The sequence below is a fragment of the Prunus mume genome, linkage group LG7 (genome assembly GCF_029339155.1).
Source record: "Prunus mume cultivar Tortuosa linkage group LG7, ASM2933915v1, whole genome shotgun sequence".
Classification (NCBI taxonomy): Eukaryota; Viridiplantae; Streptophyta; class Magnoliopsida; order Rosales; family Rosaceae; genus Prunus; species Prunus mume.
The window spans coordinates 11,736,340-11,804,765 of NC_142704.1; the positions used below are offsets into that span (position 1 = coordinate 11,736,340).

General features: G+C 38.2%; 10 protein-coding genes and 1 long non-coding RNA gene across 16 annotated transcripts; 7 read left to right on the forward strand and 4 right to left on the reverse strand.

Moving 5' to 3' along the window:
* Window positions 1–2,717: 2,717 nt before the first annotated feature.
* Window positions 2,718–6,122, forward strand: SWI3B (switch subunit 3). Its single transcript, XM_008239840.2, has 6 exons — window positions 2,718–2,893; window positions 3,612–4,187; window positions 4,731–5,141; window positions 5,393–5,531; window positions 5,728–5,858; window positions 5,937–6,122. Exons 2-6 carry the CDS (start codon window positions 3,639–3,641, stop codon window positions 6,114–6,116), a joined length of 1,410 nt encoding a protein of 469 aa, XP_008238062.2. The 5' UTR covers window positions 2,718–2,893; window positions 3,612–3,638; the 3' UTR covers window positions 6,117–6,122.
* A 548-nt stretch (window positions 6,123–6,670) lies between these two features.
* On the reverse strand, window positions 6,671–8,735 carry LOC103336629 (Photosystem II reaction center PsbP family protein). Of its 2 annotated transcripts, none has more exons than XM_008239697.3 (10): window positions 8,579–8,735; window positions 8,393–8,465; window positions 8,212–8,315; window positions 8,054–8,119; window positions 7,883–7,948; window positions 7,711–7,793; window positions 7,506–7,581; window positions 7,297–7,415; window positions 7,083–7,127; window positions 6,671–6,934 (listed from the first exon to the last, which is right to left on the reverse strand). In XM_008239697.3, exons 1-10 carry the CDS (start codon window positions 8,637–8,639, stop codon window positions 6,908–6,910), a joined length of 720 nt encoding a protein of 239 aa, XP_008237919.1. In that variant the 5' UTR covers window positions 8,640–8,735; the 3' UTR covers window positions 6,671–6,907. The 2 variants fall into 2 exon arrangements, with proteins under 2 accessions (XP_008237919.1, XP_008237918.1); XM_008239696.3 differs by having other exon boundaries at window positions 7,883–7,960.
* A 3,313-nt stretch (window positions 8,736–12,048) lies between these two features.
* On the forward strand, window positions 12,049–15,426 carry LOC103336631 (AT hook motif DNA-binding family protein). Its single transcript, XM_008239698.3, has 5 exons — window positions 12,049–12,622; window positions 13,438–13,490; window positions 13,731–13,862; window positions 14,343–14,504; window positions 14,789–15,426. The coding sequence occupies exons 1-5, from the start codon at window positions 12,082–12,084 to the stop codon at window positions 15,020–15,022; spliced, it is 1,122 nt and encodes a 373-aa protein (XP_008237920.2). The 5' UTR covers window positions 12,049–12,081; the 3' UTR covers window positions 15,023–15,426.
* Window positions 15,427–16,067: 641 nt separating this feature from the next.
* On the reverse strand, window positions 16,068–19,128 carry LOC103336632 (NAD(P)-binding Rossmann-fold superfamily protein). The gene is made up of 5 exons (XM_089055735.1): window positions 18,773–19,128; window positions 18,257–18,599; window positions 17,586–17,863; window positions 17,233–17,429; window positions 16,068–16,699 (listed from the first exon to the last, which is right to left on the reverse strand). The coding sequence occupies exons 1-5, from the start codon at window positions 18,960–18,962 to the stop codon at window positions 16,247–16,249; spliced, it is 1,461 nt and encodes a 486-aa protein (XP_088911861.1). The 5' UTR covers window positions 18,963–19,128; the 3' UTR covers window positions 16,068–16,246.
* An 11,371-nt stretch (window positions 19,129–30,499) lies between these two features.
* LOC103336743 (heavy metal-associated isoprenylated plant protein 28-like) lies at window positions 30,500–31,611 on the reverse strand. Its single transcript, XM_008239841.2, has 3 exons — window positions 31,341–31,611; window positions 31,126–31,198; window positions 30,500–30,885 (listed from the first exon to the last, which is right to left on the reverse strand). Exons 1-3 carry the CDS (start codon window positions 31,344–31,346, stop codon window positions 30,680–30,682), a joined length of 285 nt encoding a protein of 94 aa, XP_008238063.1. The 5' UTR covers window positions 31,347–31,611; the 3' UTR covers window positions 30,500–30,679.
* A 3,930-nt stretch (window positions 31,612–35,541) lies between these two features.
* On the forward strand, window positions 35,542–38,689 carry LOC107881586 (HSP20-like chaperones superfamily protein). Of its 5 annotated transcripts, none has more exons than XR_016121970.1 (4): window positions 35,590–35,811; window positions 36,642–37,635; window positions 37,760–37,948; window positions 38,110–38,249. XR_016121970.1 is itself a non-coding variant. In XM_016795658.2 (3 exons), the coding sequence occupies exons 2-3, from the start codon at window positions 36,693–36,695 to the stop codon at window positions 38,343–38,345; spliced, it is 1,179 nt and encodes a 392-aa protein (XP_016651144.2). In that variant the 5' UTR covers window positions 35,542–35,811; window positions 36,642–36,692; the 3' UTR covers window positions 38,346–38,689. The 5 variants fall into 5 exon arrangements, 2 of the variants coding, with proteins under 2 accessions (XP_016651144.2, XP_088897484.1); XR_016121971.1 differs by having other exon boundaries at window positions 37,760–37,891; window positions 38,110–38,246; XR_016121972.1 differs by having other exon boundaries at window positions 37,760–37,855; window positions 38,110–38,128.
* A 667-nt stretch (window positions 38,690–39,356) lies between these two features.
* On the forward strand, window positions 39,357–42,341 carry LOC107881583 (HSP20-like chaperones superfamily protein). The gene is made up of 3 exons (XM_016795633.2): window positions 39,357–39,567; window positions 41,502–41,714; window positions 41,864–42,341. Exons 2-3 carry the CDS (start codon window positions 41,546–41,548, stop codon window positions 42,109–42,111), a joined length of 417 nt encoding a protein of 138 aa, XP_016651119.1. The 5' UTR covers window positions 39,357–39,567; window positions 41,502–41,545; the 3' UTR covers window positions 42,112–42,341.
* A 4,301-nt stretch (window positions 42,342–46,642) lies between these two features.
* Window positions 46,643–48,291, forward strand: LOC103336744 (uncharacterized). Its single transcript, XM_089041925.1, has 3 exons — window positions 46,643–46,985; window positions 47,114–47,332; window positions 47,663–48,291. Exons 1-3 carry the CDS (start codon window positions 46,643–46,645, stop codon window positions 48,289–48,291), a joined length of 1,191 nt encoding a protein of 396 aa, XP_088898051.1.
* A 1,338-nt stretch (window positions 48,292–49,629) lies between these two features.
* Window positions 49,630–52,156, forward strand: LOC103336633 (putative inorganic phosphate transporter 1-9). Its single transcript, XM_008239702.3, is given in 5 exon segments — window positions 49,630–49,889; window positions 49,892–50,049; window positions 50,051–50,250; window positions 50,252–50,344; window positions 51,056–52,156. Coding segments are annotated over 5 exon segments (1,491 nt in total). The 5' UTR covers window positions 49,630–49,645; the 3' UTR covers window positions 51,852–52,156.
* Window positions 52,157–55,665: 3,509 nt separating this feature from the next.
* Window positions 55,666–56,549, reverse strand: LOC148915468 (uncharacterized). The gene is made up of 2 exons (XR_016128497.1): window positions 56,453–56,549; window positions 55,666–55,999 (listed from the first exon to the last, which is right to left on the reverse strand). It is a non-coding gene; the product is annotated as an uncharacterized LOC148915468 (long non-coding RNA).
* Window positions 56,550–58,585: 2,036 nt separating this feature from the next.
* PHT1;9 (phosphate transporter 1;9) lies at window positions 58,586–61,024 on the forward strand. The gene is given in 3 exon segments (XM_089055598.1): window positions 58,586–59,050; window positions 59,053–59,359; window positions 60,073–61,024. Coding segments are annotated over 3 exon segments (1,521 nt in total). The 5' UTR covers window positions 58,586–58,638; the 3' UTR covers window positions 60,875–61,024.
* The last annotated feature ends 7,402 nt before the right edge of the window (window positions 61,025–68,426 follow it).

Consider the following 68,426-nt stretch of genomic DNA (forward strand, 5'->3'; position numbering starts at 1 on the left):
GGAAGGGGGTGAGTTCATTGTCTTTCTTTTTCTTTTGGATATAAGCTATAGTCAATACGAGGAGGGCACTCTAACTTGGGTGGAAGGGGGTGAGTTCACTGTCCTCACCAACTGAGGGACTCGAATTTGGGAATGTTCTGAGAGTTTTTTTTTTTGGACCAAATGTTCTGAAAAAGTTTGAAGTGGTGCGTTAAGTAGAAAAGAAAAGAGGATGACAAGGAACAGAAAATTCATTTATGCCAATCGGATTTGGCTTTTCGTCCTAAAGCTAAGGGTGGTTTGGGATTTAAGAGAACAACTACTATGAATCAAGCTCTCTTGGCTAAAACTGGTTGTCACCTCCATCGTGTAAGGACCAAGGGGTATGGGCAAATATTTTTTAGAGTAAATATTTTAAAAAAACCAGTCCATAATGGATCCTTCCTTAAAAGAAAAACAAGGGTGTTCTACTACTTGAAGGGGGATTCTGTATGGGGCAAAGCTTCTTAGGCAAGGTGTGATACGGAGAGTGGGCAAAGGTGATATGATCAAGTTCTGGAAGGATCACTGGGTCACTGAGGAGCCCTTGTTACATCAAGAGGGTGTATTGAGTTCTCATGATTTGGAATGTACGCTTTGTGGAAGATGGTTGGTGGGACATTGACAAGCTTCGTGATGCTCTTACTGATGAGCTTGTCCAGAAAGTGATTGGTACACCTATTGGGTGTTTAATAGCAATTTGCAAGACATTCAAATTTATCGACCTGCGGCAAATGGGATGTTTACTGTTAAAACTGCTTATGAGTTGTTGGTTGCTAGGCATGGCTGGAGCGACCCCCTCTGGGAGCATCTTTGGAGGTTGAAAGTTCCCCCTAAACTAAAGTTCTTATGGTTGGTTTGCTATGGGAAAATTCTTTCTAATGAGCATAGGTATAAAAGACAACTTTCTTTTGATCCCTCCTGCAGCATTTGTGGTGGTAGTTCAGAGACGGTTCTTCATATCCTAAGAGAGTGCCCACAAGCTAAAGAGGTATGGAGAGCTATTTTGCTTCTTTTGCAAGTCCCTCATTTCTTCCAGCATGATTTGCAGCCTTGGTTATCCTGCAATATCATTAATAAGAACAAAGGTTGTGCAATTTTTGGTTTTACCTGTTGGTATATTTGGAAGTGGAGAAATCATTGTGTTTTTAATAGTGAGGAGTCTCTACCTTATTGCCCCCAAAATACTATTTTGAAAGCTGCTAAGTAGGGGTGGGCATGATATGGTATGGTACGGTACTGAGCTCGTACCGCTACCGATACCGGAAATTAAAATCGGTATGGGATTATCGTTTGCCAAAGTTGGTACCGTACTATACCGTGCCAAATCGGTATCGGTACCATTTCAATACCAAATGACACAACTAAAAAATAAATCAATTCAATATTCAACATATTCATTAACCAAAATAAGTGGCATGCTTGGTTTATTTTTACATAAAGATTCTTGTTCTTATCTATAAACTTTGTCATAATACTCCTAATTTAAGTCCAATGTCGCTTGAGCAATTCATAAAACACACAAACCATAAAAGATGATGATGTTCATAAAACAGACATCTTATAATCAATTGCATAATTATAGAACCACAAAACAGACAAACCATAAAACAGACATCTTATAATCAATTGCCACTTTTTTTTTCTTTCTTAATCGCCCCCACCAGTCAATACTCAATTACTAGCATTTTAGTTCTCAGTAGAAATACATGACCACAAAACAGACAAACCATAATTGTAGAATCACAAAACCATAATTCGGTATGGTATCGAATATCTCTCCATTCCAAATAAAATGATATAAAATCGGTATGATGCGGTATAGTTAGTGTACGATTTCGGTATTTCGGTTTAGATGCCTACAGTGCTAAGGAGTTGTTATTGCATGCTTATGTGTCTCAACCTCAAAAACTGAAAGTGTTGGTTTCTCTTGCTTGGGTTCCACCTGATGTGGGATGGTTCAAACTGAATGTGGATGGCTCTCGGAGATTTTCTAGCGGCACTATTGGGACTGGAGGGGTACTTCGTAACTGTAACGGGGATTGGGTTGAAGGCTTTACTGCTAGTTTGGGTCAAGGGCAGGTTTTGGATGCTGAAATTTGGGGTTTATTCTTTGGTCTGAAGTTAGCAGTGGCTTGCAACATCTCTCGTCTATCTGTGGAGATGGACTATGCTTTAGTGGTGCAGCTCATACAAATGACTGATCCCATTCTTTTCCATCCTCTAACTGGCGTAATTATGGACTGCAGCATGTGATGGCCCAAATTGGTCAGTGTCGGCTTCATCATATTTACTGTAAGAAAAATTGTGTTGCATATTACTTGGCTTATGGAAGCTTCAATAGAGTTCTATGCTTCTGAATTTATGATGTTGCTCGTAGTTGGTTAGCTTCCTTATTAGCTGATGATGTGTTAGGGTGGGGTGCCAGTCTTGAACCCGTTTGATTTGTAGTCTGAGTTTGTATAGTTTGCTTTTGGAGTGTTAACCATCTTTTTCATCCCAAAAAAAAATAATAATAAAAAACTATTTAAAAAAAAAACTAAAAAAAGAAAAGAAAAAGAAAAAGAAAAGAAAAGAAAAGAGGAAGCAATGCTCCTTGCTCCGGGTAATTATTTTGTGGGAAATGGCAATAGTAGCCCTATTGTTTTCTGAAATGGTGATACTACCCTTACTATTTTGTGAAATTGATCGAAACATGTTATTTCTTCATCGTCCTCTCCAGGCGCTTCACTGAGCTCACTCTGTCTCTCTGACAATCTCAACTCCATCGACTCTCTAGTCCCTTACCATCCCATCTCATCGCTCTCACTCTCAAACCATCGAGTCTTCTCATTAGGAATATGACGCCTCAGCCTGATATCTCATTTATTCGACGGTAAGTTCCTATCTCATTAAATTTTCCATTTTTGTGTTTTATACGTCTTTATTTTTTGGTAGAGTAGGCATTTCTGCTTAGGATTTTTCTTTTCTTTTTGGCGTTTTCGGGCTGTATTTTTCTTATTTGTTCCTTGTTTCTTTTGGGCTTATTGTTTTGGATTGATTTTGAGGCAGTTTGTTTATTTATTGGTTTTCTGGTATGGGTTTGATTTTGTTGTTGTTGTGTGATGATTGTGCTCCTGTGCGTTTTTGTAGATAATGGTTTATAGGGTTCCCAATATACATTGAAATTTTCCTTTATTCTGATGTATTTGGTCAGTGAATGTTTGAATGTTTAAAAGAAAACAGGGGTTGTGTTTTGTCAATTCGTTGCTAGTGGTTACTTTTTCCCCGTTGAATGCTCCCGCAGATCATGAGAAACCCACATATATGAAGTGAAATTTTTTCCTTCAAGTTTTGTACCTACTTTGTGATTTGCTATATGCTGTCTGTTTTGATCTTATAGAAAAGAAGGGGGTGTTTTGAAGAAATTCGAAGTCTATGTTTGAGTATTTTCTTTTTCAGTATTTTTATCTTCTTTCTTCCAGAAAATGTGTCAGCTCTGTCGAGCCTTTTTGTTAGAACCATTGCTTATTTATGGACGTTGGAAATCTAAATGCATTATATCAAGTTAAATATATGACTCAAAGCTCAGCACATCCATTTTTTATTTATAGAACTTTGAAGCTCAAGGCTGTATCCACATGACGACCAAATCAGTAGTCCAAGACTTCTCATCTGACACTTCACGCCGACCCAATCCTTCTCCAATCTCTGTCAAGCCTGAGACTCCAGCCACTCTACGCCCTCCTCAACCACCTGTTCATAACATGTCAGACGTTCATATCCACCACTGTGAAGTTCGATTCCTCCCAGAGTTTTTCGATTCTCACTCACCTTCCAAGAATCCTAGGCTTTACATGTACTATCGCAACAACATCATCAAGCATTACAGGGACAACCCTGCCCGAAAGCTCACCTTCACTGATGCCCGTAAGACTCTCGTTGGTGATGTTGGCTCCATTCGCAGGGTTTTTGATTTTCTTGAGGTTTGGGGTTTGATCAATTACTCCTCCGCTCTCAACAAGCCCCTTAGGTGGGAGGACAAGGACAGCAAGGCTGCCTCTCCGGTCGCTGAATCCCCCACAGGTTGTCCTGAGGACTCTTCCACTCCCAACAAGGAGAGCCCCAAGAAGAGAATGTGCCATGGTTGCAAGTCTCTTTGTAGCATTGCCTGCTTTGTTTCTGGAAAGGTCTCTCATTCTTTTGATATCATTATTATAGAAGTGAACTGATTAACAGACTGACTGAAGCGTGATTTTGTCATGTAGGTGTCTTGCAATCCCTTAATATGTCATATTGTCCTCACATCTGCATTGCATAAATAAATTTGGGCACTCCCACTTTTCTAAGTCATATGTGTGACTTGTGGGCGCAAGGGTGGAGCTAGAACTTTTCAAAAGGGTGGGCTAATATTTTGTTAATTGAAAAAATAAAGATAAGCTACATTGGGAATTGCTACTTTGGAATTTTTTGGGCTTCAAGGAGCTAGAAAAATATGGGTTTTGTGTACTGGCTAGCTTTAAAAATGAAGAAACTACATAGATTGGTAGGCTAGAGTTGCAATATCCTAAAATATTGTGCTGTAAAAAGTATTTTGCATCAAGGTTGCACTGGGCTATAGTCTAGGGCAGCTAACATGTAGCTCTGCCCTTGCATGGGCAGTTGCATTGCATGTAACATTTTATCTTATTGTGGTTCCTGGGCCTGATCTTTTCATTCCTTGTTGGTACCAGTATGATATGACTCTCTGTGCAAGGTGCTATGTTCGCGGGAATTATCAGATTGGTGTAACTTCTTCAGATTTCAGGAGGGTTGAGATCAATGAAGAGATGAGGAGTGATTGGGCATATAAAGATACTTTGCATCTTCTAGAAGCTCTCATGCATTATGGTGACAATTGGAGGAAGGTTGCACAACATGTCGGTCGAAGTGAGAAGGAATGCATCACTCATTTCATTAAAATTCCTTTTGGTGAAGAATTTATTGCTGATTTCGATTCTGGGGATTTCTACTACAAGAATAGTAGTCCTTTGAAAGACTCTGTGGATTCCAAATTTGGAATGGAGAGTAATGGTACACCATCCCCAAGTAAAAGAATGCGTCTCACACCTCTTGCAGATGCAAGCAACCCAATAATGGCTCAGGTGATACAAGTAGAAATAAGTTCCCTGCCTTTCTCTTATTTAACTGAGTAAAGTTCTAAAATGAATAGGCACAAAGCATATTTTCGTTAGGTCACCTTGAGCATATAATAGTTTTGATTTATTTTCTTTAATTAATAATACATGTGACTTCTCATTTCTTGCGTAAATGTGTTCTCAGAAATTTCTTTTTATTTTTTATTTTGCAAAATTCAGGTTACATTGATTTTTGTATCATCTCTCTTTCCTTTCAGGCAGCCTTCCTGTCAGCTTTGGCGGGCATAGAGGTTGCAAAAGCTGCTGCTTGGGCGGCTGTAACAACCCTTTGTGAGGCGGATTATGAAACAAGTAGACTGAGTCTAGGATCTCGGGCTTGGAATGCAAGACAGCATGGTGTGCTTCTTGTTAAAAACCCTTCTCTAGCATAATGCTCAATTAGTTTATTGCATATGGACCCGAACTTGTCATGGGATTTTCTAAAATATTGAATTTACTAGCACTGGGAGGACAATCCTATAAATTTACTTGGTGAAGAGAATTTTGTGACCATCAAACTCCAAGTAGAATAATGGCTTGCTTTCTTACGCAGAAGTGAATGCTGAATCCAATGGGGACACCAACCTAGATGAACTGGGAGGTGCTTTTGTATATGCAAATTCACAGCTTGAAAAGGAAGGGATGGATGTGGAGAGAGCAATTTCTGGGATTACAGAGGTGCAGGTATGTGAAATTCTGGGGTTAGTAGTATGGTACTCTTTCTAGTTGTAAACTATTTTCTAACCATCGGAAGTTTTGCAGATGAAAGAGATTCAAGAGAAGATTGTTCGTTTTGAGGAGTTAGATTTACAGATGGAGAAAGAACGGCAAAAACTGGAGCAAATGAAAAACATGCTCTTTGTTGATAAGCTAACACTTTCATTTCATAAAACTTGTGCACAAAAAACTGAAGGAATGGAGAAGAATATACAAACAGACTGATTTTCCGTAGTTTATGTATGTTTATAATCATCTAGTTTTATGTTCAAAGCACTGACCATCTAGTTTCCTCTCGCTCCTCCCCTCTCTAAAGCAGAAAAGGAGAACAAAAAAGGAAAACAAAATCGCTGCCCCCAAGTTGCCGTAGGGACGACTCTAAATTAATTACCAGGATTTGATTGAATTGGAAATATTTGAGTGGCACTTATAAGCGTTTCTAGGAGAATATAACTCGAACATCTGCCTGATTTTCGAACACGAGGCATGTGGATACATGCGTTTAGGGTTTGATTTGTAAGATGTTGAAGTTGCAGTCCAAAATAATCATCTTGCACTATTCTTGAAACTGTTATAACAAAGGAGAATAGAGCCAAGCTCCCAAGTCATAAACTTTTGTATCATATTTGATACATTATGCACATTGTTTCATATAATTCATAAGTACGGTTGGGGCTCAAAACCGATATTAGACTGGTTCAACTTCAGTTCCCTGGGTATTTAGCAGCATCAGCTAGGATTATTGCTCTTCCAAACGCAGATATATATATATATATATATATATATAACAAAATCTATAAATTTCCAATCAAATTAAGGTACTGCTACAATAATATCCAACTAAATCCGTCGTCAATTACGCAATCTGTATACATTTAGCAATCTTCTCTTGGCAGCTAGATGTTTGATTGAAATGTATTTCATTAGATTACCACAAAATATTGAGTGTAAAACTAACCCAACCAAAACTGGTAATCCAAAGTTTCAAACTCTGCCTGGAGCCTGGAGGTTATTTGTCAAATGAACTTGAAGGATTTGACAGCCTGCAAAACCAAACAAAACTTGGCACTTTCGGTAAATGAATCAAAGGTCGTCAATCTGGTGTATCATCCTAGATAAGTGTCTAGTCTAACCTCTGCCAGACTGCATATTTTGTCTATGCACAACATATACTTTTACTTTTAAACTCACCTTCTCAATATTGGAACTGTATTTATCTGATTCTTCCTCTACATACTGCAGCAAAACATTGCAATGTCAGCATTGCAGGTTGGCAGGTCTAACATTATAAGACACAAGGGATCCCAATTCCAGAACACAGTGCAATTTAGAAATTAAAATGAGGTTTTCTCTGCATATCTATCTATCTGGTATATAGTTTCTAGTGGAGGCAACTTGCAATTACCTGTCCGGTCACGGTATATAGTCTGTTGTACCAGCCGTTTGTTGCCATCCCAAGAGCTGAAAACAGGTGCTTCACACTTTCACCAGGTTTTTGCAGCGAATACTCGATGAAGTAAAGCCCTGATCATCATCATCATCAATTTCAAATCATTACAATTTTATGAACAATCTTCCGAAGTTGGTAAACTAAGTGATGCTTCATGCCAATACCTTTAGATGCTTTGCAATCTATAAGTTTTGCTGTCACTCCTGCTGGTCTTTGCCAGCTCCTGTCTAATCCGCTAACCTTTGTTTGAAGACCATACAAAAGATTAATGCAAAATTAATGAGTAAATTAACAAGCTTCGGTCGCATTTTGAATGAGCAGAAAGTAATTAAACTGGGAGAAATGAAGGGCCTAGCTACTACTACCTACCAGAGTCTCAGCAAAGGCTTCAACTTTGCCAAAGGATTCCATCTTTGTAAAATCCGGACCAAGTCCCGTGATTACAACGCTAACTGAAGCAGTAGAGCAGCACACACAGCAATTATATATAACCAAGTCCAAAAATCACAAGATTGGTCCAAATGAGATTGAGATTACCCACTTGAGCTATACCCCTCTTCCGGATAGAAAGCGGTTACTGATTTAAACCCAGTTGGTTCTCCAGCACCTACTTGCCAGTCTCCAGAACCAAAATACTAAAGCATTCAGTATATTAACTTGAGGTCTTGTGGGTTAAAGGAAACCAAAATTTTACATAGAAAATTAGATTCACCTTGAGGAATCAATATCTTGAATTTGTTCAGATCATCAGTGTAAATGCGAAAACCCTCGGGCACATCTGAATTAACAAACTCCAAGAAAATTCTTAAAATTCAACTGAGTTACCAAAATCAATATGGAGAGGGAGAGAAATGATCAACTATATGTTACCATTCTCTGCCAACGCATTTGAAATAAGTTCCGGAAACGAAAATGCAGCAAACGTCGTCCCAAGCAAAACTTGTCTTCTCTTGGCTTGACATTGAATGCCAAAACTGGAAAACAAAAGGACGTGATGTAAAGCTATATATTTCTTAAAAGGAAATTGAGTGTGATGATGCTTTATATATACCATGATTCTGGTTCTGGTTCTGGTTCTTTGTTTCTGCAACATTGCACGTAGCTTTTTCTACAAATGGCGATGCCTGAAGAAACAGAGAAGCAACAATTTTAGCTGATTAACTCTGACCTGCCAAGAGTAAAGTTAAGTGGGGAAATTCAGGGTCCATATGGGTGGAGCTGAGGTGAGCGGAAAGACCTGTGTTGTTCGACGAAGGTCGCAGCAGGGGCAGAGAATACGAAGACGCAACGCACGCCATGCCTTTTAGATTGCCTTCTGCCTGCCTCGTTAGTTACTTCATTCATTCCAGCTATGTTGTCGTGGGCCATTATTTCTTTCCTATCTTGATGATATTTTGACAATAGACAAATAAACCTCCAACTTATGTCATTTTGTATGGTTATATATCAGAGTACCTTGTCTACATTTACTTTCAGAATATATATATATATATATATATATATATATATAAGTCTGTTATTTCCACCCACCTGTCCTATTTTCTCACTCACCTTATTTTCCCACTCACCATGTAAATTTGAAAAAATACAATCCTATCTTTCCACCCATCATTATTCTTAAAATATTCCTTAATTATTAATTCAAGCAAATTCTCTTTTCTGTTAAATTGTGTCATTTAAATTTAATTTAATGACTGAAAAGAGCAATTGTTTGCTCTAATTGGAGAGATTTGACAACAAAAACAAAACTAATAGAACAGATTTTCAACATGAGCATCTGATTACATTGGGATTTGCTTCGTGGGAGGAGAAGACTTTTGCCATGTCGATCATTGGGATTTGCTGGCCTCCTACAAATGGGAAGAGTACATGATGACTGGAGTTTCTGATGAAGAACCCATGGTTTTGGCTCAAAACTTTTGGTTATAAAATAAGAGGTTGAGGGGTGCTTTGGATTTGATGTTTGATATTTGTGCTTTGGATTTTTTTTAACTTTTTTTAATTTTAAGTTTGAGGCAATTGTTTTATTTTTTAATCATTTTCCATAAGTCCTTAAAAGTCATTTTATGAAGGGGTAAAATTGTCTTTAAAATTTTGAAAATAAGGTGGGTGGAAATAGCAACACTCATATATATATATATATATATATATATATATTCTCTTCATTGAGGATCTCTCAAATAGTATTATTTGAGAGATGGGGCGCTCAGCCGTTGGATCTCTTTTAATAAGCTTGTGTGGCTATGATTCTTTTAAATGTTTTAACCCGTTTTCACACTCTTGACCCACCACAAACTCCACTTACGTAGCTTGTGTAGCTTGTGTACGATTGTCTAGAGATTGCATTAGCCCAAAAACATCGAGTAATCTTGTGTTCAATATTAAATCTCGTCTCGTCCACATCATCGGATTTGTGGAGGAGTGTTAGACAACATCCCTGATTTATAGCTAATTGATGTATATACCATTTATATCTCTCCAGTCAACTATATTAATTGTTAATCCATGTAGACTGGGAATTCTTTTATATGTCTTTCCTATTGTAATGTTAACTTGGCTGTATATATACTTTCCTCCAACATTGAGAAGAATAACAATTCAGATTTCACAAACTTGCACTTACAAAAAAAATTGGCTTGGCTAACAATAAGAAGGGGAGGAGGACTTACTGTTGTTTTGGGTGGGATCATAAGAGTACGGATGGCATACCCGAGCAGAATGGGGGCCAAGGGCCAAATTGCAGCTCCAGTGCTCCAAGTCTAGCCTAGGCAAGGGTTGGGTCCCAGAAGCCCAGGCAAGCCCACAGGCAAATTCAGCTTGAGCTACTGTCTGGGCAAAATGACACAATGCTGATGTCAGCAACCAAATAAAAATTTGAAAAAATACCAAAAATTTCAGAATTTATTTATTTACTTATTTATAAATACCTAGTCATATTCTTTACTTCCCACACTAAAAACTCTATACAAATTTATCTCTTCATATCTCATGTGAATAGTAATTTTCATTCATTGCCTTTTGGGGTGGAAACAAAAAGGCAAGAATGCCACTATTCATGAATAATGACAAACCTTGCCTTGCCTTTGCCTTACCCTTGCTTTTTGGGGTGGAGGTGCTCTCAAAATGCTTTCTACATAAGCGTTCAGGATACACTACTAAGTGTTTGTTATAAGATAAACACTTCTAAACAAGTGCTTATAATCTAGCAAAATTTCTTTCTATTTTATTAAGGTCCTGTTTGATAACCATTTTAATTTTCAACTGGAAACTTGAAAAATGAAAACGAAAAACTTTTACCAAACATGTTTTTTTTTTTTTTTCAAAAAAAGAGTGAAAATAAAATGGTTATCCAACGTTGCTAATATTATGTGTGAAGTTAGAATGTCCTATTAGTTTGGATAATTTTTTAAGCAAGCAAAAATTATTTGTACATTTTTACAAAACAAGGTGAAGTAAGCAAAAACACAAAGTGCAGCGTGCGGCGCGGATGACCAAGTAACGTTCATGAGAGCTGTGATGAAAGATTGGACTTAGGAAAAGAGAAGGAAAAAGAAGAAAAGGAGAAAGCGCCAAACACAAGATTGACAAAAAGAAATGTTATCCAAACGGGTTGAGAGCAGCAAATGCGATATACTCGCTTGGTTTGAAGGACCACGTCGACAGCGACCCACTTTGTTTTTGAATTTTAAAATTGTAACAGCGAGTAATATCAAAGCACAGTCGACAGTCGACCCAAAGAAAAAAGCAAACAGCAATGAAGGCGTTGGATTGGAGTAAATGCAAATTAAATTATTAATATATTTTTTGTAAGAATGCAAAATAGCAAATTAGGGCTTGGCTTTTTCTCGCTTTTTTAATATACGCCCGTACACGGAAAGGCACGAAATAAAAAGAAAATATAATATCCGAATTAAAATATAACCAATATTCAGAATTCTCGCATTTCTCAGAAAAAGGGCTTCGGAGCCGCTCTGCGTTTTCGTTCCGGAACCCTAGAATTTCCGCGTCGGCGTAATTTTCCTGAATTATTGGTAAGTTGAACGTATTTTTTGGGCTTATTTTACGATTTTCCTCAATTTTCATTGTATTTTCTTTTATGATTCTTTTACTTTGAATTTCCGAAAAAATAAAAGATTTTTTTTTTAAAAAACAAATTGTTCGTTGGTGGAAGTAAAATGCTGATTTTTGTTTGGTTTAAGCTTTAATATTTAAATATTTTGCATGATCTATGCTGAAATTTGAAAATAAAAAAAGGCAAATGTAAAATTTTCCGGTGGTTTTTAAACCAGGTCTGTAAGTTGAATGTAATTCTCGTCGCAGTTATTAGGGTTTGTTGTTCAGTTGGGGTTGGATTTTACTCCCAGATTCGTGGGTAAGTATGTTGTCAGAGTTAGGGTTTAGATACTTGTTGCAGAATGAGCTTACTTGGAATCTAGCATCATCATCTTCTTCTCCTTTTTTTATTTTTCTGTTTTACTGGTGGTTAAGAATTAAGATACCACAAAAAAGAATAATCATTTTGTAAATACCATTTTAAAATTGGTTGGTTTTGTTTATGGATTAGGGTTTGTAAATTGTGCTGATCTGAGAAATGGTAAATTTCTTTGCACTCGCTGAGCTTTTTTTAATATTTTTCTTATGGTGTTTCAGAGGCTGGTTTGATGGGATTTTAGTACAAGTGCAAAACTGCAAATAATTATTATTTTAAAAAAATTAAAAAAAGAAGAAGAAAAAAAAAAGATGTCGGGATCTGAGACAGGAGTGATGACGAGTAGAGAGCCGTTCAGCGTCGGCGGTCTGCAGAAGAGTCCGCTGCAGTCACAGGCCGCCATACAGAACATGCGCTTGAACTTCAGTCCTGACGGCTCTGCTGCTGCTCTCTACAAGCCTGTCGCCGCCGCCTCCTCACCCACTTACCAGTCCTCCGCCGCTGCCGGCGGTTCTGCTCCTGTTCCGGTACAGGCCGGCGAGGGTTCACCAGGTGCTGCTGTTATGGCCCCTGCTCCTGGTGCTGGTGCTGGGCTTAACATGAACATGGGTAGCGAGCCAATGAAGAGGAAGAGAGGGAGGCCCAGGAAGTATGGGCCAGATGGCACCATGGCACTGGCTCTCTCACCTTCAGCTGCGTCTGTGACCGTAACCCAGTCCAGTGGTGGAGCCTTTTCTCCTCCTCCTCCTCATCCTCCTCCTCCATCTGTAGGTTCTGCTTCACCCACTTCCATCAAGAAAGCCAGAGGCAGACCACCTGGTTCTACCAAGAAGCAACAATTGGATGCTTTGGGTAAAGCTTCTTTCCTTTTATTATTCTGATTATTGGGTTTGCTTTAATTTTTTGTGGGCTGCGTTTTAAATCTGCGTTCTTCTGTGTCTTTGATGTTGCTATTGTTTTTCTTTTGCGTTTACCCTTGTCTGTCGCGTGGTGATTTTGAGTGAGCCGTTGGGTTTTAAGGCAACAGTGGCTTTGACTTATTCCCATACCGGGATCAACTAAGTTCTATTTTTATGTACTTGTCTTAGTTTTTTTTCTTACTTATTATCATCTCTATTGGAGGTTCTTGTTCCCGCCCATTTGGGTTTCTGACAGAAAATGAAGTGGTCGTTGTTTTTTTATTTAATAAAAAGGATATATTCGTGGAATGACTCTATGGAATAGAAAAGGGTATTGGAACTGAGCTTCTGTTCAGTGCCTCTTGAGATTCTTATGTTTGTTTCAAAATTACTTATCTGCCCTTGATTCTTGTATTGCAATCAGATGCTGTAAGCTCAAAGATATTGAACCTTTGATTATTCATGATATTTCCATGCGCATATGATATCTTATAATGATAATGATTTTTGGTATTTCTTTCAAATGGAATTATTCGTCTTAAATCGGTCTGTTTTACAGCGGAACTTTATCAATAAGATTTTATAAAATATTTCCATTATTGGAAAAATATGCTTTTGAAAGTTTCCAATCTGAGCATACAAGTCCCTCATGCTGCTTAAATCTTATTGTTTCCTTTTCAAGAATTCAATTTTGATGTTGCTTTTCCCCCTGCAAATTACTGTATAATAATAACGGTGCTAAGTGTTAATTTGTTTTCCTCTTTGTAGGATCTGCGGGGTTTGGATTTTCGCCACATGTTATCACTGTAAAAGCTGGAGAGGTTTCTAATTCCCCTTCTTTCTTTAATTTTTATTTTTATTTTTACTGCTCTTCCCTGTTTGAACATCACTGCACTCTTACTCTGAATAGTTGTTGAGCTACAAACATCACTGCAACCCTTACAGTTTCCATATTCTCCAAGTTCTTGTCTGTTTCATATTATCGACTTTTGAATTTGACTGATCATTTTTCAAGTTGATTACAGTATTGAAATTTCATTTTAATGCATTTTATCTTTCAGGATGTATCGGCAAAAATAATGTCATTTTCTCAGAATGGTCCTAGGGCTGTTTGCATCTTGTCTGCAAATGGAGCCATTTCTAATGTGACTCTTCGCCAACCGGCCACATCTGGTGGAACTGTAACATATGAGGTTTGTGAGATTGCTACCTGTCTGTTGGCCTTCCCTTGCGTTGAAGTGGAACTGTTACATAGGATGTGCTGACTTTTTCATGCGGTTGTATTGAAAGTATGTTGGGCCTCAATAGTTATCCTCTGGGCATATGGACAGGATGAAAAATTACTCCAAGTCTTTCTAGGACTGAAATTGAATTGTGTCGAAAGAAAAGAAAAAGCTTGGTAGTGAAGTTGGTAACAGCTAAAGTTTGACATATACTCCACAACGCTGTGAAGAAAAGCACTCTAGGGGGCTACAGTAGTGATTTTTGTTGTTTCTCATATTGCCGCTTTTACTAGTTTAAATTGCCCTTGACCTAACACGAGTAATTATCATAAACTTTTTGTTAATCATTTGGTAATTACGATAGGAGGGTCGGCTTCATTTTATGTATATTTTCTACCTATGAATTATTCTCTGCTAATTCCTGTTTTTCTTATGAATTTTCATATGCAGGGGAGGTTTGAAATTCTAACACTTTCTGGCTCATTTCTTCTATCTGAAAGTAGCGGCCAGCGGAGTAGAACTGGGGGATTAAGTGTGTCATTATCTGGCCCAGATGGTCGAGTTTTAGGTGGTGGTGTGGCAGGTCTTCTGACAGCTGCCTCCCCTGTTCAGGTACATTTCTTTTAACTTTTCCCAAACAGTTATTTCTGTGTGTGCATTTTTGTTTATTTATCTTTAACTTGTGATGCGAAAATTATTAGTTTAAGTTCAGAAGATTTTCCCCAATATGTGTGGTCTATAAACTGTGATGTTAACACTGGACAGGCCCTATTCTATATATTTGTTTCTTTGAGAAAAGGGAATTTATCAGCAGTATTAGCACTGCCAGATACAGCGTCTTCATATGATTGAACATAATAGAAACAGTGATTTTACGATTGCAAAATCCATTGCAGGTAGTAGTGGGGAGCTTTGTTGCAGATGGTCGGAAAGAATCAAAGACAGCAAACCAATTGGAGCCTGTAGCACCGAAACTTGCACCGAGTAGTGGGCCAACAGGGGCCAGTAGCCCCCAGTCACGCGGAACGCTCAGTGAATCTTCAGGTGGACCTGGAAGTCCGCTTAACCAGAGTACAGGAGGCTGCAATAACAGTAACCCGCAAGGCATGTCAAGCATGCCATGGAAGTGAAGCTTTCATAACTCCAGCCTTTTCACTAATTTGTGTAGTAGGCAAGATCAGGATCAGCAATGTTGTGTTTCTTAACTTTATTCGGAGTCTCGAGGGCACCCCGTTGTAGTTTCAACCTTGTGTAATGTATGTTTAGTAGAATAAGAACTGTATAATACTTTACTGCTTGACCTTATAGGATGTGGGCAGCTGAAGTGTCAACCAGGTAACAAGAGGTGTTTGTGAAATAGAAATTAGATTAAGCCTTGTGCTTTTAGGACTTGGTAGGATTAGGATGAGTTGGTGATCTAGTTGTTTAGCATGTGTTGGCTTGTTGTAATCTTTGTAGACCCTTCCTTCAGATATGCTCAGCTTCACCTTATTCTCGAATGATAAGATGGTAAATGGTGCCAATTTGATTCTAACCATTCTGTTTGTGGAACCATCTCTTCTTTTTGGGTCATGGTGTTGCCTTCATTTTTCTTCTTTTCCTGTCTTGCTTGGTTCATGCCCATGTAACTCCATTTGTTACTGTTGCAAATATGGATATGTTTATCACCTATGGCGCGGAGTTCAGAGAAAGTCTTCGCCATTGTTTCTGGGTTTCTGGTTTTCCTAGTATGTAGTCTTTCGTGCAGTGAGATCAACAAGCATCTACGGTTAAAAGTTGCCCGCGTCTGCCCTTAGCATTTATCTGCGATACTCTAAATGCAAACCAAATCAGAACTTAAATCAGCAATTATCGCAACTGAGTTATGCACCGAAATAAATTTGCTTATCTTTCTCCATAACCATGAGAAACAAAAATGATGTTTCTTCTGCAGCACTCGCTTTATCTTTTGGCACCTTTTTGTTTTTGATTTTGAATACAAACTATATTGGGAGAAGGGAGAACCGATCTAGAACCTGGAGTCCATGGGTAATTACTCTTTAACCACTTGAGAGACGATGCCCTTACCTTTTGGCACTCCAAATTGTATAAAAATCTTAAAATAAAATACTCAATTAGAGTGTTAGAATTCAAGTGGGAGTGCCAAATCTCTTGGGAAAGTAACGAACCAAACTATAATCAAACATATGAATTTCCATATCGGGAAACTTTGAAACTCTGAGAATCACATCGCTTCAACCCTTTTGTAACAGACACATGTATTGCATTGTACGTACATAAAACCATGTTCTCTCATACAGAACATACATAAAACCACTATCTTATAAAATTCTACGAACACTACAGGCATGCCATTAGTGACGAGGAGCTCTTGCCTTCCGTGCTCTCTTCAACAGAAAACGTAATGAAAAAAACCCAAGAGCCAAGGTCTGCCAAAACCATCCTCTTGAGTTAGCAGGGTCCACCCTTTTTGCCAGCTTCCACGCGTATACAGCCTCTCCAATATGTGCTGCTGCAGCTATGAGAAACGTCGTCCTAACTACTCTCATTGACCGGAGAAAGAAGAGGCTAATAGCTCTGAAGAGTGGCACGGGTCCAATGTCTGGCAGATAAGCAGCACAGAATAGTGTGGCCATTCCAAGCACACAAAATAGCCATGCATATATTGTAGGCCCATCCAGAGTTTTCCTTTTCCTCTCCTGCCAGTATGAGATCGTAGCAGCCATTCCCTCTCGAGGATTCACCATTGGGACATAGCCAAGCTCCTCCTTTGCTTTAAGGAAAGAGAAGTAATGGGTAACACCAACCTGTAATTTATACAAGAGATTCAACAAATGTTGACAGAGACGACATAAGTATAATTGGACTCACTACCCGTGTCTACATAGGATGAAGCTCTACTTTATGTCCATAAAAAAATGCACTGATTAATGGTTTTTCTCAGAAGATTAGAATCACATTATTTCTTAAAGCTTGATTTCTCTCTCGGAGGAACCATACAGCTCAGAGAAATTGTGAATTGGAAAAGAGGAGCTCGCCACAACAGTGAGATAAAAGAGCTCGGCCAAATATCACTCAAGGCGTGAAACAAGTAAATACGGTCTAGTGCATCGGGAACTTTGATAAAGGACATCTTGATTTACAGGGAGAAAAAAAAAAAGGGAAATCATGTGTGCTAGATGGAAAGCCTTCCGGCTTCAACCGTAATTATATTCACTCTCCACATTGCAGAAATTTTTGTTTCTATTGAGAGGGGAAAACAGTGAATGGATAAAGATAGAACTGCCACATACGTATCTCCAATACAGCCAAAACTTAAAAATGGAAGGATTAAGCAAACCTTGTATACTTCAGCAGGAAGGATCAATGGCTGAGGAAGCCACCATCGATTTAACCATGGATACAAGATAGTATAGACTGCCCAAAAAACCTTTCCTAAAGAAAGAGCACGAGGTACAGACAAGGAGGCCTTTGGTAGGTCATAATCCAAGCTTCTCAGCAGAGGTCGGATGAACTCAAAGGTGTTGACTGGTGACCCTGTAAGAAAGGTTGGTTTTCACCTTTTACGTTTCAGATACTACCCTTTATGTCAAAGGAATAGTTCAATAATCCGTGTCTAGCAAATTCCAGTTAATAATATGACAACAAAAAGAAACTAAATTCAAAAAGGTAAAGTAAGGGTTGCATTGTTACCATCGGATACAAAATATGGCTGACCAGCAGCTACGGGATGCCTTCCTTTATCTCTCCCAGGAATGTCATCCAAAAGTCCCATGCTTGCCATTACCAGTGCAAGTACTAGGTTATCGACATAAATCCAATCTGTTTTCACATTTGCTTCGCCAATTTTGAATGGAACTAGGCCTAACTTTGCCAGAGACACTATCCTCGGAAGGTGCCTTTCTTCACCCGGACCATAGATAGCAGCTGGACGAACTGCACAGGTGTAAAGGCACTTCCCACTCTTCTTCCTATAAAGCATAGAAACAACCACATCTCAGTATATAATTAATGCGAAGACAAACTAAATATGGCGGATAAGAACCCATAAACAATAGCCAGTGTCATTACCAACAAAGATAACTCCACATTTCGGCTGGTATAAATACCACGCTTTAATACCACTCACACTTGTGCTCATATACACAAATTTTTTTGTATGAATCCAGCCCATGTATCCTAAGACACAAATTCCCGGTACACTAGAATGACCCTATTAACAAACACTTTTCCCTCACTAGTTTGCTCGCACGCATATCCTAAGACACACCAATTCCGAGTACACTAGAATATCCCTAGTAACATATACTGCGGAAAGCTTACTTGAAGAAGGCATAGGAACAATTTCAATTACAAGTACTTACCTGAAGGGACGAGCATTGTATTTGAGGACCAACTGCTCGGCAATTGATTTACTACGGCCATACGGGTCGACATGGTTATCAATGGGGAAGTAGCGCAAGGCCTCATTCCCGTTGACAATCTCCTCTCCCCCAAACACAACATTGTATGTGCTCACATAAACAAGCCTTTGGATCCCAAACTCGAGACAAGTGTCTAATATATGACAGGTTCCATTTATATTGACCTCATCAACACGACCAAACTGCAGCATTTCTTTTCCTGACATGCCATATGAAGCAAGGTGGAACACACAGTCTGCTCCGCGCAGAGCCTTTTCAACATCTTTTTTATGGGTAACATCGCCTACATGATTATTACTATTGATTATTAATATTTACATAAAGATATTGAAAATTTCAATATACCCAAGTGAAAAAATTGAACTTGAAAGAGAAAACGCAAAAGAAATGAAGAAAGTGGATGAATTTAAAAGGCGTAGCAAAGGGGTAATGAGTAATTGGGAAGATGGATCAAACCTTGGACGCAGTGGACGCCGTGTTGGCGGAGATTGGAGGACCAAGGGGAGGTCGTTCGGAGGTCAAAGGCTCGGACTTGATGAGCCCCTCTTCGAAGCAGCTCCAAGCTGAGTGCGGAGCCCACAAACCCCAACCCACCCGTCACCACAAAAGTGTTGCCTTCTATGCCTTCATTTTCGCTTAAGTGCATCTTTTCTTGCTTTCCTTCTTTCTTATTGTTTCCTCGAATCGAACTCAAAGACCGACTCAGAAGAAGACCCTCTCTCACACAAGTCAGGTCACAACAAAATAGTGGAGAAGAAGTACAAGAATTTGATCTGCTGTGACGTTGGTGCGAACACAAGCCATGACATGTGTCTATGTTTTAAATTCTCAATTAATTATTCACCTAAAAAGAAAAATTACATTCAATTCAAAATCAGATTTTGTTCTTTTATCAAATTTCGTAATCAGATTCAGATCTGTGTTTCAGATCTCACCACGCATCCTTAACGAGTATTATTTCAGCGGAGCAGTGATATTATGAGGCATGCTGACTCTGAGAAATGAGTTGTATTTCAGTAGAACGGTACAACGGTACAAATAAGTGATGTTTTAGTAGAACTGTGGATGGAACAGTAACATCACTTCGCAAGCTGACACAAAATGAGTTTGTTTAAATTATTATTCATGTTTGCACCATCGTGATCCACTTTGGATAAAAAACATTGTCATTATGATCCACTTTGACGAGTCATCCTCGATGCATCACTATAGTCATAATTAATTTCAATTAGGCAAAAACTTGTATATCGTGGGAAGATATTACTATTTTGCTATTATCAATTAATTACGTTGCATTATACGTGATAATTTTTTCACATGATGTAATGTGATTAGTTGGAGATAGCAAAATAGTGTGCTATCTCATTCTCCTGGATTAGGCCCTAAACAAGTCCTTTGAAACACACACATACCAGCAACATTGCTTAGATGAAGTTGTTTGCCCGTTTGGCGTTCACTCCTGTGATGGAAGGGCAAAGTTCCTCACTGTCTTGAGAACCATAAACCTGGTCGACAAGTCGACTTTCTTTGGTGTCGCGTGCATCGCTAGCAATAAAAATTCTAGCAGACTTAGTTTGGAGTAGATAACTTGCGCCAAGTTCTGATTTGCAAACAAACGATTGTGAATTTGGGTGAGGAATATCTCCCAAGTAAGTTCTTTTCTTGCCTCAGACGGGTGAGGACTTTAACAATTTATCTCAAGTATAAACAGTTGTTCGCCAAAATGGTTGATGGAATTTAAAGCTTCAGCGAATGATGGAATTTAAACTGCTTTTAAGCGAATCGATGGAATTTAAAGCTTTTAAGCGAATCGCCTTTTACAAAACTATAACAATAAATACTCATGCTAGAGAGATGAAGATACAATTGGAACTCCATTTCGCCGAGATGGAAGGTTACGCTTTGAAATGTCCGCCGATCGAATCCCCGGATGGAATGTTGACAACTCGATTGCTAAGTTTCAACTTTAAATCGATACCAAAGGTTGATTCTGGCGAGCTTCAATGTACTTTAGGCTTTTGTGAAGCTTCGAGTGAATCGCGCTTCTTGGGCGTATGGTCGTTCTCGAGGACTTCAGTGGGCTAGAAATCGCATGTGAAATTTGAATGACTTATTTTCTAAGTCAACCTTGGGAATTCTAATCTAAAGCTGGTTTTCACTTGGAATTCAAGTGAGCTTCTGGTTGAGTTGTTTGTTTGTGTCTTGGCTCAATGAGCTTTGGTTGCTTCAGTGTTTTGAAGTCATTTTGAGTTTTTGTTTTTGATTGATTTTTTGGTTTTTTGAGTGTCCTCTACCCTGTTCACTCCTTCTTGTATTTATAGAAAAACTGTTTCTTCTCTGGAGTAGGGTGATTGTGTTTTTTTATTGGGCGGCAAAGATATTTTCCCCCCTTTTCCTCTTCTTCTTCAATTCTGGCAGATAGGCTCTCAGATAGGTGATCACTTCTGCTTTTCACCGCCTTCATACGGATAGCTCCCGCTTTCGCTTATCCTCTCTCGAGATTGTAACCTGCTTATCTATCTTGGGAGATTTACCTTCTCTGTAAAGACAGGAAAAATCTCTGTATATACATATATAAGGGGGACTTAATCTTCAGTTCTTCTTGATGTCACGAACCCTTCACCACTTCTTCTATGGCGATTGTTATTTGACTTTTTCATTTCGAGGTGCCTTTGCGACTTTTCATCCTGGCGACCGCCATTGACTTTTATCCCGAGGCTGCCATGTGGGATTGTTCCCTCTTCCTGGACTCCTCTTCCTATTATGTTGGGCTGTGAGGCCCAACTCAGCTTTGTTTGTTGATGGGCCTTTGGATGTGTCAATTTTGGCCCAAACAATGCCCCCTTAAGTTTGAATCGTTTTTGGAACGGTTTCAGACTTAAATGACATGGCCATTAAATTGGCGCGTGGTAAATTCCCGTTAAAAAAGTAGAAGTACAACAAAGGGATAAACTCAAAGAAGTAGAAACAAAGGACAAACTTAAAGGAAGTGGAAGTACAACAACAAAAAGGGACAAACTTAAAAGACAGTAGAAACAAAGGACAAACTTAAAGAAGTGGAAGTACAACAACAAAAAGGGACAAACTTAAAAGACAGAAGTAGAAACAAGGGTAATTTTGAAAGGAACCAAAAGATTTCTAGTGTAATCTTGTGTCTATCCCGGTCTGTTTGTACAGCCTGCGCATCCCACATGGTTGGATAAAACTTTTTAACCATTTGCCATTGATTGGGGCCGTATGAACTTCTCCATCCCTATCCTGCAACCTGTATGCCCCCATTCCGAGGATCTGGTTGATTATGAAAGGGCCTTCCCATGTAGGTGACCATTTTCCATAACCAGCCACATGGGTTCCGAGGGGCAGAACGCCTTCCGGACTATCTCCCTTCTTCAAAACTATTGTCCCGACTCTCTTGTTGTAGGCCCTGATACTGACTGTTTTCCCTGCCAGAGTTTGTTGAGAGTGTCTATTCTGCCTGCATCCAATCCTTCCAGTTCCAGCAGCATAGCCGGGAGTAGTTTTCTCCTATTAAGTCATGTTGGTGAGCAATTCGAGGCTGAACAGCCATCTCCATAAGCACTGCATCATGACCGTAGGTTAAAGCATAGAGTCATGCCACGCTTCTCTTTTTGAAGTTCTATATGCCCACGAGTTTCTGACACTTCTCATGCCATTGTTTCGGATTCTTCTCAAGCATTTTCCTGATAATGTTGATGATCACTTTGTTGCTTGATTCGCCTGTCCATTGGCTTGGGCATAATAAGGAGTGGATTGGAGCATCTGAATTTGAATGCCTCTGCCATGTCCAGCATTTCTCTGGATATGAAGGAAGATCCTCTATCAGTTGTGATTGATTCTGGGATGCCAAATCTTTGGATAATCTGCTCTTCTATGAAAATGATGATCTCTTGAGATGTAGTAGATTTAACAGCCTTGGCTTCCACCCACTTAGTGAAATAGTCTGTGGCAACAATGATAAAGCAGTCTGCTGGCTGGATAGATCTTACCAATGAGATCCATTGCCCATCCTCTAAAGGGCCATGGTTTTACCACCAATTCATGGGAACGATGGAGCTCTGGACTGGACCGTGTCTTTGACAAGATTCACACCCCTTGGAATAGTTAATGCAATCTTTCATCATGGTTGGCCAGAAGTAGCCATATCTCCTAATTAACCAGCACATTTTCCTCCCACCTTGATGTGCTCCACAGATTCCTTCATGGGTTTCCCCCATAACTTTCATGTATTCTTTCTTTCCGAGGCACCTTAAAAGCACCTCATCCTTGCTCTTTCGGACCAAATCTTCATTCCACATAAGGTAGTTTAAAGCCATGATTCTGACTCTCTTCTCAGAGGGCGAGTTGGATATCGTAGATAGGTCATGATAGGTTTCTCCAATCATCTTGAATTGTGGCGAATTGACATCTATCTCCATCCTTCCGACTGCAATGATGGTAGGCTTTTCTTTCCTACCCTGATGATTCTTTGTACACAGTCTTGGGGCATTTGTACACCTGTTGCCACAGGCCAATTCATTGGCCGCAAAATTTTCTTCCCTTGGGATATGTTCCCAAGTGGCTTCTCTGAATTCTGTCAGAAGATTCCTAGCTGCCACCAAGTAGACAGCCAAAGAAGGGCTTAGGCACTTGTATTCTCCAGCAATTTGTTTCAAAACTAGCATGGAATCTCCCAGAATTTCCACAGATTGGATTCCTAGTTCTACCAGTATTTCCAAGCCAATGATTAAGGCCTCATATTCTGCCCTGTTGTTGGTGCATTGGAAATCCAATTGGAAAGAATAGCAGTGTCTGATTCCAAGTGGTTCTTCCAAGACAATTCCTGCCCCTGAAGTTATATCAGTTTTTGATCCATCAAAGTATAACTTCCAAGGTGCAAGATGAACTGAGTAGATAGGATTGTTGAGGCAGGTGTGAGCTCTGGTCAATAGATCTGCATTTGCTATGTCTAGAGAGTCCATATTTTCAATCTCCTCTCCGGGATGATCTGCTAGGAAGTCTGCCACACTTGTCCTTTGACGGCTTTCTGAGGAACATATCTGAAGGCAAATTCTGTCAAGGCCAAGGTCCATTTTCCAATTCTGCCTCTTAGCATTGGTCTTGTTAGCATGTATTTGATCAGATCTGTTTTGGCAATGATATAGATGGTGTATGGCAGCATGTAATGTCCTGAGCTTTACAGCAGTGAAGTACAAGGCTAGGCAAAGTCTTTCAATTGCAGAATATTTTCTTTCCACTTCAGAGTTCTGCTTAGGTAATAAACCGCCTGTTCCTTTCCTTCCTTGTTATCCTGAACCAATAAACTTCCAATGGATACTTCTGATGCAGATATATAGAGCTTGAGTGGTCTGCCTCTCCTTGGTGGGGACAGAATCTGGTGGATTTGAGAGGTAATGCTTGATTTCCTCAAAAGCTTGTTGGTGCTGTTCTTCCCACTTAAAGGTTTGTTCCTGTTTTAATCTTAACAAAGAAGAGAAAGGCTGGATTTTTCCTGCAGAATTGGATATAAATCTCCTCAAAAAATTAATTTTTCCTAAGAGACTTTGCAATTCCTTCTTGTTCCTAGGTGGCAAGGCTTCCATGATGGATCTTGCTTTGTTTTTGTCGATCTCTATGCCTCTTTGGTGGACCAAGAATCCTAGGAAATTTCCCGCTTGAACTCCAAAAACGCACTTCTTTGGGTTTATTTTCGCTTATGTTGCCTCATTCTTAGGAATGCTCTTCTTAGATCTGTCATGTGGTTTCCCTCCTCTGGGATTTAATCACAACATCATCAATATAAACTTCCAGGGAATGTCCAATCATATCGTGGAAAACAGAATTCATTGCCCTTTGATAGGTAGCCCCTGCATTTCTCAAGCCAAAAGGCATTACAGTGTATTCAAAAGCACTTATATGCCCTGGACACATGAAGGCTGTCTTGTGGATATCTTCTTCTGCCATCATGATCTGATTGTAACCTGCGTTGCCATCCATAAAAGATAGCATCTGGTTGTGAGCAGCTCCATCTACTAGCATGTCTGCCATTGGCATAGGGTACTCATCCTTGGGAGAGGCTTCATTTAGGTTTCGTAATCCACGCAGATTCTGATTTTCCTTTTAGAACGGTACAATGTTAGCTAGCCAATCAGCATAGATGGCAGGCCTGATGAATCCTGCCTTGAGTAGCCTTTCTATTTCTTCTTTGACTTTCAGTTCTGTGTCCATGGACATCCTCATTCGCCTCGCTTGACTGGTAGGTATCCTCTTTGATTGGCAGCTTGTGTTCTACCAATTCCCTGTCTAATCCTGGCATCTCATGATAATGCCAGCAAAACAATCTTTGAACTCTTGCAGAAGTGCAACGAGTTCCTTCTTAAGTGGTTCTTTCAATAGTGCGCTGATAAAGGTAGGCATTGGATCCTCCCCTGTTCCTAAGTTTATTTCCCGCAAAGGATCTTCTACCTCTGGCAGAGTCATCCAGTGCGGCTGGTGCAAAATCTAGCACTTCCTCCTGTAGTTCTTCTTCCTCCTGGTTTTCCGTGCTTTCATGAGTGAATTCTGCCATATTGATGGCTGAATTCTGCTCAAAAACTTCTTTTCCTCCCAGTATATTAACAATCTTTTTGTAATGGACCGGATTGTTGCAGCTCGATCCTTTTCTTGTTGATTGGGACTAGACATTAGTGCTATGGAAATTTAGAACAAAAGGTCTGTTCCAATCCTCCAAGGAATTGGTTAGACCTTCTTCAATGAGCCTCTGGGCCGTGACACCATAGGGGCGGCCGTTCTGGTTGACTCCAAAGAAGGTGAAAGGACCAAGGTCATCATGATAATACTTTGCCGCACAACACATGGCAGAAGGTAGAAATGGCCGTGGATCGGCCTCTATTATCTCCATGTAGCCTTCTTCATTCCATAAAACTAACTGTTGATGAAGAGTGGAAGGAACACATAGACTCTGGTGAATCCAGTCTCTGCCAAGTAATGCATTGTAAGTGGTAGAGGTATTTTCTACCACAAAGAATGCAACCTTCAGCTTCTTGCTTCCTACTACAACATCCACATCTAGGATCCCAAGGGTTTTGGTGATGCCTCCTGCGAAATTGGTGACGGTCAGGCGGGTTGGAATTAAGTCCCTTTCTGTTCGCCCATTTTACTCAAGATTCGTGAGGCGAAGGTTGATGGCTGCACCTCCATCTACCATAGTTTTGGAAATAGGAACACCTCCAAAGTTTGCTGTTATAAACAAGGGTCTGAGGTGGTTTGCCATTTCTTTGGTTGGTTTGGAGAAGCAAAGCTGATCTGTAGCCAACTTGTGGGTTGTTCCTTCATCCTGGGACTGCTCGCTTCTCGGCCCCTCTTCCTTCGCCAACCTGCACTCAAAACTTTCTTGGGAAAATACGTCTCCATCCAGAGTGCTCTCCTGTCCTTCTACGCCTGAACTTTTCTGGCGAATGAACACCATATTGATGCCTAGGTCAGCACTTAACAAGTCCTCCACTGCACCGAAGGCTTTCGCATCCAATTCTCCGTCATAATCCATCTGTTCTCCCTCATACTCCTCCGTCCATTCTCCTAGTTCTTCATTCCGAGGAGCGCATTCTGGTCATCTGCAGATGGTTCATAATCCAGTGCTCCTCTTCATACTCCTCAACCCAGTCTACTTGCCCTTCTTCCGGAATAGGATCGGTTTTTCCTGCCTGGGAGTTTTAAGTAGATTTTCCGAGGCGGAGGCGAGCGGATAGAAGGTTTCTTCGAGGATTCTCGCTCTTTCCAACTTCGTGGTTGAGAGCGCTTGTTCTGTCTGGGAAATATTTCGCTCTTTTTTTGGGCAGAATTGGCCTCTGGAAGCACTGTGCGTTTTCTCGTTATTGAGGAATGTGCGATCGTCTCAACCCTCCTCCTTTGGGTTCGTCGGCTCCATTGTTGGCTCGCCACTCTTCCCGCGAATACCACCGCCTTCAATGATGGCTGCCAAAGGTTTATCACTTCTGGGCAACCTTATTGATTTTTCTTCCTTGGGGTGCCTAGTCAATCTTCTGCTGGATTGGACAGGCCTAGGGTAGTTTCTCTGTCGCCTTATCCTGGGCGTGGTTCCAATCCGGTCAAAAACACTTGGAGTGGGCGGATCCTGTTTTCCAGGTTACCTCCACCACCTCACACTTGCACCTGCTGCAGAGCACTATTCCGGTGAAATGGTTGCTTTTGGTCTTTCCATAGTCTCTTTTGAAACTATTCGCTTCTACTGGAGTCGACCTCTGAGTGCTTCGTCCCTCTTTTGTTCGCCAATTTAGGTTGACCATATTAATTTGTGGCGGGGGAAAAGGATCTGTGGTGACGGATGGAGGCTTTTCTGCTAGCTTCAGCCTTCCTGCTGTTATTCCTTCCTGTATAACATCTCTGAAAACAACACAACTATTGGTAGAATGATTCCAAGAATTGTGCCATCTGCAATACTGTCTGCCCTTGAGTTCTTCTGGTTTTGGCATTCTGTGAGGCATCTCTATTGCTTTCTGTAGCAACATTTCGTCAAACAAAGTATCTACTTTGGTCAGATCGAAAGAATACACTTTATTCTGCATGGGTTTGTTTGGAACGAACCCTCTTGTGAATGGTGGCGGCTTTTGATCCCTTGGAGGCTTTGTAAGGGTCTTACAACTGATGGGATGCTTTAATTTTGCCATTTCCGCAACAGCAACCTCTCTCTCCTCTGATTCCTCAAGCATCTTCTTCTGACTCCACTTCAATCATATGTATTGAGGAAGAAGGGGATTTGTAATACGTGCCTTTGGAAGAGTTTCTCCTCTGCTGTTCCTCTCTGAGCAATTCCTCGTACTTGGCTGCTTTATGCGCGATTCGCCAGATCTCCAAACAACATCCCATCAAATCTTTTCCTCAAAGAAATTTTGAGGGCAGCCTGAGCCATTTGGATGAAGTGTCTTTCTTCGATGGGGATGCGGCACTTCATTTTGAGCTTCCTGAACTGTTTATAAAATCTTGGGCAGGTTCATCTTCACTGCTTGAGAGCAGCAAGGTCATGATGGTGACTTGGCTGAATCTGTAATAGTAATCATGGAAGACGCTCTCCATTTGCTCCCAAGTCTGAATAGAATTTGCTGGCAGGTTAGTGTACCAAGTGAAAGCTTGTCCAGAGAGAGAGTTCCCAAAAAGTCTTAGTTTTAACAGTGGGTTATTCTCTACGGCTATGCATTGGGTGGAAAACCTGCCTACATGCTCAACTGATGAAGCATGAGGATCCTCTCCATTGAATAAAGTGAAGTTTGGTACTTTAAAACCTGGGGACAAGGGTATTTGATCGATGTAAGGTGGATATGGCTTCCTATAGGTGGGCCTTTCCCCCCTCCTGGCTTCAGGCTCCATCATCTCCCTGATCATTCTCTGCAATGCCCCCACGTCATTTAGAGCATTAACGGAAGGAGGTTCATCCTGTTATTTGAGCAAACCCCTGGTGAGCAAATCCTGCTCGCCGAGCAAATCGTGGTTACGCCTATATGGTCTAGCGAACTTCTTCCCTGTGCTCCTCCGCTCTTCCGGTCCTTGGTGGTTCCTCCAGCTTGCCCCCTGCTGTTATTGGCATAAGGATAATTTCCCTTCTCGCCTCTCCTTCCTCTTGCAGTGGAGGGAATGGATTAGGGTCCATCCTTCCGGGCACTGTAAGGTAATATTGCTGTTCATGCGAACTGCCATAGGGAGATCTTGTGGGGCCGCTTGCTGCGGAACAAGCCGTGGTTACAGGCTGATTCTGGGACTTGTCTGGCGCAGAACTTCGGCCGTATTGGGGCCACGTGTTCTTGGCCAGAACAACCACTTCCTGTGTCCGGCTGGATTTCTCCCGTTCGGCATCCGGCCATGCACCGAGAGGATTCTCTTGACATGGCCATGCCAATCCTGGTGGGGACCATAGGGAAGGTCTAGTTCTTTGGACCACCTCATTAGGATTGGGAATTCGCCATGGCAGCCTCCGATCCTTCCTAAATTGCTGTTGACATGCCATTGCATCATGGCTGTCATATTATCTAGGTCTCTTGGCTCCTTTGTGTTGTGACCTCTTGTCGTAACACGAGTCCTGTGTCGAGTTCATCCTTCCGAGCCGGTCCTGGACCTCCCGCTTCTGTCTTTGCCATGTCTTTGAATGCCGGGCATCACTTTCCTCTGATTCCAATCCTTCCCGAGGGCCACTTGGTTTATTTCCATGTCGTGGTGTGGGTTCTGGCTAGAGCTTCCAGTATTCATGGTGGTAAAGAACAATGTATACCGAGAAGTCCCACTGGGCGTGCCAAATTGTTTGCCCGTTTGGCGTTCACTCCTGTAATGGAAGGGCAAAGTTCCTCACCGCCTTGAGAACCATAAACTGGTCGACAAGTCGACTTTCTTTGGTGTGCGAGCGTGCCACTGCTAGCAATAAAAATTCTAGCAGACTTAGTTTGGAGTAGATAACTTGCGCCAAGTTACTGATTTGAAACAAACGATTGTGAATTTGGGTGAGGAATATCTCCCAAGTAAGTTCTTTTCTTGCCTCAGACGGGTGAGGACTTTAACAATTTATCTCAAGTATAAACAGGCTGGCCAAAATGGTTGATGAAATTTAAAGCTTTTGCAGAATCGATGGAATTTAAATGCTTTTAAGCGTAATCGATGGAATTTAAATCGCTTTTAAGCGAATCGCCTTTTACAAAACTATAACAATAAATACTCATGCTAGAGAGATGAAGATACAATTGGAACTCCATTTCTGCCGAGATGGAAGGTTACATTGGACTGGAAATGTCCGGCCGGATCGAAGGATGGAATGTTGACAACTTTGATTGCTAAGTTTCAACTTTAAATCGATACCAAAGGTTGATTCTGGCAGAGCTTCAATGTACTTTAGGCTTTTGTGAAGCTTGAGTGAATCGCGCTTCTTGGCGTATGGTATTTCGAGGACTTCAGTGGGCTAGAAACTGCACTGTGAAATTTGAATGACTTATTTTCTAAGTCTGAACCTTGGGAATTCTAATCTAAAGCTGGTTTTCACTTGGAATTCAAGTGAGCTTCTGGTTGAGTTGTTTGTTTGTGTCTTGGCTCAATGAGCTTTGGTTGCTTCAGTGTTTTGAAGTCATTTTGAGTTTTTGTTTTTGATTGATTTTTTGGTTTTTTGAGTGTCCTCTACCCTGTTCACTCCTTCTTGTATTTATAGAAAAACTGTTTCTTCTCTGGAGTAGGGTGATTGTGTTTTTTTATTGGGCGGCAAAGATATTTTCCCCCCTTTTCCTCTTCTTCTTCAATTCTGGCAGATAGGCTCTCGGATAGGTGATCACTTCCTGTTTTCATTTGCCCTTACAGACTCCGCTTTCGCTTATCCCTCTCGAGATTGTAACTGCTTATCTATCTTGGGAGATTTACCTTCTCTGTAAAGACAGGAAAAATCTCTGTATATACATATATAAGGGGACTTAATCTTCAGTTCTTCTTGATGTCACGAACCCTTGATCACTTCTTCTATGGCGATTGTTATTGCTGACTTTTTCATTTCGAGGCTGCCTTTGCTGACTTTTCATCCTCGACTTCGCCATTGCGACTTTTATCCCAGAGGCTGCCATGTGGATTGTTCCCTCTTCAGTGGACTCCTCTTCCTATTATGTTGGGCTGTGAGGCCCAACTCAGCTTTGTTACGATGGGCCTTGAGCTGGATGTGTCAATTTTTGGCCCAAACAGAAGTTACTATGAACATGGCCATGGTTTGTGATGAAGGGGCCTCGATCATGACCAATACGACCAAGTTCCCCTTGGTTATTATCGTTACTCCTTTTTTTTTTTTCCTTGGAAAAGAACTAAGGCCCCTTGGTTGTGAGACAAACTACATCAAGGACCAAGGGTTCTTTGTCAAAAGGAGACAAAGCTTGTTTGTTTTTTTGGTCAAAGAAAATAAAGCTTGTTGGTTGGTTGTGATGAAAAGGATCAAGAGCCCTAACTTGACAAAAAGGGCAAAGCCCGCTTGGTGATGACAAAATGAACTACTGGTTATGAAAAGAATGGGAAGGGCCGCTAATCATTACAAGAAGGACAATCCATCCACACACCTTCTTTTTTCAGTGTTTTTTTTCCCCATGTGGAGCATCTACACAAATTATATCATGCAGTTATGTAGTTAATGTCACTCGGTAATATTAGAACAAGTTGGTATGCCATCCCAGAAAAGGGAAAGAGAGTTATATATATATATATATATATATATATATTTTGAAAATCACAAACACAACCTTGGTAATTGGTATGCCATCCCAGTCCCACACATGAAACAACTCAGTGACTCAGATGGGTTAAAAAAAAAAAAAAAGAAGAAGAAGAAAGTTGTAATATATTCTAGAACAAGTTGAAGTTGAAGTTGTTGTTGAATCTCAAGCTTCCATAACTGGCGCTGGCATAAGCAGTAAGGAGCTCATTTTGGGAAGACCAGAAATCAGCTTTCAATCCTCCTCTCCTGATTGCTTTCAGTAATTTGTTCCGGTGTACACATCCTGTTACAATCACCTTCTGACTGTATGCATCTACTTCCACCTTTTCTATCCCTGTAATTAATTGTAAACCACCATCATTACAATCCATATTCATTTTTCATTAATATTATATCGATTGATTGTACGTAGTTTAAGACATGACAACTTCTATGTAGCATATTTCATATACCACAAAGAAAGGTATATGAAACATGTTATATGGACGTTGCCTCGTCTTAAACCACAGTTCACTAAAAGAGAAATGTGTATGAAACATGAGATAGACAAATTTTTTTCCACAACACAGGATACCTCTCAATTTGGACAAGCATTTCCTAAGTCGCTTCTCATGTATCCCAACCATCTCTACCTTCAATTCCACACTCTGCAAATTAACAAACAATGTTACGTACATATAACAACGTAACATAACTTGTGAGGGAAAACACAACCGCTACACTTGCTAGAAATGAAAGGGTTAATTACTTGAAGAAAATATATAATGCATCAATCCAATATAATATTACCTCCATGAGAGAATTCTGGACTGGAAATGATCAACTGATGTATTATGTATGTATGTGTATGTGTATGTGTATGTGTATGTATGTACAGAAGCTTGGAATGAATTAAAGGAGCAAAACAATGAACACAAAGAAGAATGGATGAATGAAACAGACAGAGATTTTCAGTCACTTATATATAAGAGGGTTCCAGAGTGGGGACATGAAAAAGATGGAATAAACAGTAAAGCAATCTTGGTTTCTGGGACTGTCTCTGCCTCGACAAAACTTCTAGAAATCATATGATCTGATCTGCTTTGTTTTTAGTTAATTATACTTTGCTTTTTCAAAGACACAAGACATATACCCTAGAACAAGAAAACGGTTAGCACAAGGAGACAGACCAGTGAGTGAGCTCAAGCTTCTAGGCTTCCCGTCTGCGCAAAGCAATGTGAGTCTCAAGCATTTTGAAATGAATGGCTTTGACGGTCCAACTTACCCTTTTTTTTTATGGGGTGTTTCTTTGACGGGAATGCAGTCAATTCCTTAGGAATTTGCAATCATTGAGTGGATTATCTGAGCCGTCCACTGCATGATCTTGCTTGGTGGGGACATTCCCTCCTATCTTTAGTTGATAAAGACAAAAAAGTGATCCCTCGATCTGCTTGTAGTGTTGTGTTGTATTGACCAAGCATATACTTGTGCATATCGCAAATTGCAAGGTGGGAAAAAGGAAAAGAGAGAAAAAGAAAAAAGAAAAAAGAGAATAAAAACTTGATGCAAGGAAAAAAACTTCCCAGCAAGTTTGGTATTTTTGGGTTCTCTCTTCTATGTAGTTTACTTAGCACATATTATTCATTATTTGGATTATTTATTCAAATGGTTCTCAAATTTATACCCGAGTTGTATTTTGATCCTTCAACTAAATTATCCGTTCAAATGATCCATCAACTCTTTATTATTTGGCAAATTAGTCTACCGTTACATTCTATCAATATTGTCGTTAAATCTGAGGACATATTAGTCATTTTGTACATTAAAATTAAATAAATACTGAAAAATAAAATATAAAGCTTTTACTCTCTCTCTCTCAATAGAGCAATCAAATTTATTTCTTGTTACACTGGTTCTGCAGGATGGGTAATGGGTTCTCCCTAGGGAGAGGGGGAGGGGGAGAAGAAATCAGGAGGGAGGGGGAATTGGGTTTGGGTTTGAGGATTTTTTTTTTTCTCATTTTGTATTAATTTTAACTATTTTTAAAAAAATTAATTATGAAAAGTGATATTTACCCTAAAATTTGGTTAAATCTAATAGAAAATTAGACCGCGGGACCAATTTGACAAATAATAAAGAGTTGATAAACCATTTGAGCTAATAATTTAGTTGATGAACCAAAATACAACTCGGGTATAAATTTGAGGACCATTTGAGTAAATAACTCTTCATTATTATTAGATGTTACAATTTAAAGGGAAGACTTGAAGTGACGCCTAGGTGTGGTCCGTCCATTGGTTCAAATTACTGTAACTTATTTGGTTGGTTAATCGTTAGTGTCAAAATGTTAAACCAAGGCCCCAAAAAGAACAAATGAAGATACTAGCTCCCTTACCATTTGTTAATATATCATTTAGAGCGATTAAAATACCAACCGGGGTGGTGGCGCAGTTGGCTAGCGCGTAGGTCTCATACCTTCGAGTTATCACGAGGTCGAGAGTTCGAGCCTCTCTCACCCCAACTGTTTTGAACCTTTTTTTTTTTTTTTTCCTCAAATTGCATTGGCCAATTGGCAATAGAGCCCATGTTTTTCATACCTTAATATAAATGCAGCTTTTGTTTAAACTCAAAAGAGAGTTTATTCTTGTGGTAGATAATAATTTAATTTCACCTAATCTAGATAAGGTCAATAAGTAAAATATAGCATCTAATTTTATAATGATGTAATTAAAAAATCTCAAAATTACACACATTGTCACTCTTTCAAAATCAATCACAATGCCACATGTCCACTTCCAGCAACCCTTTCTGGCTAGCCACCACTCACCGCCAGCCACCGCTGCCCACCAACACCACCACCTTCAGCCGACGCCCTTTATTTAGGCGTGGCAATGGATCATGTCGTATCAGGATAATAAACGTGTTAAGAATACTCAACTCAAACCTGACCCATTTAATAAACGTGTCGTGTCTAGTTTGGTTCGTCTTAAATAGGTTATTAAACATGTTACCTGGGTAATAATCTGTTTACTTATTCCTAGTTTCCAATAGATTCGTACACTTGCGGGTATTTATAGTTAGATGATTAGCATTTTAATTTGTGTCGTTAAAATTAGAAGAAATAAATAATTAATTAATTAAAAAAAATTATTTCATATTTATTTTTATTTAAAAAAACAACAACAACAACAACAACAACAATGTAACAACCCGATCCTAAATTAATTTTTAATCATTAATTTATTCTGATAAAAGACTATTTTGCCTATAGAATATTTTATTGGGTTTAAAGTTGACTTTTTGTTTGGGAAATAATTTGGGGACTTGGTGGTACCATTGCGTAGAGCTCGACGATACGACTTCGTAAACATGTGGCACGCCCAATTCCGAGTTGTAACGAAGGAGAAAAGGTCTAGAAACAAAAAGGGCATAGTGGGAATTTTAAAAATTGGGACTGTAGCTACAGTGCCGGGTCTTCTTCTTCCTTGCGATTTAACCAGATTTTCTGGTTATTTTTCTTCATTCCCTCTACTTCCATCATTTTTTTTAAGACACCATCTTAGCCCGGTTGCCACTGCAACCTTCATGAAATCTCTTCCCCTCGTCCTCCTCTACAAAACTCACCCAAGACCTGATCCGATTCGGTGACGATGAGCTCAATTCGAAGCTTAGAAAAAGGACGGGTTTTCAGGCGGCGTTTTAGAGTTTTCTGGCGACTCCGACTGCCAAATCCGTCAAGTGAGGTATGGTTGCTTACCTAATTTTCGAGTTCTAGCTGATAATTGGGTAGGATTTGATCAAAATACAGGGGAGACTTTGTTGAATTTTCGGTAGAAGTCAAACTAGTAATAAAATTGGATTTTAGTTAGAATGGCAATTTAGTCATTTGTGCCCGACACCCTTCAGGTGTCAGACACGCAATGGGTTTGGCTCGAATTCCAAAGTGAAATTTGGGTTGGGTTCTGTCAAACAACATCATGGCACACTTCCTGATTCCACAATAAGATACTTTAGTTTGACCTTCTGGATCTCCTCTCTCAGGTTTTCTCACACTGCTTCTTGGGCTCATCACTTGAGCTTCTAATGATACCTTTCTTAGGTTTAGCAAAACTTGGATCTCCTCGCTAACGTTTACCTGGTTGATCCAGCCTCCAGCTACTCTTGCATGCCCTTAGAGTAAAAAATCTAACATCTTTGATAACTTTTGATTCTCTTCTTGGTCATTTACCTGGTCGAATGTTTTATGACTCACTTAACAAGTTGGGAATTGACGACGTTTATGCACCAACTTGAGAATAAGTGTTGACATGAGCTATCCTAATTAATCAAGGAGATTTATTTCCTTGATTAATTAGGTGATTTACTTCCTTATTTTATATAATTGACATATCCTTGTATAATTGGGAGATATTCTCTTAATTGATTACTATATCTATTTCTTTGTAAAGCACTCTTGTAAACTCCTATATATACCTTCTTATGGAGAAGAATACAATTAACCTAAAGTATTCAAACCATATTCATATTTTAGCAAATCTAACTAATACGCAAGTGAATTTGTAGAGATTGTTGTAGTGAAAGTTTATTAAGCAAAGCAAGAGTTATAAAACCAAATAAACAAGAAATTAATCAAAGCAATTGAGAATAAAATCGTGACTTTTAAAGGTTGAAAAACAATGATAAAGGTCTAGAGTCTCATAATTAACCACAAGTAATCCAAGTAAGATTTCAAGAGTGTTTGTTGGGGCTTGGAAACAATGAAAATAAGTAGGTGTAAGTGGTCGATGTAGTTATTTACTAAGTGACGTCTTCTTCTAAGAGTAAGCCTTAGCTCTTGCATTTTCAGTTGAAAAGAAAAGAAAAGAAATTTATAAATAAATAAATAACAAATTTTTTTAAAAATTTTAAAAATAATTTTGAAGTTCGATACCAAATAATTTTTATATCTTAAAATCAGCATTTGAAAACTAATATTTTTAAAAAGAAACATCGTTGGGCTTTTAGAGTTTTCTTGGCTCAGGTAAAAAAGTTACAAAAAAAATGTTTTCAAGCCTACCCAGCCCATCATCCTCTTTCCTTCCCTTACCCACCGCCCAGCCCTCTAACCTCAGCAGACAGCGGCTACTTCCTCTTGTGCTTCACTTCTTCGAAATCACTGCTTGTATTGTATCTTCTTCACAACTTCATGTTGTTTTTCCTTTTTCTTCATCCCCTTTACGCCCCTTATCCATTTCTTCTTCTTCTTCTTCTTCTTGTAATCTTCTTCATCGGCCTAACCCAGGTTAGTTCGAATTCTGTAATTTATTATTCTTAATTGTTTTATGATTCGCGAGTATGAACCCTTTTTTTTTTTTTTTCCATTTAAGTATATTGTTAAAAATGTTTTATGTCGATGTAGTTTAAGCTTCAGCTCTCATAACTTATCCTTCTTGATGGTGTAATTTAGACTTGTTGGTTAATAATTCCCTTTTTTCCTGTAATTTTTTGTAAAGAACAAACTGTTGCTGCATTGTTGTGTATTTCTCTGCACTTGCTAATTGGGAACTTCCCAAAAAAATGAAAATGATAGAATATCAGGCTGTGTTAGAGGATTTCATTAATTTTTTTTAAAATTTTTTATTTGGTAGCTTGGAGGTTTAGCCTACCCCAAGATAGAATCTAAGACCTTCTGAATCTGAGTTCTGACTTTCAGTCTACACCATGACTGAACCATCACAAATGACTCTCCCTCATGTTTGATTGGACTCGCTCCTACATTACAAATGATACCCAATATCCGAACTTACATTTTAAAGGAAATATAATTTTTTTTTTCTCTAGCCACAAGCTGATTTTTGAATATTAATTTATGTGATGTGAAAACCTCATCTCTAAATGCCTTAGCCAAGATGACTAAATCTTTATGTGAGTATCAACGTTGTGACATTGTCTAACACTGTAAACGCACCCACCGGTTAAAAGTTAAGTTTTTCATTTTTAAAATTTATAGAAGTAAGAAAAAAAAAAATTATATACAGTGAATCTACTTATCTTGAAACCATGAAGAGCAATATATTTTAGTATGATGTTTCGAGTCATTTATTTATGCACTGAAGTTAGGTGAATTTACAGGTGTAGGTGGGTGTCAATAATTTTGTTATTGGAAAAGAATAAGCTAGAAGCATGGAAGATGACCCTCGTAAAACGTCAGTCAATCCATTGTTTGCCGACCAGCTTTTTCTACTGAACTTCATAATGGGAAATTATTTGGGTCCTGATGTCACGTTTGATAACCTTGAATATTCAGCATTTCAAAGGATAGCTGAAGGTTCACCTCCGTATATGCCAAGTTATTTGGGACCTTCATATGTTAGTGTGTCTCTTTTGGAGGGTTTATATTACTATCTCTTGAGAAATGTTCACCCTAGCCTCATTTTGAGACCAGAAATGTTGCATAAGTATTTGAAGGGCAGCCTACCTTTGCCAAGTTCAGGGCTGACGAAAGACAGTTGGCAGTTCACAAATTTTTTCCCTTTGGATCTTCATGAACAGATATGGTACCCAGAAAGCTTCAGAATTGTTAAGGGGATTCTTTTTATTGATGATCCTGTCACATCATTTATGAAAGAGGACGATCTGGAAAAGTTCAAATCTTTATCTGGTATAAATAACATGAAAATTGATATAGATGAAGCCATACGATATCAACACAAGTACCTGGATAATGGGGAAAGTAAGACGAATTGCTTGAATGATGATTGCAATTTCACAAAGACAGAAATTTTTTCCAATGAAAATGGAAATTGGTCGGAAAGATATCAGCAAAAATATAAGAGAAGGTGCTTCTCTCATTCTCCATCAAAGCCAGCATTTCCCCAAGTTGTTACTACAAAGCATTTAAGCAAATATGGAGCTTCATGGATGACCTGCAAACCAGATGGACCTGTGTTCATGCCCCTTATCTCTGTTCCTAATTTGGAAGAATGTACTTCAGATTCTTCTGTTGTTTTGTCTGGGACTGCCAGGAAAGGGGTAGTTGGGCCACCTGTTGGTGTTGTGGACATTGGTGTTAGCAAGGCTGCATATTACTTCCGGGTTGCTCTACCAGGGGTCAGGAAGGATTTTTGTACGTTCTCCTTTCGTTACTTCTTTTCATTTATTCTTGCTGACATATGCTATTAAAATGCCTATAGTTTGGTGTCCCCCTTATGTTTTTAAAGTTTCTAAGGTACCTCCTCTACCTTGAATAGGATACTTGTCTCTCACTGCATCATCGAGTGGAACAGAGTTTATATGCAGTTAATGTTCCCATTGCTGCCAAGATATAGTGCGGATGTATATTCTAGGTAGCATTTTTTTTAATGATTCTCACTCCTGAGAAGGTGAACACAAGAAAGCCTCTTGGAAGCTGTATCTTATCCCACCTCCCCCCATTCTAGGTCTGATTAGTACTGGGGAATTTGTTTGAACCCATGAAGTATATCTGCAACCCTGTACTCACACGTTAATGCTAGGCACAAAGGATATCTCATATATTCTTTTCATCAGCTAAATGTTCATATTTTTCACATTTACAAGTTGATATTATTTGTGGTAACAGGTCAATTCAATTGTGAGATTGAATCTAATGGCAAGATTCATCTCCAAGGCGTCACAAGTGGTGGAAATCCCATAAGGAAACGTTCGCGTGTATTCCAAATGAAATTGCAGCAATTATGCCCACCCGGACCATTCACGCTCTCGTTCAGCCTTCCAGGACCTGTTGATCCAAGGCTCTTTGCACCTAATTTTGGACCTGATGGCATTTTTGAAGGAGTTATCATAAAAGACGAGTGATATCTGTTGCTGAGTTACATTCTTGATGTAGCAAGGGTCAACAAAGGGGTAGGATTTTCTGACTAGTTCAGTCACTAACATCGTAGTCTGCTAGCAGCAATGTTGTAAATGTTGTAGAAAGAGTATTGGTAGGATATAGGTGAAGCGAGTGTGCTATTCAATCCTTTCCCTCACACATTTTCAGGCATGTGCATGCACATTGCACATACATCAACATAAGGTATGAAATGTACAATTTGGCGGGACACTTCATGCTTCTACGTATTTGGTGGGTCTAATTACTTGAAAAACAAAAACACTTGTTCATATTCTGATTATCGAATAATAAATCTTGTTTTTAAGTACACTACATGAAGTTATTTGAGTGGCTAGTTATATTCAGTGATGAAAATATCTGTTTTCACGGAAAAATCGATACTCGAATTTACGGAAATATCGATATTGTTGAGTGTAGACGGAAATGTTGGAAATGTGCTCCAAAACTTGGAAACTTTGGGTGAAACTGTAAGAAATACTCAATCACCCAATAATGCATGTATAAGAGTAATAAACTTGATAAAATACCATTCATATGATATGTATAGGAATGCAATTACGCTTCTATAACCATATTGACCAATGACCATGAAGATAGCGTAGGCTTCATTTGAGTTGTTACTGCGCTCAATTCCTAAAATCATGGAGTCAACACTGACAGCCATGGAATCCTCAGAAAATAGATTGCCATATCCTTCATCCATTTTTGGTGTCCTGGTGCAGTGCAGACTTTCCCAATAGCAGCAATGCCTACGCCACAGCCAGTCTTCATCTTGGGTGTCATGAGTATAGTGACAAATAATAGTAAGTGACAATTTACACCTTCGGCAACTTCAGGGACAGCAGATCTGAGCTCCCCAAATTTACACCTATGCCAAATGAAAAAAAATAAAAATAAAAATAAAAATAAACGAAAAACTACTTGTCTTTTCCTTTTAGCAAATTGATAGGAATTAAATATGTTCTAAGAAGACAGTTACGATAAACTACAGTACCCATTTGTGACTTTTGGCGTAAAACAATAAAAACCCTCTTCTGAGCGTGCATCACCTGCATAGTCATCGTCTTCTTACAATTAGAGCTTCCACAGAGCAAGAGAGAGAGAGAGAGGGAGAGAGAGGGGTTGAACTACTAGGGCTTGCACCTTTGAGTTGCGGTGGCTGTTGATCTGGAAAGGAGGACTGAGGTAAGCAGATTTGGTTGTAACAATCATCCAGAAGAAATTTTGAATTTTGAATTTCTTGATAAATGGGCCACTTTGGCATTGGAATTTAATTCCAGCTTGAAATCTATCAATTGTGAATTCGGCACTGTAAGGGCCGATGGCAAAATCATTGCCAAATCCATGAAACCAAACTGACCATTTACTGAATGTTTATTTGATTCATTATTTTGCTATCTGGTTCTTGAATTTGCTCGAGTAGAGTAGAGGGTTTGGTGTTGCTTTCGTTATTTTAAACTGTGAAAATCTTTCTTAAAGCTCGAAGCTCTCAGGATATTTTTCTTTTAGGTTGCGATTAAGTTTAGTGGCGGAGCATGAGAGGTGAAGATACAGAAACTTAAGTCTGAAATCAAAGAATTTTTTCTTTTGTGGTTAAATTTTAGGAACCATTTTGGTTCTCTTGCTTAACTCGTAAACCCAAAAGAGGGAATATTCAAAGAAGCATAATATTTAGCCTCAAAGCTCTATGAGTGTGTAACTGGAAGGGGATAAAAAAAGACAATACCAAACAAAGCTAACGACTTTGTACATAACAGAAGCTAAAACCTAGATGAGAAAAGACATAGCTTTTCTCAGAAAATTATAAGAAAACAGTAAATATTCAACTTGATTGGAGGGAAGTTTGTATTGAGGGCTTTCCAGGATGGTGTTCTGTCTGCTGGTTTGGGTTTTCTCTTTGGGTTTTTCCGTCTCTTCTATTGTTTTAGGTGTTTCATGCACTAATTGTCCATGCTTCTTGTATATCTTGTCTTTTCTCTTAATAAATCTTGTGTTTGTTATAAATATATAAGAAAACAGTAAATGTTCAACAAATTTATCATCAGAAAACCTAAAACAATACCTAATTCCAAAATCACCAGTTCCATGTATCTATGAAAAAATAGCATGAAATTTTGTGCTTATTGAAAAGTGATTTGTGCTAGTTCATGCTTTCTGAACAAGGTGAGATATGGCCCAACCAAACACAAATAAAGAACCACAGGAGCCAAAGAGACAGTAAAATTTTCAATCATAATTCTGTTCTGGTACTTCTTGAATCAATTGTTGTAAACAGGTTAGAAACCATGTCAAACAGTCAGCCAATTTCATGACTGCACTGGTGTTGTGCCTGATGTAATTTTTTGGTTCAAGTTATTCTTTACAAGAATGCTGTATTTTGCCTTCATCTATTTTTTTTTCTCCTTCCAAAGATGTCTGTATCAGCTGTGAGAAAGGATATGGTCTTCATAGTAGGTTCTTCTCAAAAAAAAAAATTGCAGCATATGGTTAGCCTACTGGTGCCTTAAGCCCAAAGACAAAAAAGTTTTGGATCCTGATACAAGTTGTTCTTCCTAAACCTGTTTTATCTTGAGAAGTGTGGAACCACCAATGACCTGTTTAATTAATGATGGATGCTCTCACCTCATGTCAGTTTCGCTTGGATGTAATATTTTACATTTATTATGGTATTTATCTCAGGCATGTATTTTGCATTTTGCTGGGTTTTCTTCTTCTCCTTTTTATAAACCTTGTTTTCATGTGGATTCTATTTAGTCTTTCTCTTCATCATCATGATTTTCTCACTCTTCCTCAAATCTGTGCGTCTGCATTTTTCATTTTTATTTTCTGCCAAGACACCAATTACTACAACTGAAAAAAGAAAAAAAAGAAGAAAAAAAAGACCAATTACTAGCTGTCATACACCAAAAAGAAGAAATAATATGCTGTAATGGACATAAATTTCACAAGGCATTTCAACATAATCTGTAATATTAGTTTACTTAAAAGCTTTTATTTTCTTGTTTTTGAACTGCATGTGGGTATGCCAGATTACACGTGAACTTAAATTCTGCTGATTAATATAGATTTTCCTTACTTCATGAAGCTTCACCAATTGCTTATTTAAATTAAACTAACAGGTGTATCTGAGTGATCACAACGGTAAAGAAGCAAAGTTGGTGACATGGGAGTGGAAAATGTCGCTGATCTTCCACCTCTGGATCCAGCTGTTGTTTTGATTGGAACAGCAAAGGGAGGTAATGTTGGACCTCCTAGCGGTCTTGTTGACATTGGCGTGAGTGAAGCTGCCTACCTTTTTCGAGTTGCACTTCCTGGTATTCGGAAGAATGAATGTAAGTTACCTCAGTTCTCATTGGATATGCATGTCTCTCATGCTGGCGTATATATGAATCGCTATTATTGCACAGGGAGCTCTTTTTAAATGCTGAATTAATGTAGTCAAAGATAGCAATGACCAAGTAGGTAATTTTTGCTCTAGCAGGTAGGGTAAAATGTGATATCCAACGTGATGGAAAGGTTCATATAGAAGGAATCATGACAGGTGTTGGACTTTTGAGGAACTCGTCAACTGTGTACCGTTTGAGAGTCCAACAACTATGCCCACCGGGAGCATTTAGCATATCTTTCCGTCTGCCTGGACCTGTTGACCCCCGTTTGTTTTCTCCTTATTTCCGGCATGATGGAATCCTGGAAGTGGTGGTTATGAAAGGCAGAGTACCTCTACCCTGAGAAGCCAGGTTTCCAAATCTGTGAGGTTAGTGGAAGGACACTCTCTTAGGTTATGGCGTTTATTTTTGCTTGAAGTGCAAATGGGGATAGTTGTAATGAGGGAAGAAAATGCATGCGTACAAAGATGTTCTGTCTTTGTTTGGAAAAAAGCAGTGTGTTTTAACTGGCGCAGTGATGCATAGAGTCAGTTTGAGGAGAAAATCAGACTTTATATAAATGGATAATGAAGTATAGCTAGATTGTTTAATACAAAGAATTAATTGGAAACTCAAAGTCTGGGGTCAAGCTTTGACCCAAATCATCCTTTATGCAACTTGTTAATTATCAATTGTCAAAACTTGTTAATTTATATAAACTTGGACTTGGGCTGAGTTTTGGGTACACCTCCATTTTAGGATATTTATTGGGCTTCTAAGACTTGTTGTACTTTGGCCCAAATGCCACAAACTGACAAAGCCGCATAAAGAGGTGGAGATTGTGCGCGAACGGCCCTTTAGGGTTTTTTTAAAGGGCAATTACAGAGAATTGAACAACAAACACACCCCCGAAGGATGGTTCTAGCCAGAATTAGAAGTATACAACAGAATCACACAAGCGAGAACAATGAGTCTATATATGAAACTGAAATAACTGCTCATTAGAAGCCAAATCCAGACAGAGCAAGTATAACCAGCAATATCAGTGTCAAATAGGCTCCCCGCAATCGGCAAATCACCTTTATCGTCCTTGAAACGAGAAAGAGAGAGCGCTACCAGAAGGAAGAGCGTACCAGTTAATTCCTCCCGACATTGAAGTCATCTAGCACAAAACCTTTCTTCACCAGGAGTCCAACACCCAACCTCTGAACAAATCTTGGCCTCTCCTCTATCAAACAAGACCCCCAATCCACAAAAATAAGAACCCCAAAGTTGTGAGAGAGACCTAACCAAAACAGAGAAGATCCCACACAGAGTCGAGGAAGTATACAGAGTCAAAAATTGGGGGAAGAGGAACCACACAATGCCCCTTCATTTGATTGACCAAATTTTGCTTCGAGTCAAAATTCTATAGCATTTTGCTATAGAAAATTGCAATTATTATCAAGATATGACATTTACTGGGCCAGCTTTGTGGAAGTTGCTGCGAAGTTTGGGTTGCTAGCTGGTGTACGTCAAGTATTTCTAAAATTGAAGGCATAGACAAAAGCAGTTATTATTAATTAAGCCAGACAATACTATTAATAATCTTGATTAATGAAAGATTTATCCAAAAAAGTGTCACCATTTAAGAGTCCACGCGGAAGTAACTCTTCATGGTCTCATTCTTAACTTGCCCCTTGATTTATAAAGATGAGAGAGAGACAGCTTCTTTTAAAGCCTTGACACTAAATGGTACCAATTGGCAGCAGTGCTGACGTTCCTGGCCTCCTTGTAGTCAGTATTAGTCTAATTGACCCAAAAAACTTTGTTAGTATGAAATTGCATTGTAATTTCCTAGATTCTAGCATAGGTCGGGAATTAGGGTGTGAATATCTTTTACTAGAAGTTTTGGTGCAACACATTCAATCCCAAATTTTCGAAGTATGACTTGATCGATATGAGGAACTTAATTTCAAGTAAATCATGACATAATCATGCATTCATTATAAAATTCCTAGTTGGAGTTATTTTCACGCAAGCACTTTTATGTTAGCCCTATTTTTAATAGGATTAGATTTTATCTCTTGAGATTACTTTCCTAGTTGGACTCTATTTTGATTTAAGTTAAAATATTATCTTTTCCTATTATGACTTGCACGTTGAAATCATCACCTACTTGATTGGTCTAATTCATTTGTTTTAGTAGATACTGTTTTTCTATTAAAGATGGGCTAGTTGGCATCTTCACAATACGCTTTTCCATACTACAATTCGGAAGCCATGGGCGCTCGATTCTCAAGTTGAGCTATTCCAGGTTCACTCGCCATTACTAGGGGAATCATTGTAAGTTTCTTTTCCTCTACTTATTGATATGCTTAAATTCAGCGGGTAACATAGCCGCGCCGTCCTACCTATTTAAAGTTTGAGAATAGGTCGAGGGCGTTGTGCCCCCGATGCCTCTAATCATTAGCTTTATCATATAGAACTGGAAACTTCAGAGGGAACCAGCTGACGGTTTGATTAGTCTTTCGCCCCATTCTTGTTTTTACTTGGTGATTTATCAAGTACTTTCATCATTCATATTGCATTTATATGCATGTCGGTGACTCATACGGTTGAGTGCACCAAGACTGCTGTGGCGGTTTTCCTCCTACGAGCTTGAAGCAATGGTGACTAGTATTGCGTTCAACATAAGGAGTGTCGAAGATTATCCCGTGACAGAAATTGAGTTATGAAGAAGTCAGTAAACATTATCTAGAATGTGTCTAGGATAAGTGTGTGAGTATTTTTTGTAATTATCATTCTATAATGGATTTGTGTTGGACTGAGGTATCTTGTGAATTTTCCCTATATGTGAGGTTTTATCCCGTAAAATAATTCTATGCGTGTTCTTTTATTTTATGCTTTGCACGTTTTTAGGATTGATAAGCCATATCAATCCTGCTACCGAAGTTTATTTTTATTTATTGATTAGAATTTTAAATTGGTCTATTTACCCCTCTTAAGGAATTCTTAGTCATCCTACAAGTAATTTCAAACTTGTAAGTTGTAATGGGGATAATACTGTTTTGCTACACAATAACATGTGGAAAAGTTATTCTATGTGTCATTACATTATTTATCAGGGATAGCAACAAGTGTTATCCCCGTTGCATGAGAGTTTCTCTCATAATTGAAGGTTTTATGATAGTGAAAAATGTGAGGTTGGTAATGCTTCACCACTTTTGTGTGGTGTACACATATGCACACACCACACCAGATTGTGATTTTCATATTTAAGGGCCCAAGTTTCATTAAATTACAACTACGATCCTTTCTGGTAGAAGTGAGGCTAGAGTCATCATGTTCTAGAAAACTACTCTATCACTTATAGTTTGGAGAAAAAATTTAGTTGCAATGGGGACATTGGCGGACCCAATGAATGACTACTGTGGGCACTTGTACACACTTACAAAAAAGTTTCAATCATATAATCCCACCAAAACTCACATTTTTTTAAAAAAAATTAGGTTCTTCTTAGGTGGAGCCCCCACATGGTCATTCAATATATACATTTCAAGCCCAAAGCTTATATTAAAAAAGAAAAACTCCTATGATATAAAACAAGAATAGAGATCCTCCAAGTTCACTCATTCTGTAATTTTGTGGAGAACTTAGTCACTAAATTCACTTTAAACCCAAATATTTTTTGTTTGGCTATATATTAGTTGGATTTATTTTTAAATTACAACTACGATCCTTTCTGGTAGAAGTGAGGCAATTGCATGGCAATAGCAACTGCATTGGCAATAGCTGTCACTAAAATTAAATCCATGATTTTGAGAATATGAATACATTCCTCCTAGCAGGGACGGATCTACAGAGGAGCAAGGGTGGTCAAGTGACCCTTGCAACCTCTGAAATCTGCCATTAAAGGGGAGAAAATTGACCCCTGCAAAGTGTTTGATAAAAGTCCCCAAAGAGGCGGACTTGGTTGCTCCGGCATTGCTTAAGCGGCTGCTATGCGTTTATCTTTTTTTTTTTTTTTCTCCTCGACGTCAAAACGATGTTGTTTTACTGATGGTTTTTTTAAAAAAACCTGCCAAACAACGTCGTTTTGGCTCAAGTTTTTTTATTTTTAAAAAAAGGCACTCTGTTTTATAGCCCGATACACCCATCTCCCAAATCAGTTTCAGTTCATTCTTTTCAATTGCCAAACCCTAAATCCTCAAACTCCAAATCATATTGAACCAACCTTCAACTTCAACCAATCCAAGCCAACCACCCCATCCGGCAGCGGTGACATCCTCATAGTGATGGCAACAACAAAGCAAAAAAATCAGCCCCAAATTCAATTTGATTTCAAAGGTGGATTTTTCATTGTCCCTCAAATTTGAAAGTATGTTATCCTAATTTTTAATCTCTTTATGCTTTAACAAATTAATAAATATTCTTATATGTTTGATATTCTCTTGATTAGTTATTTTGTTGAGTTTTTATTTTGGTTAGTTAATTTGAATAAATTAGGGTTATTTTTTATATAATTAGATTGTATACGCTTTAGTTAGATTATATCTTGGCATATTGGATTAGTTTCTGTGTTTGTTAATTACTGAAGATTCTTGTATATTTTTGTTTTATTGGTTGTTGTGATTTTATTTTGGTTGTTTGAATAAATTAGGGATTTTTTTTAAATAGATTTTATTTGTATTTGTTAGTTAGATTGTATGCTTTATTGATTATTTCTACCCAAACAGGTTATGGAATGATATTTTAAGAGAAAGTTTTCATCAACTACCTCTAGTTCGGATAATGTGGGTAGTTCAAGTATAAGAGATGTGGGTATTTCAAGAGATGTGGTGGGTAGTTCGAAAGAAAGTGAGTTGCAAAATGTATTGGCTAATCTTCCTGCAGACCCTGGACTTCGAGCTCAAATGTTGGATTATGATCCTAACATTCGAGAAGAAGTTCAAAGAGCATATCTACAGAAGGGTCCATGTCAACCTAAGGATCACACATTTCCACAAACCGATCTTTCAGGGTATGATCGACGCTTTAATGTCAAGTGGTTTGATGAGTTTGACTGGTTGGAGTATAGTATTAGTAAAGATGCTGCATTTTGCCTTTATTGTTATCTCTTCAAATCCAATTTCAAAATTGGTCAAGGCTATAGCAATGCCTTCACTGAGGTGGGTTTTAGAAATTGGAAGAAGAAAGATAAAATTAGGCAACATGTTGGTGGTGTTGGGAGTGTTCATAATCAATCCAGACAATATTGTGTGGATCTTATGAATCAGAAGCAACACATCCAAACAGTTTTGATAAAGCAATCAGAAAAGCTTGCATTGATTATCGTATTTGCTTGACAACTTCTCTTGATTGTGTGAGATTTTTGTTGAAGTAAGGTCTTCCTTTTCGTGGCAATGATGAGAGTGACACTTCAAACAACAAGGGGAATTATGTAGAACTCTTACAATTTCTTGCTGATCATGATGAGAAAGTTAAGGCTGTTGTGTTGGAAAATGCTCCAGAAAATCTCAAGCTAATAGCTCCAACAATTCAAAAAGATCTTGTGAATGCTTGTGCAACTGAAACTATTAAGAAAATCATTAAGGATATGGATGGTGCATTCTTCTCCTTATTAGTTGATGAATCACGTGATATATCAGTCAAAGAACTAATGGCGGTGGTGTTTTGTTAAGTGAACAAAAAAGGGTATGTAATTGAAAGGTTTGTAGGCATTTAACATGTTAGCGACACTACATCAAACTCACTAAAAGAGGCTATTGACACATTGTTTTCAAGAGAAGAATTGAGCATTTCCATGCTAAGAGGACAAGGATACGATGGAGCTAGTAATATGAAGAGTGAGTTCAATGGTCTTAAAACACAGATTTTAAGAGAAAATCCTTATGCCTATTATATTCATTGTTTTGCACATCAACTTTAATTAGCTCTTGTGGCCGTGGTAAAGGGAAACGTTGATGTTGCCACTTTCTTCACATCTTACAATAACTTGGTTAATATTGTTAGAGCATCGTGTAGGCGACGTGACATGCTTAGAGATCAACTACAGAAGGATATTACAGAAGCTCTTGAAAATGATGATCTTCCAATAGGGCGAGGCTTAAATCAAGAAAATTCTCTCAAGCGTGCCGGTGATACACGTTGGAACTCACATTATGGTACATTACTTAGTATCATTTCCATGTTCAAAACTGTGGTGAAAGTGCTTAAATTGGTTATTAAGGATGGCTCCACTAATAATATAGGTGAAGCAAATAGGTCTTTGAGAGAAATACAATCTTTTGAGTTTGTATTTCACTTATTTTTTATGAGATCTTTATTGAGAGCCACAGATGATTTGTCACAAGCATTACAAAGAAAAGACCAAGATATTGGGAATGCTATGTCTTTCGTCAAAGATTGCAAGGACACACTAGAAGATATGAGAGATAATGGATTTGAAGTCTTGCTTGATCAAGTATTTTCTATTTGTGGCAAACATAATATTGAGGTTCCAAGCATGGATGATGCATATATAGCTCAATGGAGAGATCACATCGCAGAGCTCCTAGAATAACACAAATCCATCATTATCGTGTGGACATCTCCATTCAAATCATTGAGTGGCCACTTGCAGAATTAAATCATCGCTTTAGTGAGGTAAATACTAAGTTGCTTTTTTGTTTGGCATGTTTGAGTCTGAATGATTCATTCGTAGCTTTTGACAAACAAAAGCTTCTTCATTTTGCTGAATTTTATCCTCAAGAATTTACTCCCCGAGACCTCTTGACACTTGAAGATCAACTTGGGATTTATATTCATCATATGCGTACGAGAAGCGAATTTTCTCAATTGAAAGGGCTTGGTGCCCTTGCAAGAAAAATGGTGGAGAAAGGGTTGCATAGAACATTTAATTATTTCTATTTGCTTCTGACACTAGCCTTAACTTTACCAGTTGCAACTGCTTCAGTAGAGAGAGCATTTTCTGCTATGAATGTTATCAAATGTCCACTTCGCAACTGAATGGGAGATCAATGGTTGAGTCATAGCTTACTTGTTTATATTGAGAAAGATGCATTTGTTTGTATTGATAATGAAATTATAATGGGACGTTTTCAGAATATGAAAACTCGTCGTGCACAATTGTAATGTGGTTTTTTCTATTAATTATGAATTATAAATTATCGTTTCATTTTTATGGGTTTATTTTTGTATATAAAGTTTTTAGCCTTTTAAACGTTGACTCCTGCAAGAAAAATTCCTGGATCCGTCCCTGTTTCTTAGGACATATGGACCAGGCTCCGATAAGGTCCAGCTGGCTCATGTGGCAGGTGTTTGCCTCAACATTTCGTAAAACCCAATAAAGACAAGCTACCTAAAACCAAGGAAGAAACTCAGAGCGAGACTCAATTAGAATGGTCCACAAAATGTCAAAAATTAATTAAATCGCAAGTTAACACCGCCATCTCCTGTTCATGTATTTGTATTTTTACTGGCAAAAGTCCAACACGTACCATCCCAAACAAAAATAAAAACAAAAACCAATGTATATGAGAGCGGGCAAGCAAGCAAGCATTGGTGAAGAAACATAATGTACACCAAACTTACGGGCCCATCACCTATCACATTTATAATAAAATTAATAATATAATATAGAATAAATGACGTAAACAAAATTAAGTATTAATTGTTGAAACCATATGATTCCGCATATCCTTGGAATCACGAACTCGTATTAGCAGTCCGTCCACCTTAATCACATCAAATGTCCTCTGCGAAATTACCCCATACCTTCCTGAACCTTATCTCCACATAACTCTCTCTCTCTCTCTCTCTCTCTCTCTCTCTCTCTCTCTCACTATTCCCCTCTATATATGTGTATTAGCTCGCCTTAATAGCATATAGCAAAGCTTAATTAGTACATTGTAGTGATGGCGTTAAAAGTCCTTTCTGCCCTCGACTCGGCGAGGACCCAATGGTACCACTTCAAGGCCATCATCATCGCCGGCATGGGCCTCTTCTCCGACGCCTACGACCTCTTCTGCATCCCTCCCATCCTCAGGCTCCTCGGTCGCATCTACTACCAAAAACCACACCTTCCCACCGACAACTTCGTCATTCACAGGCATGTCGACTCCGCACTCCTCGGCGTGGCCTTCCTCGGCACCGTCATTGGCCACTGGTCTTCGGCAGGCTCGGGGACCGAATCGGGAGGCGCAGCATGTACGGCCTGTCCCTCATGGTGATGATTCTCAGCGCACTAGGCTGCGGCTTCTCCATATGCACCTCGCCGAGCTGCGTTCTGGTGAGTCTCGGGTTCTTCAGGTTCCTGCTCGGGAATTGGGATTGGCGGGGACTATCCGCTGTCGGCGACCATCATGTCGGAGTTTGCCAACAAGAGGACACGTGGCTCGTTCATAGCGGCCGTGTTCTCGATGCAAGGGTTTGGGATTTTGGCGAGCTCGATCGTGACGATGGTGGTGTGCGGGATCTTCGACGCAGCGTCCGATCCCAAGCCCACGGAGAAGACTCGAGTGAAGCGACGTCGCATGGAGGTTGATATCGATCTTGGGTGCAATTCCTGCTGCCATGACCTATTATTGGCGAATGATGATGCCTGAAACTGCCAGGTAACTAATTATTTTTATTTACTATATTGATTATCATTTGTTTGATATTTTGGGTTGGATTTTATTTATATATGTATCATGTATGAGTTCGTCAACATCTGTGTGTCTCATCTTGGTTGGTTGTATATGTGAGTTATAAAATTTTGAACAAAAATATTGGTAGGATGTGTGGATGAGGAGGGAGAGGCCAGCAGGGATTAACAATGACAAATAAAAATGTAAGACTATAGTTAAATTAGTTGAATTGATTTTCCCTCCCTGGACTCTTTACTATTGGTAATTTTTGGGTGTGATGGTAACACTGCCGCATAGTATTATTAATATACTCATATTATACGCGTGTATATATTTATACTATATCCTAAATTCAAAGTTGATATGAGTAGACGACAAAAAATTGAAAAATATACAAATATTTTACTTTTTTCTCGTTAGAGTTATCATAGATGAGGATTGCTTCATCCGCCATTTCATTTTTGCCACGCGAATCGCGATGGAGGTGGATTTATATGTTATTTATTGATTAGGGAGTTAGAGAAATAGGTAAAATGAGAGTATGTATGAGAGGTTTGATCAGTAAAGCATATTTGGTAATTTACAAATAAGTTGATGGATGGATGTCCATAAATAGGAATTGGGTATACTATAGGAATTGTTTCGTAGCGAACAACATAGTATTGACTTGCAAATCAATTCCTTTGTTTGATCTAGATATACAGCATTGGTGGAGCTAAATGTCCAACAAGCGGCTAAGGACATGGAGAAAGTGTTGGATGTTTCACTGAGTCAAATTGCAGAAAATGAATCATTGACATTGCCTCAAGATCCACCGTCCTATCCCCTTTTCTCCAAGCAATTCTTACGCCTCTACGGCCGCGATCTCTTCGGTTGCTCAGCTTCATGGTTTCTCGTGGACGTTGTCTTTTACATCAACAACCTCTTCCAATCTCAAGTTTACCGAAAATATCTCGGGAAAAAGTACAAATCCAACGTGTATGAAGATGCTATACATGTTGCCCTATTTCAAGCCATCGTTGCAATATGCTCAACAATTCCAGGCTACTGGTTCACTGTGTATTTCATCGATCGCATCGGAAGGCGCAAGATTCAAATGATGGGTTTTCTCGTCATGGCCTTGGTTTTTTTCGCAATTGGGATACCCTACATATCTTATTGGCAAGATAACATAAATGGAGGTTTCATGGTTCTCTATGGCCTCACTTTCTTCTTTGCAAATTTTGGACCAAACACCACTACTTTTATAGTGCCCGCTGAACTTTTCCCGGCGAGATTTAGGTCAACCTGTCATGGGATTTCCGAGGCGATTGGGAAGGTGGGGGCCATTATTGGCGCAGTTGGATTTGGGTCGGCCTCACATACGGAGAACCATAAAGCAGTCAAGAACTTACTGGTGATCTTAGGTGGAGTTTGTCTTTTGGGATTGGCGGTAACGTATTTTTTCACACCAGAAACGAATGGCAGATCGCTAGAAGAGAATGAGGAATGATGAGGAAACATTTATTAAATGCTCAGATGTTTGTTTCATAACTAGTGAGGTCAAATGCTGCTGCTATTCATAGTTCCTAGTTTATAGTTTGCAGACGGTGATGAAGTTATTGTTGCAGTTACTTAGAAATTCAACCAAATTTTTCTTCAACTACGTGTGTTTATGTAGAAGCCTCTGTACTGTATTCTCCCTCTATCTCCTGTACATAGTAGGCTGAGATTTGAGGGAGCCGGCCATGAGGAAAAAGTATATTATTATTAGTGAATTATATATATATTATAAAGGAAATTATGCATTAAATACCAGTTTCAGTCTCCGTTTTTTTGTCACAATTAGGAAGGAGAAGGGGTATTCTCACACCGTTTCATGGGGATCAAACCGCATACCAATAGCCAGCATGCAACCAGCTCTACCACTGAGCTAAGGCCCCATCTGCAGTATTGGGTCATTGTTTACTTGACATAGTTTTTTCTACATTAGACATCAAGCAAAAGCTAATTTGTTTAGATAGAATATGAGACAAACGTCTCTTGTCAGCTGGCCCCAATGCTTAACAAAACTGTTAGGACATTACCACTTTGTTCCTAAGCCTATTTGGTTGGGGACATCATTGCCACGTTTCACAACCGGCCACCACCGCCAGACATCACCACCTTCAACCACCGATCGACACCATGGCACCACATAATCTAACCTATGAATCAAGCCATTGTGAATTGAGTGGGGAAATGACTTGATACTTTTATATGCCTTGAGGGACTTCAACAATTTCTGTAGTGCAGTTGAGACATTAGTTGAATTGAATTAAGATGAAATATATAAAGGGAATAAGCACCGTAAATTCAATACAAGCTTAAATCCAATCTGAACCACAAGGAGTCAATAGTTACAGATCTTGATTGAAATTAATAAATAAACAACACAAAAATAAAGTAAACTCTAAAAACTAAAGTTATGTCAGGGTAGTGAGTCTGCCTCCTTACACTCAAGTTCAAATTCCACTTTCTGTAGAATACATAGTTTAGACTATTGCACCTACTAAAAAAAACTGAAGTTAATTTTTGGAATATACTTATTCTTCAATATAGGACTCTTTACACAAACTTCCATTCTCCGGGATAGGATACTCAAGACTAGGTCTGGCCTCAGTTAGGTAACCACACTGAATGACTAGTACCGCCTACGGACCAACGACTGTTAAAAGGGAGATAAAATCAAAACCGCCACCATACCGCCGTTGTTGGTTGTTTAATTCTTCTAGGAAGTCATTAACCATCCTCATTATACCTATATATTTCACAACAAAACTAATTACTCCAGTGGTATGAGGACTTAATTTCCAAAATAAAAAAAACCTTCAAGGGGTTCAACTCCTCCTCATTGCACAATTTTGTAATATTTGGAGCATCTGCAATGGTTTTTCAATAGTTCAATGCAATAGTTTAATTTATTGAACTATTTTGCATCTATTGAATTGAACTACAATTTTATTTGCAATGGTACAGTTCAATAGCTTCAAATAAATAGTTATATCTTCTTACATGTTTTTTTTACATTCTCAAATAAAATAAAATGGATAAATTTAATAACACTAAAAATTTAGCCATTGAAATATTCTCAAAGAGATCTTTAAAGAGACCAATTTTGAATATATTTTTAAAAATGTATATTGATTGCTGTATTTTTTCTATTGCATTGAACTATTGAACAACCATTGCGGACACTCTTAATGACATAATTGCTTTATTTTTTTCTATTTTTAATTAACATGTAGGTCCTATGATTAGCCTATTGCAATTGCAATGATATGATATGGGTTCAGTTTGATTTGTTGAATAAACTGATTTATAACGGTTCAAAACCCATGATTTTTAAAGCAGTAATGTGAAGCTTCCGTTCTCAAATATAACACACTTTCAACAAAAGATTTACTAGCCCCTTGCTTGCGTCCTCTTTGGTCTGAATTTATCTACGGTTAATGCCCTCCCTTGGATGAAGTTTCAATAGGGGTAGAACACTATTGGGAAAATCCCATTTGTTTCATTTTGGCGTTTTTAATCGCAATTTAAAAACAAAACTTAATCGATCGCAAGAATCAAACAACTTGACCTATCAGACGCATGCACTGATGTTTACTGAGTCCAGTAAGGTCGGTATGCACGCTACAGCTGAAAACTACTTGGGCCACTGATTGGTCCACGTATATTCAAACAGCATGAACCATACCCATCAAGAGACCAAGAAGACTAGAGTAATAATTCCTTGCATGAAAATGAAAATCAATGGAAGCAGGAAAAAAAAAACACTAAAACTGCCAAATATATCCTTAGTTCAATTCTTGCTGATCAAAGTCTAACAATGGATCCGCATCTCTCCTAGAATCATGGGACAAGTAGCCCCAATGTCAATCCAATTAGCGAGCCATTCTATTAACAATTGCAAAACGTACGTAATGTGTATATATGCATTGAACATATATACATATATACACAATAGAAATGTATATATATGTATTGAACATACATATTTACAATAATATTTGTTCAAATTCAAACCCAATATGATTATGATTATATATATATATATGATCATATTCGCATATTCATGGGAATCCTCACATCACAACCGGGGGTGGCATTTGGCATGAGCAAAGTGACCGACCGCAAAGGACCCAATATTAAATATACAAATTTATAAATAAACCCAATTCTAGACATGTATTTATAAAAAAACCCAAGCACTATTTAAACATAGAAACACACCCAAAATCAACTTCAAAGTCAACTTTTTGGGTGTGTTTATAAATGAGTTTTGAGTGTGTGTAATGATGAGTTTTGGGTGTGTTTATAAAGTGTTTTGGGTGTTGGGTTTTTTTATAATTTCAACCTCCATTTTGGGTGTTTTAGTGAAACTCCCTATTAAATATTCATTTTTTATTTGACTCTCAGTATGAAATAAGGAAAGATGGGTCTCATAATAAATATTTTTTTTATTGATGTGTGTTTATTATAAATTGGTATCGATTGCTTTGGCTTCTTCTATATTAATAGGATAATATTAATGTTAATTTTTCCTATTTCTATTTAATATTGATTTGATTTTCATGTTGCCCAATGTAAGAGATCTCCAACATACAACTATGTATGCAATTTTTTTTCCAGCCAAATATATCTTCTTCTTTTTTCAAGCTTCAATCTTCAACCACTCATCTCTCTCTCTCTCTCTCTCTCTCTCTCTCTCTCTCTCTCTCTCTCTCTCAAATTCTGATATTTTGTATATTATTGTTTTTTTTCTTGGTTATTGATAATCAATAATTTGATGTTATATACACTACAAGGAAAAACACTTTTGGCGACCACCACTTTTGGTCGCTAAAAGCTGTAAATTCGTCGCCAAACCCCTTTAGCGACGAAATAATTTCGTCGCAAGCTTGGTCGCCTAAGGCTCGTGGCTGAAAGTAAAAGTGACAAAAGGCGACGAAAAAAAAATTTCGTCGCCAAAACCTTTATGCGACCAATTGGTTTCGTCGCCTTACAATGATCAGTTGGTTGCCTATAAAGACAGGTTCCCGCATAAAAATACCAAAATTTGCCGCGAACTGAGAAAGGATTGTACGACCAAATAGATTGGTTCGTCGCCAATAGTTTTTGGTGACTACCAGATTTGGTCGCTAAGGCTTACTTAGTTGGTCGCTAAAATATGTATATTTAATTATTTTATTTATATTATATTTTATGATAATATTAACCTTTTGTGCATTAACATATTGTAATTTTGAAAAACAATACATTTAGATAAATAGATCAATAGAAACTTACATGAATAAAAATTTCTCTCATTCAAAAGTACACAAGCATCCTAGTGATTCAAGTACACATAACATATCCAAATTCCACTGAAAGACTGGAGGCCAAGCTCCATATATTCTTGCCCTTGGTAAACCCTGAGTTCTACAATCATTATTTCTCCACTCTAAGACTATTACCAAGCCTGTATACTATTTTCAACAAAACAAAATACATGTATACTATGCCTTTTGTATCCTCAAGTTTTGTAGTCATGATCTTTAATAGGGATTGTGATCTAATATCGTGGAATTCCCAAACACTGTCAATTGTTTGCTTGATCTTCTCAAACTCATCATTTTCCTTTACAAAAGAAACAAAATAAGGAAATGTCAATGGTCAAGAAGATGCCAAAACCAAGAAAATTAAAATTAATATATATAAAGAGAGAGAGAGAGAGAGAGAGAGAGAGAGAGAGAGAGAGCAAAGCTGAAATTCACAATCTTAACTAAATAAGCCATCAAAAAAGAGTTCGACATAAGAAAACTGATTGCAGGTCATCAATAAACCAACTTAAAAAAATTGAATTCATTTTTCATACCTCTCAATATCAACTGTCTAAGCATACCTTTGTGATAATAACAGAAATCAAATCATCAATTACCACAAATAAATAAGGAAAACAGTTACGAAAAACCAATGTAAAGACTAATATGATGCATGGCACAAACCCATTAGAAAACATAAATCATAAAATCCAAAGTATAATCCACACGTTAAATGGAACTAAGTGTAATAGGAAGAAGAGGTTCTTACCTCAAATGGTCCTCTGTCCAAAACCCCAAACCAAATCCTTCCACCTCCTCAAATAAATCTGAGATGGAAAAACAGAATAGGTCGAGGGCGTTGCGTCCCCGATATCTCTAATCATTGGCTTTACCAGATAGAACTGGAAACTTCGAAGGGAACTAACTACTAAACGGTTCGATTAGTCTTTCGCCCTTATACCCAAGTCAGACAAACGAAGCATCCATAGTGGATCAAAACTAATATTCATAGTTGAATAGTATTTGGTATCCTGTTTTGACGTCTTTCGCTAGAGTCCATATTGGGTTAAATTTGATAGTCATAATTGATGGTGGACTATGGTGCTTCCGTCTAACTAGGGAGAGGTAGTTTTGAATAAAAGAAGCGTGCCTATCTTTTGACCAGTACGACTTTTGACATTTGTGTTGAGCATATAGAGTTCTTAAGAAAAAGCTGTTGTGCATATCTTCGAGATAGGTCATCGAGTGTTCTTGTTTTTACTTGGTGATTTATCAAATACTTTCATCATTCATATTGCATTCATATGCATGTGTGTGACTCATACGGTTGAGTGCACCAAGACTGTGGTGGTGGTTTTCTTCCGGCAAGCTTGAAGCAATCGTGACCAGTATTGCGTCCAACATAAGGAGTGTCGAAGATCATCCTGTGACAGAAATTGAGTTACGAAGAAGTCGGTAAACATTATCTAGAATGTTTCTAGGATAAGTGTGTGAGTACTTCTTATAATCATCATTCTATAGTGGATTTGTGTTTGACTGAAGAGTCCCGTAAATTTTCCCCATATGTGGGGTTTTACCCCGTAAAATAATTCTCTACGTGTTCCTTTATTTTATGCTTTTCATGTTTCCAGGATTGATAAGCCATATCAATCATACTATCGAAGTTTATTTTTATTTATTGATTATAATTTTAAATTGGCCTATTCACCCATCTTAAGGAATTCTTAGTCATCCTACAGGTCATTTCAAATTTGTAAGTTGTAACGGAGATACCACTGTTTTGCTACACAATGACATGTGGAAAAGTTATTATATGTGTCATTACGTTATTGATTAGGGATAGCAACAAGTGTTATCCCTATTGCATGAGAGTTTCACTCCTAATTAATGATTTTACGAGAGTGAAAAGTGTGAGGTTGATGATGCTTCACCACTTTTGTGTGGTGTACGCATACATATACACCACACTAGATTGAGATTTCTATATTTAATATTTGAGGGCCCAAGGTTCATTAAATTACAACTAGAGTCCTTTTTGATAGAAGTGACGTTAGAGTTATCATGTTCTAGAAAACTACTCTATCGCTTCTCGTTCAGAGAAAAACGTAGTTTCAATGGGGATATTCATTATTTTGCTATTCCAGTAAATAAAAATATGTCACGTGGAAGTGTTATCACGTGTGTCATAATGTTATTGACTGGGGATAACAAAATAGTGTTATCCCTCTTTTATAAAAGTCTTTCTTTTTGTGATTCAAAATTCATTCAAAATAATTACTCAATAGCATCGCAATGGCTGTCACTAAAATTAAATCCATGATTCTGAGAATATGAATACATTCCTCCTAAGACGTATGGACCTGGCTCCGATAAGGTCCAGCTAGCTCATGTGGCAGCTGGTGTTTGCCTCAACATTTCCTAACAAACCAATAAAGACAAACTACGTAAAACCAAGGAAGAAACTCAGAGCGAGACCCAATTAGAATGGTCCACAAAATGTCAAAAATTAATTATATGGCAAGTCAACACCGCCATCTCCTGTTCATGTATTTGTATTTTTACCAGCAAAAGTCCAACACGTACCCTCCCAAACAAAAACCAATGTAGAGGTGAAGAAACATAAGGTACACCAAACTTACGGGCCGATCACCTATCACATTAATACAATTAATAATATAATATAGAATAAATTACGCAAACAAATTAAGTATTAATTGTTGAAACCATATGATTCCGCATATCCTTGGAATCACATAGTCGTATTAGCAGTCCGTCCACCTCAATCACATCAAATGTCCTCTGCGAAGTTACCCCATACCTTCCTTTCCTGAACCGTTATCTCCACATAATTCCTCTCTCTCTCTCTCTCTCTCTCTCTCTCTCTCTCTCTCTATATATATATATATTAGCTCGCCTTAACAGCATATAGCAAAGCTTAATTAGTACATCGTAGTGATGGCGTTAAAAGTCCTTTATGCCCTCGACACGGCGAGGACCCAATGGTACCACTTCAAGGCCATCATTATCGCCGGCATGGGCCTCTTCTCCGACGCCTACGACCTCTTCTGCATCCCTCCCATCCTCAGGATCCTCGGCCGCATCTACTACCAAAAACCACACCTTCCCACCGACAACTTCGACAACGACGACAACAACTTCGTCATTCACAGGTATGTCGACTCCGCGCTCCTCGGCGTGGCTTTCCTCGGCACCGCCATTGGCCAGCTCGTCTTCGGCCGGCTCGGGGACAGAATCGGGAGGCGCCGCATGTACGGCCTGTCCCTCATGGTGATGATTCTCAGCTCACTAGGCTGCGGCTTCTCCATATGCACCTCGCCGACCTGCGTTCTGGTGAGTCTCGGGTTCTTCAGTTCCTGCTCGGGGTTGGGATTGGCGGGGACTATCCGCTGTCGGCGACCATCATGTCGGAGTTTGCCAACAAGAGGACACGTGGCTCGTTCATAGCGGCCGTGTTCTCGATGCAAGGGTTTGGGATTTTGGCGAGCTCGATCGTGACGATGGTGGTGTGCGGGATCTTCGACGCAGCGTCCGATCCCAAGCCCAAGGAGAAGACTCCGAGTGAAGCTGACGTCGCATGGAGGTTGATACTGATGCTGGGTGCAATTCCTGCTGCCATGACCTATTATTGGCGAATGATGATGCCTGAAACTGCCAGGTATCTAATTATTTTTATTTACTCTAAATTAATTATTTGACATTTTGGGTTGGATTTTATTTATATATGTATCATGTATGAGTTCGTCAAAATCTGTGCTTCTCATCTTGGTTGGTTGTATATGTGAGCTATAAAATTTTGAACAAAAATATTGGTAGGATGTGTGGATGAGGGAGAGGCCAGCAGGGCTTAACAATGACAAATAAAAATGTAAGACTAGAGTTAAATTAGTTGAATTGATTTTCCCTCCCTGGACTCTTTACTATTGGTAATTTTTTGGTGTGATGGTGACATTGCCGCATAGTATTATTAATATACTCATATTATATGCGTGTGTATATATTCATACTATATCCTAAATTCAAAGTTGATATGAGCAGACGACAAAAAATTGAAAAATATACAAATATTTTACTTTTTTCTCGCTAGAGTTATCATAGATGAGGATTGCTTCATCCGCCATTTCATTTTTGCCACGCAATGGAGGTGGATTTATATGTTATTTATTGATTAGGGAGTTAGAGAAATAGGTGAAATGAGAGTATGTATGAGAGGTTTCATCAGTAAAGCATATTTGGTAATTTACAAATAAGTTGATGGATGGATGTCCATAAATAGGAATTGGGTGTACTATAGGAATTGCATGTCATGCCTCAGTTTCGTATCAAACAACATAATATTGACCTGCAAATCTATTCCTTGGTTTGATCTAGATATACAGCATTGGTGGAGCTAAATGTCCAACAAGCGGCTAAGGACATGGAGAAAGTGTTGGATGTTTCACTGAGTCAAATTGCAGAAGATGAATCATTGACATTGCCTCAAGATCCACCTTCCTATCCCCTTTTCTCCAAGCAATTCTTACGCCTCCACGGCCGCGATCTCTTCGGTTGCTCAGCTTCATGGTTTCTCGTGGACATAGTCTTTTACAGCAGCAACCTCTTCCAATCTCATGTTTACCGAAAATATCTCGGGAAAAAGTACAAATCCAACGTGTATGAAGATGCTATACATGTTGCCCTATTTCAAGCCATCCTTGCAATATGCTCAACAATTCCAGGCTACTGGCTCACTGTGTATTTCATCGATCGCATAGGAAGGCGCAAGATTCAAATGATGGGTTTTCTCGTCATGGCCTTGGTTTATTTTGCAATTGGGATACCCTACACATCTTATTGGCAACATAACATAAATGGAGGTTTCATGGTCCTCTATGGCCTCACTTTCTTGTTTGCAAATTTTGGACCAAACACCACAACTTTTATAGTGCCGGCTGAACTTTTCCCGGCGAGATTTAGGTCAACCTGTCATGGGATTTCCGGGGCGGCTGGGAAGGTGGGGGCCATTATTGGCGCAGTTGGATTTGGGTCGGCCTCACATGGTCAATCGGAGAACCATAAAGCCGTCAAGAACTTACTGGTGATCTTAGGTGGAGTTTGTCTTTTGGGATTAGCGGTAACGTATTTTTTCACACCAGAAACGAAGGGCAGATCGCTAGAAGAGAATGAGGAATGATGAGGAAACATTTATTAAATGCTCAGATGTTTGTTTCATAACTAGCGAGGTCAAATGCTGCTGCTATTCATAGTTCCTAGTTTATAGTTTGCAGACGGTGATGAAGTTATTGTTGCAGTTACTTAGAAATTCAACCAATTTTTTCTTCAACTACGTGTGTTTATGTAGAAGCCTCTGTACTGTATTCCCCCTCTATCTCCTGTACATAGTAGGCTGAGATTTGAGGGAGCCGGCCATGAGGAAAAAGTATATTATTATTAGTGAATTATATATATATTATAAAGGAAATTATGCATTAAATACCAGTTTCAGTCTCCGTTTTTTTGTCACAATTAGGAAGGAGAAGGGTATTCTCACACCGTTTCATGGGGATCAAACCGCATACCAATAGCCAGCATGCAACCAGCTCTACCACTGAGCTAAGGCCCCATCTGCAGTATTGGGTCATTGTTTACTTGACATAGTTTTTTCTACATTAGACATCAAGCAAAAGCTAATTTGTTTAGATAGAATATGAGACAAACGTCTCTTGTCAGCTGGCCCCAATGCTTAACAAAATTGTTAGGACATTACCACTTTGTTCCTAAGCCTATTTGGTTGGGGACATCATTGCCACGTTTCACAACCGGCCACCACCGCCAGACATCACCACCTTCAACTACCGATCGACACCATGGCACCACATAATCTAACCTATGAATCAAGCCATTGTGAATTGAGTGGGGAAATGACTTGATACTTTTATATGCCTTGAGGGACTTCAACAATTTCTGTAGTGCAGTTGAGACATTAGTTGAATTGAATTAAGATGAAATAGATAAAGGGAATAAGCACCGTAAATTCAATACAAGCTTAAATCCAATCTGAACCACAAGGAGTCAATAGTTACAGATCTTGATTGAAATTAATAAATAAACAACACAAAAATAAAGTAAACTATAAAAACTAAAGTTATGTCAGGGTAGTGAGTCTACCTCCTTACACTCAAATTCAAATTCCACTTTCTGTAGAATACATAGTTTAGACTATTGCACCTACTAAAAAAAACTGAAGTTAATTTTTGGAATATACTTATTCTTCAATATAGGACTCTTTACACAAACTTCCATTCTCCGGGATAGGATACTCAAGACTAGGTCTGGGCTCAGTTAGGTAACCAAACTGAATGACGAGTACCGCCTACGGACCAACGATTAAGAGCTATTCCACCATGCAGCCCAACCCGAGGAGGGGGAAAAAACAAAAACTTCGTTCGGGAAGCCCAGGCCGGGGTGTGAGACCCACCAACCCGGGCTGGCGGAAGGCAACTTTCGCCCGGTCCAAAACGCGGTGGGGTGACGTCATGGACGGCGTCGGTGGCGTCGTCCGCGCGGTATTCAAATTTTTACGTTGGCGCGTGCAATGCACGCGCCAACGTTAAAAATTTGAACCCGCGTCTCGACGCGTCAGCGACGCCACCACAACGGGTGGAAGCCACGTGGCACTCCCCCAGCGCTCCGATTTGATTCCAAATGTTAATCCAACGGCTGGCGATTTTTGGACAATAAAATTATGAAAAAAAATCGAAATTTTTTTTAAAAAAATACTAAAAAATCCTTAAAAATTCTAATTTTTTTCCTATAAATACCTATAAATACCCTTCACTTTCAACACCAATTCTCATACATTTTATTCTACCTATAAAAATCTTATCCCGAAATTTTATCCGATTATGAATAGTCTTGACACGTAGGAACCCGTAAATCTTATCCGAAAATATTATCCAAATTAATTATTAAGATAAATAAAATTGTGAATAAAACAAAAAAATAAATAGTAACTGCCCTTAGCTAGGGCAATGGGTGGAAACACAAAATTCTGATTTTGCAAGGGCAACCACTATTCACGTGAATAGTGGCTGTCCTACCTCCCCCCTTGCCATGGCTAAGGACAAATGGGTGGAGTTGCTCTAAAAGGGAGATAAAATCAAAACCGCCACCATACCGCCGTTGTTGGTTGTTTAATTCTTCAAGGAAGTCATTAACTATCCTCATTATACCTATATATTTCACAACAAAACTAATTACTCCAGTGGTATGAGGACTTAATTTCCAAAATAAAAAAAAACCTTCAAGGGGTTCAACTCCTCCTCATTGCACAATTTTGTAATATTTGAAGCATCTACAATGGTTTTTCAATAGTTCAATGCAATAGTTTAATTTATTGAACTATTTTGCATCTATTGAATTGAACTACAATTTTATTTGCAATGGTACAGTTCAATGGCTTCAAATCAATAGTTATATATCTTCTTACATGTTTTTTTTACATTCTCAAATAAAATAAAATGGATAAATTTAATAACACTAAAAATTTAGCCATTGAAATATTCTCAAAGAGATCTTTAAAGAGACCAATTTTGAATATATTTTTAAAAATATATATTGATTGCTGTATTTTTTCTATTGCATTGAACTATTGAACAACCATTGCGGACACTCTTAATGACATAATTGCTTTATTTATTTTTTCTATTTTTAATTAACATGTAGGTCCTGTGATTAGCCTATTGCAATTGTAATGATATGATATGGGTTAAGTTTGATTTGTTGAATAAACTGATTTATAACGGTTCAAAACCCATGATTTTTAAAGCAGTAACGTGAAGCTTCCGTTCTCAAATATAACACACTTTCAACAAAAGATTTACTAGCCCCTTGCTTGCGTCCTCTTTGGTCTGAATTTATCTAAGGTTAATGCCCTCCCTTGGATGAAGTTTCAATAGGGGTAGAACACTATTGGGAAAATCCCATTTGTTTCATTTTGGCGTTTTTAATCGCAATTTAAAAACAAAACTTAATCGATCGCAAGAATCAAACAACTTGACCTATCAGACGCATGCACTGATGTTTACTGAGTGCAGTAAGGTCGGTATGCACGCTACAGCTGAAAACTACTTGGGCCACTGATTGGTCCACGTATATTCAAACAGCATGAACCATACCCATCAAGAGACCAAGAAGACGAGTAATAATTCCTTGCATGAAAATGAAAATCAATGGAAGCAGGAAAAAAAAAACACTAAAACTGCCAAATATATCCTTAGTTCAATTCTTGCTGATCAAAGTCTAACAATGGATCCGCATCTCTCCTAGAATCATGGGACAAGTAGCCCCAATGTCAATCCAATTAGCGAGCCATTCTATTAACAATTGCAAAACGTACGTAATGTGTATATATGCATTGAACATATATACATATATACACAATAGAAATGTATATATATATATATGTATTGAACATACATATTTACAATAATATTTGTTCAAATTCAAACCCGATGTGATTATGATTATATATATATATATATATATATATATATATGATCATATTTGCATATTCATGGGAATCCTCACATCACAACCGGGGGTGGCATTTGGCATGAGCAAAGTGACCGACCGCAAAGGACCCCATATTAAATATTCATTTTTTATTTGACTCTCGGTATGAAATAAGGAAAGATGGGTCTCATAATAAATATTTTTTTTATTGATGTGTGTTTATTATAAATTGGTATCGATTGCTTTGGCTTCTTCTATATTAATAGGATAATATTAATGTTAATTTTTCCTATTTCTATTTAATATTGATTTGATTTTCATGTTGCCCAATGTAAGAGATCTCCAACATACAACTATGTATGCAATTTTTTTTCCAGCCAAATATATCTTCTTCTTTTTTCAAGCTTCAATCTTCAACCACTCATCTCTCTCTCTCTCTCTCTCTCTCTCTCTCTCTCTCTCTCTCTCAAATTCTGACATTTTGTATATTATTGTTTTTTTTCTTGGTTATTGATAATTAATAATTTGATGTTATATATATAGTTTGATTATTTTTTATAATTTTTCGTTGAATGCTTTATTTTAGGTGGTCCTCTTATTGTTTTGGTATAGGGACCTAAAATCTCAGAGCCGTCACTGTTAGCAACAACCTAGTACCATTCCGTTTTCAGACTTGTCAAAATTTGTCCCCCTATATATATATATATGTGTGTGTGTGTGTGTGTATATATATGTTGCTAATCCAAACAGACAAAACCCAAAAACACCTTAAATTTGTCACTCTAAACAGAGCAATCTAACAACTAAAATTGCTTCTGATAGTATTTGATAAAAAAATTTAGAAGTTCTTCTTATGAAAATGCCAATGTTTTTATAATATCGTTTTAGCTAGAGGCATTTATAAGAAGTGCTTCCTAAACAAGTAGCCTCAAATGATGAAGAAGTGATTATTGATTAATCTAGAGCTCATAGTTGTTTGGGCTTCAGCCCCACATTTATGAATATAAATATATAAATATATAAAAAATTGAAAATTGAAAATTAAAAAGGTGCATATTGTTTCCATTCAGATAAGAGTCTCCCTGGATCTTGTCTTTTGTTTGTTTGTGTGTTTGTTGTTATATGTCTTTAGTGACTTTTGTTGTTCTTGGATGTGTCCTACTGTCGCTAAGATGACATTGAGTCCTAAAATCATCATCATGTCGTCCCGAGCACCATGGTATGCTTGGATATGAATTTAGATATCGTTTGATTGTCAATCGGATATCGCATATTAGGCATTATCTGGGTTTGACATGTTCAGACCGTTGAATCGACTCCAATCTAAAATATGTTGATTTAGGCATTCCCAGGATCATGTAAGATTTCACGGATCGTGAATCGGAGACCCAGATGTTCCGATTCAATAAGTGAAAGTTTGTGTTTTATGATAACCGTCCAATCGTACGATCATGAGCGATCCGACCTTTTGATTTGAACCAAACTTGCAGGGTAGGTTTAGAAAAGTGTGTTGAACCTATAGGAACTCCTGAATGGGTGATCGATGTCATTGCTTTTCACGAGACTAGAAAGGGAAAGGAATGGAATAAAGTGAACGTTGATTCTTGTGATGCTCCTTTCCAAGAAAGGGCTGTGGTTGTAGGCAAGTCTATCTATGCCATAAGTATGCCTCGAGAGGAGATTGTAGCATTCTCCTTTGATATGGTTGAAGGTGATGGCGGTGATATTGAGTATTCACTGATAAAACAGTTTGTATTGCGTGGCCTGCAGATTGAACAACCGCCATTTGCATTTTCTATCGCACAGAAACAATTTTTGATTCATTTGGGAAACCAGACTTTTTTCATGTTAAGATTGGCCCTTGCGAATCAAATGTCCAGGTTCAATATGTATGTATCACTATGTTTCAAATTGTTGTTCAAGGAGGGGGACATATGATAAAGACCTTACATTCAACTGTTTTTCCTCTGGACATGGAGGGTTGTCGTTGGTTTGAGCTTATGAATTGCTTCACACCATAAGTTTCCTTTAACTATCTTGTGTTTTAATCAATAATGTTAATTTGTATGTTGGGATTATGTTATATTTTGTATGTTATAGTACCCTTAATATATATGGTTTTTTATTATTATTATGACTCGGTGAGTGCGAGGATTATGAACCCAAGCAAGATGACAAAGCCAACTAGGGAATAGCAGGCAAGAAGGAAGATGTAGACCCCAAGGTGGGATGACAAAGCCTATGTCTGTTGGTCATGTTTCCAACAATTGGGAGCTTCCTTTAAGCCAGCCCACAGTAGAATAATTCCACTTTGACTCCCTTCTACTAAAGAATACATGAATTCTGGGCACCTGCAGTAGCTGCAGGGATGTGACCGAGATATCTTTATTTATTTTTTTTGGAGAAAAGAACTTGAATGGATTCTTTTGTTGAACTGTTGGTCTCTGTATTGAACAGATTCTTTTGTTGAACTGTTGGTCTCTGTATTGAACAGATTCAGTTTGGTTTGAGCTATGTTACAAATTTGTGATATTTGATTATGTTATCATATTAGTTTAGGTATGTTTTTTTCAATTGAATCTGAGTACATTCGTGTTTTTTCTGTTTATGCACTATTAGTTTTGAGTCAACTATAATTTGCTGTTAGGTAGCAGTGTTATTACCTTATATTGGAACTTTACAGACATGCATTAGGAATAGAATTTCATAGGAAACAAGCAGTGTTATTACCTTATACTGAAAATTTACAGTGGTAGACATGCATTAGAAATAGGATTTTATATGAAATTAGCAATGTTATTATCCCATACTGGAACTTTATAAGGGGTAAACATGCATTAGAAATAGGATTTCAAAAGAATCTAGCAGTATTACTACTCTATACTGAAACTTTACAAGAGGTAGATATGCATTAGAAATAGGATTTCAGAGGAATCTAGCAGTGTTATTACCCTATAATGGAACTTTACAAGGGGTAGACATGCATTAGATATAGGATTTCATAGGAAACAAGTAGTGTTATTACCATGTACTATAACTTTATAGTAGTAGACATGCATTCAAAATAGGATTTCATTGGAAACAAGCAGTGTTATTACCCTATACTGGAACTTTGCGGTGGTAGACATGCATTACAAATAGGATTTTAGTGGAAACAATCAGTGTTATTACCCTATGCTAGAACTTTATAGCCATTAATCAACATGAAGTAAACTAGCAGTGTTAAGAATGAGTATATTAATATTCATTTTTTATTTGACTTTCAGTATGAAATAAGGAAAGATGGGTCTCATAATAAATATTTTTTTTATTGATGTGTGTTTATTATAAATTGGTATCGATTGCTTTGGCTTCTTCTATATTAATAGGATAATATTAATGTTAATTTTTCCTATTTCTATTTAATATTGATTTGATTTTCATGTTGCCCAATATAAGAGATCTCCAACATACAACTATGTATGCAATTTTTTTTCCAGCCAAATATACCTTCTTCTTTTTTCAAGCTTCAGTCTTCAACCATTCATCTCTCTCTCTCTCTCTCTCTCTCTCTCTCTCTCTCTCTCTCTCTCTCTCTCTCTCAAATTCTGATATTTTGTATATTATTTTCTTTTTCTTGGTTATTGATAATTAATAATTTGATGTTATATATATTTTTTGATTATTTTTTATAATTTTTCGTTGAATGCTTTATTTTAGGTGGTCCTCTTATTGTTTTGGTATAGGGACCTAAAATCTCAGAGCCGTCACTGTTAGCAACAACCTAGTACCATTCCGTTTTCAGACTTGTCAAAATTTGTCCCCCTATATATATATATATATGTGTGTGTGTGTGTGTGTGTGTGTGTGTGTATATATATGTTGCTAATCCAAACAGACAAAACCCAAAAACACCTTAAATTTGTCACTCTAAACAGAGCAATCTAACAACTAAAATTGCTTCTGATAGTATTTGATAAAAAAATTTAGAAGTTCTTCTTATGAAAATGCCAATGTTTTTATAATATCGTTTTAGCTAGAGGCATTTATAAGAAGTGCTTCCTAAACAAATAGCCTCAAATGATGAAGAAGTGATTATTGATTAATCTAGAGCTCATAGTTGTTTGGGCTTCAGCCCCACATTTATGAATATAAATATATAAATATATAAAAAATTGAAAATTGAAAATTAAAAAGGTGCATATTGTTTCCATTCATATAAGAGTCTCTTTGGATCTTGTCTTTTGTCTGTT

What these genes read in the sequence shown, in the direction of transcription:
- LOC103336744 (XM_089041925.1), top strand. Translation starts at nt 46,643, where the DNA reads ATGTTGGATTATGATCCTAACATTCGAGAAGAAGTTCAAAGAGCATAT. An exon ending in TAATCAATCCAGACAATATT is followed by an intron (nt 46,986 to 47,113) that starts GTGTGGATCTTA and finishes TGTTGAAGTAAG; the next exon opens with GTCTTCCTTTTCGTGGCAAT. An exon ending in AATCATTAAGGATATGGATG is followed by an intron (nt 47,333 to 47,662) that starts GTGCATTCTTCT and finishes AACTTTAATTAG; the next exon opens with CTCTTGTGGCCGTGGTAAAG.
- LOC103336743 (XM_008239841.2), bottom strand. An exon ending in ATGCTTGTCCAAATTGAGAG is followed by an intron (nt 30,886 to 31,125) that starts GTATCCTGTGTT and finishes AATTAATTACAG; the next exon opens with GGATAGAAAAGGTGGAAGTA.
- LOC107881586 (XM_016795658.2), top strand. Translation starts at nt 36,693, where the DNA reads ATGGAAGATGACCCTCGTAAAACGTCAGTCAATCCATTGTTTGCCGAC. An exon ending in AGGGGTCAGGAAGGATTTTT is followed by an intron (nt 37,636 to 38,109) that starts GTACGTTCTCCT and finishes TTGTGGTAACAG; the next exon opens with GTCAATTCAATTGTGAGATT.
- LOC103336629 (XM_008239696.3), bottom strand. Translation starts at nt 8,639, where the DNA reads ATGGCGTGCGTTGCGTCTTCGTATTCTCTGCCCCTGCTGCGACCTTCG. An exon ending in AGATTGCAAAGCATCTAAAG is followed by an intron (nt 7,416 to 7,505) that starts GTATTGGCATGA and finishes GATGATGATCAG; the next exon opens with GGCTTTACTTCATCGAGTAT. An exon ending in TATATACCGTGACCGGACAG is followed by an intron (nt 7,128 to 7,296) that starts GTAATTGCAAGT and finishes GTTTTGCTGCAG; the next exon opens with TATGTAGAGGAAGAATCAGA.
- LOC107881583 (XM_016795633.2), top strand. Translation starts at nt 41,546, where the DNA reads ATGGGAGTGGAAAATGTCGCTGATCTTCCACCTCTGGATCCAGCTGTT. An exon ending in TGGTATTCGGAAGAATGAAT is followed by an intron (nt 41,715 to 41,863) that starts GTAAGTTACCTC and finishes TTGCTCTAGCAG; the next exon opens with GTAGGGTAAAATGTGATATC.
- LOC103336631 (XM_008239698.3), top strand. Translation starts at nt 12,082, where the DNA reads ATGTCGGGATCTGAGACAGGAGTGATGACGAGTAGAGAGCCGTTCAGC. An exon ending in GCAACAATTGGATGCTTTGG is followed by an intron (nt 12,623 to 13,437) that starts GTAAAGCTTCTT and finishes TCCTCTTTGTAG; the next exon opens with GATCTGCGGGGTTTGGATTT. An exon ending in TCACTGTAAAAGCTGGAGAG is followed by an intron (nt 13,491 to 13,730) that starts GTTTCTAATTCC and finishes TTTATCTTTCAG; the next exon opens with GATGTATCGGCAAAAATAAT.
- LOC103336632 (XM_089055735.1), bottom strand. Translation starts at nt 18,962, where the DNA reads ATGCACTTAAGCGAAAATGAAGGCATAGAAGGCAACACTTTTGTGGTG. An exon ending in TACAATGCTCGTCCCTTCAG is followed by an intron (nt 17,864 to 18,256) that starts GTAAGTACTTGT and finishes TATGCTTTATAG; the next exon opens with GAAGAAGAGTGGGAAGTGCC. An exon ending in GCCATATTTTGTATCCGATG is followed by an intron (nt 17,430 to 17,585) that starts GTAACAATGCAA and finishes CCTTTCTTACAG; the next exon opens with GGTCACCAGTCAACACCTTT.
- SWI3B (XM_008239840.2), top strand. Translation starts at nt 3,639, where the DNA reads ATGACGACCAAATCAGTAGTCCAAGACTTCTCATCTGACACTTCACGC. An exon ending in CCTGCTTTGTTTCTGGAAAG is followed by an intron (nt 4,188 to 4,730) that starts GTCTCTCATTCT and finishes TGTTGGTACCAG; the next exon opens with TATGATATGACTCTCTGTGC. An exon ending in CTGGGATTACAGAGGTGCAG is followed by an intron (nt 5,859 to 5,936) that starts GTATGTGAAATT and finishes GAAGTTTTGCAG; the next exon opens with ATGAAAGAGATTCAAGAGAA.